Raw genomic sequence first — 72,089 nt, 5'->3', positions numbered from 1 at the left:
TTATGTAGATTCTTTCTTAAGTGTATAGTATTCGTCAAAACAAATTCCTTGCCATTACGACAACCATGCCACATACAGTTGTAAAGTACATATAGTACAACTACCAAATGACCAGCAACCATTAGTGTGTGCTTGAGCATGATCACAGAAAGTGATATTATTTCTTTATGAATAGGTATATGGTGTGCAGTATCACAAACTGACAAGCCTTTCTATGACTCCCATGTATGAAATTATACATTTGTAAAAAAAGTGATTAAAAACTTGGGTGATTTACTTATACAATACATATTGCACTAAACAATTATAGAATACATACATTTGTACAACAATCGCAAAAGCATGTAAAACCTTTAACTACAAATCCACTTATTGTTTTGTTTATGAAACTTTTGTAGAGTATATTTAAAACTTCAAGTTTAGAAGGTACATCTACATCAGGTAGAACTATCACAACAATGTGGCCCTTAGGCATATCAGCAATCAATTCTACAAATAAAGAAAGTACAATCACAATACCACATAATCTGTGTATTGATTAGAGTCTCACCCACCACTACACAACATGTGGACATGCACACAGATTATATTTGTAACTAGAAAGTAAATATTACATGACTTAAGAGTACTACTTCCTATAGTCTTCCTTGATCTGGTCCTGACCAGCTGCTTACTATTAGCTGTATCCAACGACTAATGGTCCAAAAATTTACCAATATAATGTAGACAAGAAACTAAAATAAGTTTATGTGCTCCAACTCTGCATCTTTTTACAAAGCCACAATTATGTGGTGGGACTAAAATGAGGATGTACTATGGAGCAGACAGAAAGTGTCCTGGAACAAGTATATAAAGTTTGGTTAAATAGTTAATAATTACCTTTTATCCCAGAAATGTCTAGTATGGTAGCATCTAGATGAGAATAACTTGTTGATAAGTTCACCTGTGATATCTCCCATGCCATTCTCTTTGGTATACTTTCTGTTATCATAACTGAACATTTTATTATTAGCACTGTCAGTTGCAGCAAAGACTGCAAGGACCACAGTCCACATAGTTTCCATGAACAAGTTCCTTTAATTTACTAGGATAAAATATTTGTGGTAAAATGGGGATTGTGTGTGTTTCAAGCAAATACAGTGCCATTTATTTCCTTAGTTAAATGCACATTTATTTCCATTCAAAAGATCGATACAGAAACTATACAAACTTGACTAAATCAGTTTTGAGGTGCCCCCCTTATATTAAATAATTTTATAAGAATGGAATTAATTGTCAACAAAGTGATTTGTCATCATTAGTCACACTTAATCACTTGGAACTCAATGCATTACTACAAAATGTTAGTTTGCAATGTATTAGACAGTAAATTGGCCATACCTTTAAGATATCAAGCTAAATTTTTGACACAAGATAGATAAACTCCCAATGCCTCAATTGAGCTATTAAATCAGAAATTAACCGATGTGAGGGAAAGGTCAATTTCTGCTTTAATAGCTCAAAATTTTGCCTAAAATATTTTTCCAATCTCTCATAACTTTCGCCTATTATGTATGTTCTTCAGTATTCCTATTATGTATGTTCTTCAGTATTCCTATTATGTATGTTCTTCAGTATTCCTATTATGTATGCTCTTCAGTATTCCTATTATGCTTCAGAGTTCAACATTGTCTACTCATAGTGCAGAAGACCAAGGGAGTTTTCTCAACAATCTCTATGGACAAAGCCTTTGTGAAGGAGTTGCATTATTGCTTGCATTATGCTCCTAGTTAAACAACATTTCTTACAATTATCTTGGAACATTCTAAACAGTGACTGCTCTATTAGAGTATTTCGTTACAAAGTGACTGTTCTATTAGAGAGTATCGGTCTAAGGAGCTATGAACAATGCTCTATTGCAGTTTGCATTTCCACTGGCTACTCTATTTGGAAATATCGATCTATTTTTAAGGAATTAAACTTCATAATTTAAAAAATAACCCACCTAATATGCTAGCATCATGCTGGAATAGCACTCCAGCCTATTACACTTCTATTATGCTGGCATATTTGATGCAGGCCTAGCCATGACCACAAATGCTAAGGCAGTACAAAGCATTAGTCCCTTTGTTTCTATATATTTTATATATTATTAAGTTGCTTAAAGTTTTACATTGCAAGTTTTAGTATAACATAGACTCTAAGCATTGTGCATACTGTATGAAGAACGTTTTGCAAGTATCAATGCCCACACTTTAATCACATGATCATATGTATCTACTATTTTACTCTTTCCTATTTACAATACTCACACTATTAATCCCGAATACCACAGCCATCCATCCTATTACATGTACGAATATTTCACAGAATTTGTTGTAATTCAAGGTATACTGACTAATGGTTGTAATTATTGTAAAGCTGATTGGTAGTTTGGAGCACCTCATTTTGATCATAAATATTTGAGTTGCAAAATGTGACATTAAGGCTGATTTTCCATAATAATTTATATACTTTTGATGCAGTAATTGTAAGCAAGACTGCCATCATTTCTACAATAATATACATGCATAGGTATATGGTTAAGTGACTACAGGACTAAAGTCATACTTGGTTTATCTATCATTTTAAAGTTAACTTCTAACTCTGTATATAGACTAAAGCAAGCAGAAGTTATGGCTGCAAAAGTGCATGTAATTTATAGTTGTCAGAGGCAGATCGGGGGGGGGGGGAGGGGGTTCCATGGAACCCCCTTTTGAAAGAGCTTATCTTACTCGAGATAATCTAATAGAACAGTCAAATCTAGATACTCTAATAGAGCAGCCACAGTAGTCTTTTGAGGAGCAGTGCAGCAAGCTATGTATCTAGTTATAAATAAGGAAATGTAGTTGGTGAGGGCATCTATGGTGAGGGGTAGCTATTGTCAGCAGGTGATGATCCTTTTTTTTGGTCTTCAATTTACAGCTAAGCTGAAGTTGCAATTCCAAAGTGGAACCCTCTTTTTAAAAGTCTGGATCTGCCCCTGGTTGCTGTAGTATAATTTCCTTGCTTGACATGTAGAGCTATAGTTTTAAACATATTCATTACAATAGACTGAACTTTAGTGAACCATTCCTTGGACACTGTAGATAAAGAAATTAGGAAATTGTGCAGGTTTTGTTGAGACAGTAACAAATAGAGTAAACTGTATGAAACTACATGACTACATCTGCAACTAATACACTGTCCAACACAGCATCGATGGCTCCAGTTTGAGTTACTGATTGTGTACACAACATCTCCATAACCTGTTCTCATGCATGTATAATTCAACAAATCTTTATCATTTTTTCTTCTGTTCCACAAAAAAATATATAAGAAATGGGAATATGAATCAATCCACCATAATGGTTTTGAAGTATTTTCTGTAGTTCTGATCATTGTTTGTGGTTTAAAACATTTTTTCAATTACACTTCTTTAGCAGCAAAGCATACTGGTAATTAATGAATCATGTAAATTAGAAATACATCAAATGTTGTATGAACTCAAAGCCAACACAAATTGACTAAAATCAATATCAAGGGAAATTGTTTTTAGCTAACTGTATGGGCACAAGGTAGCTCAACACCAACTTTTATAGTTTAATATTATTATGTGGTATATATGCATTCAGGTTTCTATAACATAAAGCACAATATCGCAAAGAAAGTTCATTAACAACTGCCATGGTCCACAATCCTTGCAGACAAAGAACAATACATCAGTATTAACAAAAAGCCTTGCACCATAAATCTTGTACTAGCTACATATAAAGACCAGGATATTATGAAAAGCACAATATCTCAATACCATCAGTGAAAATATTCTGGCCAGCACCTTCTTAAATCCTTGACCTGCCTCTGTAATGTACATACACCTAAGAGCTACAAAATAGGACCTACAGAACAAACAATAGAAAGAGAAAAAAGTGGGACACTGACAGCCTATACATTTTAAAATCTCATAGTGATATATGTGCTAGTCTGTCATACAGCATTACATCAAGTAGCATACCTATATGTGTCATGTGCATGGCAGGAAATTTGTGAAGACCCTCTGTGATACAGATGGTGATGCAACGTGATGCAATAAAGGGAGTGGACAAATGATTTAGTAAATTGGTTGTGCTGTATAGCTATAACAGTATTTTCATATTTTATGCCTTGCTAGGGCTCTATAGTTATTATAACTTGAAGTCTAAGCCTTATTAATTCCTTTGATTCTCCATGTAATATGTTGTTTAAAATCCTATGACACTGTCATATCATGATATGTGACCCTATTTTGGAAAACCATACATTTGGGCACATGCAAAATTTGTGGGAATCCTCAATTGAAAATTTCGGTAATTTTTTTAAAATTAACTTTTTTGCATATTCTGATAAAGCAACTATTTAGCCTTCTTGCTGTGAAATTTCACACCCATAGCTTCTTTATTTTAGGAGATATACTCAATTATATCAGGCCATGTAGTAGTTTCACAATGTGTGGAACAGCAATTATCTTACAAATTGGGTGATTTGTTCATTTCCAAAACCAAACATTTTCTTGTCTTTAGGCAATAATGCAAGTGATTTAAGTCAGGAAAAGCACAAAGAACACATGATTAAACTATCAAGGATCTCTTTTCATTCATTTTAGATTGTAAGAAAGGAGATCTTTGTCAACAAAGTGATTTGTCATCAATTTGTCACACCTGATCACTATACACTTCAATGAAAAGTTAGTTTGTAATGTATTAGATAGTAAATTAGCCATAAAATTATCAGCTTCACTAAAATAATGCAGAAAAAACCCCATAAAAACAAAAACAAAATCATTTCCTGATAAATCCTTTACCGTATAAAAAGGATGAAACAGAATTTTCTGTACATCAGAAGGCAAGCCCATAGGATTATTCGACCCCACTTTATGCAAAAAAATGCAAATGAACTAACACCAAGAAAGCCAAAACAAAAGGAAACAATAATGCAAACTATAAAAAAACCTTTAAAGTGATGTGACTGGGCCTGCGTAAATAGGGCATGTAGGTACATAAAATTTGCTTACTTGTTCAACCTTTCATACATCATAACTTTTTACTTTGTTATGCCATGGCCATGGAAGTTTCATCACTTATTAAAGATTTAATTGGCTGTATAATTCAAGTTACTGAAAGCAGATATTCTATTCCAATACTAAGATATGACCTGTTTTGTGATAACATGTAGTTTGTGCCCTATTTTTTGCAGGCCCGGTCACAAATATTACTTTCTACTGTGGTCCATCTGAAATAATAACTGTTGTGACTGCATAATCAGGTTAAAATGTTTACAAGTTTGCTGCAAGCAGTACAGGAGCCCTGGCAAGACTAAATTATTATAACATCCAGAAAAGTTCAGTTTATATGCTCTATAATACGTAGCAGTCATATTCTCTAATAAAACAGTCAAGAGCATGCAGTGCACTGTTAATCAGCTACCTATGTGACTCCATTCCCATATCATATTAGTTAATGCAGCAAGAAATTCTCTGGAGATGAAGGTCATACTTTTACACACCACATACCAGCAGTGTCTATAGCTTATTCACACAACGAGATATGCATGCTTGTGCCAAACTACTACTTCTGTTTTCTAGCTCAGTAGTATCAACTTTCAATAAAATTAATATTATATTTTCAGTAAAAACTGCCACCAAATCTGATCTTGGAAGGTTATATAGTTTTCAAAATTTCACTGTAAATTTGGAAATATGAATATCATACAAAATTGTCACAGGAGTCATACAAAATGGTCGATGACTCTTGTGGTAATTTTGTATGACATTCATATTTCTGAATTTACAGTGTTCTTTTGAAGACTATACATAGTGCAAAATTGATTTCAACTTATAATAGCTAGCATTTACGGAGTACAGAAATTATTTACAAATTTAAGTTAAAATTCCTACTAAATTCAATTGTGATATGTTAATTTTTTTGGCTGTGGAGTAGCTATATAGCCTATAGACGGCTATAGTATAGACTTCATGCTACAATTCTGTTTACAAGCTCAGAATACTACGTAGCATCCATACTTCTGGAATTGAACTGGCAATAAATACATATTGCCACCAGATTTAATTTCAAATGCTATAAATTTTCAATGTTTCCTGGGAACATGCCCTTAGACCCCTCAGAGACCCATGCTTCACATTTCACAAAGCATGAAGTTAGCATACACGAGTGAGTTGCAATAATTATAACATCTTGGTAGCATATACCATGTACTTAAAATGTTTAACATCTTAAAATTTAATTATGTCAACTTCACCACTGGTGCTACTAGATCTTCTGGCTCTATACTATATAAACTACACCCTATAGCTATCAATGTAGCTCCTACTTTTTTTTGCCTACCTAGACCATGGAACTATCTGCCAATAATCGATCATTCACAATTACTACCTGTAATAAAACAGAAATGAATAAACTACAAATCAATGTGATTACAATTGTACCTGCAGTACAAGTCACTGATAATGTAGTCTCCACTGAACTTCCTTTGTGAACCACACCCACTTATCAGATAGACAGGCCACACCCATTTATAAAAAAACTTTGAACCACCTCCATTAGTTGAACTTGGGGGTGCTTTTGATTAATTCCGGTTTTTACCTGGATACGTTATCTGGATCAGTGGGTTATCCCAGTAAGCAAGTAGCAACCAGTTTCAACCCTGGATTGAAACCAGATTGCTTCATGCAGGTGAATGAAAATAAATTAAGAAATGCTTGACTTTTGATTAGGTCATTGATACACTTTGATCCACAACGACCACAAGACTGAAATGTTTGCTAACTTTAGAAGGACATAAAGTCTGACCTAAGTCACTGACATCATTGGTAGCAAAGCGGGTGGTATAGGTAGCTAATGACTGTACTTATAGGAATTAAGCCACCTCTGCAGAAAGGTTAATTTGGTGGATGTAGAGAAAACATCAGTGAGACTCACTGTTGGGCTTCCAACAGCAGGCGGAATCTCTTTAGATTGGCCTACTCAAGTGAGAACCTAGGCCTACCATCAAGCAAGTCATAAGTATTTCTCCACTTGCTACATGATAGTCTATACCACATAAATACCTTTTCATGAACACTATATGTGACTGTCTCTGGGAAAACCGTTCTTATCGCCCATTTAAAAGTATCGAGAAACGTCGGTTTTAAATATTCTGTGTGTTGTAGCTGGCCAATGGTGGTAGCTACGCATACCAAATTTTCACACGTTTCACAACAATTTCTTACCTTCCTGATCATCCACTGAAGAAGTAGTCAACAGCTAAGTTTCCCGCCATTTTAGATAGTTTTTAAACCGAGGTTGTCTGTATAAGGCGGGCAAGATGGTGTTCTAAAATTGAAAAGAGACGTGCTGGGATGAATTAGGCCAAGTTATAGGCCATTCAGGGCTCAGAACTGGCTAAAATGAAAGGAAATGTACAGCACAGGTCATTGTCCAACACCACAGAGCTGTACAGCCACACACAGCCATCTCCTGGTTGGCCAGGGCTCCATCAAGACCCCCAGACCACTCGTACGGCTCGCCACTGTGCTCTAGAAAAGCAGCCAGCAATAGCAGACCACTTTACTCTGGTCGACTGTGGCAGTGAAACTTGATAGTGCATTCATTAAGCTTTGTGTTTGTGTGAAAAAATCAAACTTCCTGTCTTGGGCGATAAGAACGGTTTTCGTAGATCCAGTCACATATAACAAAACAACACAAATTCTATTGTAGCAACCAGCCAATGTGGTATGACCTCCAGGCCTGCCCATTACTGGCCACCACCTGTTAAATTCAGAAGCAGCCATGAAACTAATTGCAGCAATTGATCTGAACACAAATCCAAGTAACAGCATCTCTTCAACAAGCTTGAAACTTGCACCTTAACTTGTTTGTACTTTTAATTGCACACTAAAAAGAAAGAAATGTAATACCAGTTGTAAGTACAGAGTTTAACAGAATAAGCTTTGAGATTAGTGCTTGGCTGTATTGAAATTTGAATACACGAAATATTACGGTATATAGTTAGTTTGTTATTGTAACTATTGCATCATTTCTTGGGCCTAGTATGAAGCAGTATGCATCCCACAAACTGAAAAAAATATAGTTCAGTACAATGTGTTGTATTGTAAGAACCTCAAGTTTTTGTTTAGGGTGTGTCTGCTAACCCATCAACAAATTGGGTAATTAAACATAACTGGATTCATCAATATGCAGTGACAACTGATATGTCAGTTGTCATGGTATGACAACTGGTTATGATCGAAAAAACCATAACTCATTGTAGGAGTAAGCTATCACTTGCACATTTTGACCTGTTATTGCATAATGCAATGAAAACGTATTGTGAGAATTGTAGGTCAATAGCATACTGCATGGTCAAGTTACAAGCGGTTAAACTGGACGAATTGGATGTGTGTGGAAGCCTGGTTTAGTCGAGTTGGTGCTCACTGCTCAGAGGTTTACTCACTGTCATTGTAGATCTAGAGTTGATATTGTTTCCAAGCAGCTAATTGTGATAAATACTGTAATTATAAGGGTGTTAGAGTAAAATGGTAAGGCTTAGTCCAAAGGCAACTAGTCTAGGAGAGTGTGAGGGAGTGTTCACCCCAAGAAATATTTTTAATACTATTTGGAGGCAATATTGGGCTGCAATACTATGTACAAGGTGCTAGCTACTATAACTATGTATATATCTGACAAGTGTTCAGGGGATAAAACTGGATACTGACCTCCATAATACTGTTTAAATCTTAAACCTTACCATATTTGAGTTTTTTTGTTATGAGATAAATTGCAAGGAATGTTTTCAAAGTAGTTACAAAGAGAAACAGCAAAAAATAAATATAATAGTAATTATTTTTAGAGGCACTTAATATGGTTGAAGTAGACATGTAACTGTTCTGGGTGATAGTGTACATACAACACTTGTTGTTTATATCAACTTTCTTTTAGTTTTGGCTTCGTCAAGTTTGAAAGGTTTTTTTTTTTTTTTTTGCCAAAAGTGGTAAGACTCTGGCCTTACTGGTTGCACGTATTGTGACACCCTTTAATAGATGTTTTGAGGTAAGTTTCTTCCAGTCCGTTAGTGAGTCTGTTTCCAGTCCTTGCATTTTACTTACATCCCATAATATGTCATCACAAATTTTGGGCTTGTGGTGTTTGTAGCACCTTTAAAAGCTTCTATATGGGAATAGTCACCAACAAATTAACATGTGATTGTTTATGTACATAACTACTTGCTTATCATTTGTTCTCCCACAAAACCATATAATCTATGTTGTTATCCTACAACACTTGTGTTGTAAGATCAGGACACTGTACAAAATAGCTTCCTTCCCTGTTTATGGAACTTCAGAGCCTGCAATCTGTTATATACATAGGAGAGGTCTCTGATTACTTTAGAGAACTTCTCCAGAGATCTCTTATTAAACACCTCAAAGATCAGAGGATTAATGTATACTATTTTCTAATTTGTGTGTTGGAACTAGTTATAAATTTGTGTGAACTATTTATCTGTAGTGTTTTGCATTGCTTGTTCATACTGTATTTTATTAACCCTTAGGGCTACATTAACATGTACCATATCTGATAGGTGTTCATCAGTTGATAACTAGCCTGTACTTTGTTCATGATGTCTGATAGTATTGCTCTACTACAATAATGTGGATGATGTGCTCATCTTTGCTTAAAATGTTTGTGAACCTATAAATTGTAATGTCAAAGCCAGTATTGCATTAAAAAAATTAAAATGAAGTTTGGGTCCAAGTGATAAAACTATTGGAAAACAAGAAATGAATGATGGTATTACAACATAGCTCTGTGGGAAAACCCCTAGTTCTATACCAATTATTTTGTTCAATGACAATATAGGTATTTTACCACAGGCTATGATAGTTCATTGAGCTTTTAATATTGAAATATGCTATGGTATAAATGTGTGACTGTCCTATTAGAATATTGAACATAGCTGTTGTATTAGAGTGACTGCTTTATGTACCCTTTGTCACTTTACTCAGTTTATAACCAACCATGTTTAACTGGTTGTTCCATTGCACTTGATCAAGGATGATACACTTGGTGTCACGACTCCATTTTGCAGGTTTTTGTTTACAACTTTAAAAGGATTTTCCATCTGGTTATCTGATCTTCCTGGTTACCAGGTACAGTAGGTGTTAGTCCCCAAGTATTATTCCACCTCATACTACATCAGACCTGATCTTGTGCTAGTTTCTACAGATTCCATGATGCTATTAGAACTCTCCATGGTCACTAATACTTGGCATCACTTTTTGGTTACAAGAAACCATAAAAAAGATTGCTATGGTTCATTACTTCTGGACCTTCAACGTGCTGGATTTTCAGTTGATCTTATGACAGTTGAAGTTAGCTGTCTATGGCCATTTCATGCCAGTGACCGTTACAAAACTTAGCATTGTACCGTATAGAGGGAAACTTTGACGGGGGGAAATTTTGGCAAATTTGACGATTCGCTACAAATTCGCCAAAGTTTAAGCCACCAATTACTCGTAGCGCCTGAGATTAGCATCTTCATAGCTACAGATTGAGCTTGAATTTGCCAAAATTTATTTTGCCAAATGCGATTTAGCTTGCTATTCGCCAAAGTTTACCCCCACTTAAGTTTCCCTCTATACGGTATGCCGTCTAGCAAAGAGTGCAATATGTTGCATACTTCAGGAGGTAGCTTGTGTTGCCATCTCCTGTTTGTACAGGATATTGCACTCACAGGCTTCAGCATCATAGGATGTACTTGAAATAATTATTTAGTTTTATCAGTAGCTAGTATTATCTACATAACTGTACTGTATTTGCCCAATTAGTCATGTACATAACTGTGCTGTTTGACTCAGACAGTACAGTTATGTAGCTAACCAGTACAATATGGAAAATACAGCACTTGGCGGCACTTTGATCCTCCCACGCAAAGTACCATATTGTGTATAGCAATAGAATAGCTAATAGAAAGAGTGTACAGTGAATAAGATAGTTTCTTACAATAACTTTGTTGTGTTTGCAGAAAAAGGAAAAAGGCAGGTAAAAACAAGCCCCAAAAGCTAGGCCATTAAACATCTTGTTTAAATTCCACCATTCTATAAAAATATCTTCTATGGAGAACTGGGCCACAATGTTTAATCCTGTTAAATTGTACATATGGCCATAGCAAGAAAAAGAATCATATTTACTACCGATATCAAATTACAGTGAACCTATCCAATGTAATACACCTACCAAGTACCTATGAATTATACATGTAAGTGATGAGCATCTAACCTTAAAAAAGCACATATTGAAGCAAACTGACAAAGCAATAGCTTTTTGCTTCAATCATATCTGTTATATACACCCTGTATCTCTAGTACAACCCATTTCAGTTACAGTGTTGTCCCCACACCTTCAGTACCAGATAAATCAATTAGAAAAATACAATACTCGCTTGTGACTAATGATTATTCTCACTACCAGCATAGTCTGACCAGTATGTTACAGTAAATGATTTCAACCCATACTTGAATGAAGTCTTTTTTTGGGCTGCCTTTCACAACCTGTTTTTCACAGGGTGGCTGTTATGTTTTCTGTGGGTTGTAGCCATGTAAAGATTGTTTCTTACCTGTTGGGAGTCTGCTTGGAATGCTCATTTGAAATATTTGTGGTTGCCACTCTGTTTGGTTTGTGGCAGGCCACGCTACACTGCAGTAGCTGGCCACTGCATAGATTTCATCACACATCACAGATATCAAGGCCAGAAGAGGAATCACCAAATGTATGATGATTTCAAAGAAATGGTCAACCTAGTATTGGTACAGTATTCTAATGTGCAAATTGATATTGCTAAATTATTCCCAGCCCTGATCTGTCAGCTACCAAACAAATTGTGTGACTTTCCTAGCTAAGAAACAAACGCTACATTATGTAAACTTGTTGTATATATGACAGAGGAATTCATGAGAACAATGCCATTTTCAAGTGCTTTGAAGATAAAATGGCACTTTTCATGGTTACATGCAACAATGCATGTGTCCATTGGTATTTTATGTCGTGAAAAATTTATAGTACTGCTTGATCCAAAATATTTCAAAATCTTTTTGATCAAATGTCTGACATAATATTTACAACTAATCAAACTTTTTGCCATACATTTCCTATGGGGAAACTGTAAAAGTACAGTATTCATTACAGTCCTTTCCCAAACTTGTTATGGAGCTAAACCATACGTGTCTGTTGTTGACACCTTTGCTGTCACCACTAATCATCTGGTTGGCTGAAATATTAACTCTCTTGAGAAGAAACCTTCCTTTTAATTTTTAGCTGTTTTTCAGGATCCAGCTCAACTTGTACATACTATAATCGAAGTACAAACTCGAGTATTACAGCAGGCAGCCACACTCATTTGTGAGCATGGAACCACCCTAATTAATCAGTAAGATGTGTAAGTATCCATACTTGGCTTGATCTCCTATGAAACAAATTTTAATATTTAGTGGCTTGGTGAAAATTTGCCAATTCACCAAATTTAGTTTATCACCATAAGTTGTTGTAATGCAGTCAAGAGTTTATAATGTTGTAACACATTATTAATTCTTAATATAGTGCATGGGGTGGTCACATTTTCAGATTATTATTAATGTTACTATTGAGAGACTCCTGCCAAATGTTCAGTTTCACACAAGCTAAACTATTGATGAATACTAATTTATTATGAGTTGTGCTACATTAAGAGTCCTTACACTTTCTTGAAGCATATGGGACAAAGTGTTGTCCCAAATTATACCTTTTGTTATTATATAAGAATGTGGTTTAAAAGCTACCACTGTTAATACTGTGGTCATGTGATAATCAAGATGATATGCTGTGATGTGATTGAGAAATCAGTGATTTTGTGTTGGAAACATAGTACAAACCTCTTCCTCACTGAGTAGACTTTCTACATGCTGGAAAAAAAGTCACTAGTGTTTTCTGCCATAGTAAATGTTGAATCTTTCTATATTACAACACAAATTGTATGCCACCATCAGGGGCGGATTTAGGATTTAGAAAGGGGCTAACTCAAGGTACTAATCTCTCATGTGAAAGTGTGCAAAGCATGCTGGAACTGGCATGTGTCCCCCCCCCAAGGAAATTAGATGCTACAATACTGCAATTTAGAGAAATTTTCACATTTATTTGCCTACAAATAATTTATGTATTGCCCTTTAGCTCTGCAGCATTTGTTAATGAAAAGTTTGGGTGGGTTCAGACAACCAACGTCCTCTCACAATTGTACTTGAATTAAGTATTGCTATACATAATGACTGTACAAGTAGATGTCAGTTATTAATGAAGGCCTTTATAATAGACCAATGCACTTCATTATATTTTAGACACATCTTAAGGTGCAGACAGATATGGATAAATTCCATAACAGAACCAACTATTTTCAAGAGTATATAATGGGGAGGGAGAGTGTCGAACTGCGTTATACGCTGTGAAAAATGAGCCTGTAAAGTAACCTGCATAACTTCATTTCTTCTTGTAAACCTGACCGCTGTTGGTTGCTCACATTTAACACCTTAAAGTTTTTAACGGATAGTCTGCATTGAATCACAATGTCTGAAATACCACCTAGATTTCACTTTTGCTAGTAGAACTATTGAGGCGAGGTAGAGGATAGCGACCATGATGAAATCTTGAAATTCCAACCTTGCTTGACCATGATGAGATCTCAGCGTTTGCTTTCCAGGTTAGCTGTTTGTGTCTTTCTCTTGTACAGAGAGTTCCTCTGCGTGTTGTGCCATACTTTTCTCAAGTACACCGTTCTTTCACTCAGCAGTCACATGTACGAAGTGCTCCCACTGCGCTTGTTATTGGTCACCAATCAACACAAATCACCGGGTCGTTTGAATGATGCCATAGGACTTTACGGGCTCATTTTTCATAGTGTATAACACAGTTCAACACTCTCCCTCCCCATTATAATCTGCTGATTGTTCTATTAGAGTAGTTAGGTGACTGCTCTATTAGAGTATCTTGACTCCAATGCTGATCCGAGTAATCCGGGCCCTTGTTGGATAACCATTCCAGTGACAATGTCTTGAAAAAGTGGTTTAATGAGTATTTGTACTATTAGTGGTCATTATAACTATGCTAAATAATCTTCAACATATTGATCAAGTGACGTATAAAAGTGAAGGGGGGAGGGCCCATAGCCCTAGATCCACCCCTGACTATGATGCTTCTAACAATTAATTTTGAAAAAACCATGAAGGTTTTTTATCCCATTCACTCCCATACATCTTTAAGGATATTTCAAATGTTGTGCAATCGCAATTCTTAACTACCACATTCCTTAGTCCTTGTGTGAAAATGGTGGTCATTGAATAATGAAGCAGATGGATTACACAATATTTATTGAAAGAGAGGAAGTGTAGTAATTGCATGTTAATTGAAGTGGTGCCATTTGAATTTTAGCAGCTGTTTAGTGTCCAAGGGGTAATTGTTTACTACATCTAAACACAACACATCCTGCTGAAAATTCTGTCCTTTGTCAAGGTTTAGACATGAAGCAAAGCTTTAGACCTATAGCACAGCAAACTTTATTACAGCCAGCCAAAGTTTTATTTTAGCCATGACTTGAGGTGATAAAGCTTGTTGTAGCCAAACTTATATGAAGCTTGTGATGAGTAGTGACGGTAATGAGAACACTAGACAGCAGTTTTTTACAGGTGGGTTTATAGTGGTTGAGTAGTTGTGAGTAGCTACGTATATGCAACAGTATTTAGGTAGCTGTATTGTAAAAAAAAAAACCACTGAGGAGCAGGTTGACAGCTTTTTTTATCTCAACATAACCACAGTACTTTTATGGCTGATGGAGTCCTCTAGGTAATAACACAAGTCTCACAAACAATCACTAATTGAATCCTTGACAACAGCTCACTAAAGACCAGGGTTCTAGAAATTTTACGTTAGTTCTATAAGTGTATTGGTAACCTCATTCAGTATGTCAACATCAGATTCTGCTTTCTAAATATTTTTTCAGACTACGTATGTGAATATTATAGGCAAACTAGTGTACCTGTAGGTGGAAATTATGTTATTACTAGGTGAATGTATAGCATTGAAGGGGCAAGCCTGCAATCTAGTCTTATTGTATGTTTGCTTTCAAGGATAGTGATGACTTAATCAGTACTGATAGTCTGTAGACATTCTACAATGTACATATTCTCAATTGCAGAGTTTGGCATAAAATTACTATGTGAGAGATAATATATTTGAACATACCGTATATGTACAAATTTTTGAGGGACGTATTTTTTGGGATTTTGCAGTTGCTTTGGCATTCTGCAAAATGTTCTTTGTCAAAAAATGATTATCAAGGTAGCACTATTCTTCTAATAGGCAACCTCAGTGGAGAAACTAGTGATCCTCATAAATAAAACCACAAAAATCTGTCAATCCACAAAAATTACATCCTTGAAAATTTGTTTTCAAATATATATCAGCACACAATGGCGTGATTACATACCAGTCAGTATCTCACAAAATCAAGGTTGACAAGCCAGAGTTACATGTAGCTATATACATCATGGACTTATTGTGTCCCATTTCTTTTTCTTGACAGTGAAGGTGTTGATTCACGGTAGAGGGCTTCTATATGTTTGTAAATGGGAATTGTCCGCATTTTTTCATGGTGACTGCTCCTACAATTCTTCATGTGTAATGCTGTGAAAAGGGCTGACAGCTGAAAGCGAAGCATAATGGCCACTTCACTTTCAAGTCAGTAATTGATAGCTGGGTGACGTGTTCATTATCTCTGATGCTCTCTTTTCTTTTGATGTGGTACGTGCTGGTTCACCAGTCATAGTACACGCCAATGTAGGGATTTTCCCACCGAGCTGTGCTGTAATACCATCATTCATCTCTTGTTTCACTACCTTTTATATAATGCTTTGAACCCTACTTCATTTTTAATTAAGAAGTTTGATTAATGCACTAATTTGTTTGGTTTTTTGTTATAACATACAGCTGTACATGTGTGACTGTCTAGACCCAATCCAAAACTATGTAATTGTCATAGCAACACAATTCTGCCATTTTGAATGGGGCAAGAGTTTAAATGTATGTGTGGTTTTAACTGCAATTTATGGCTAGCAATCTTACGAAAGTGGATATTCCTGGGGCTTCTTTAGGTGAACACAATCCAGAAGTGTTTAAAGTCGCAGAATTGAAGTTTTGGTTGCATTGTAGAGGAGCTACCGGGTTGTCTTAAGCTGAAAACCAAAGTGGACTGCATTAGACAGTGAGCAATTTTCTATTAGAACAGTGTAGCAAGTGTACCTATTGTTAGAAAGAAAGAAATTCCCTGTTATTGTTTGGTCTTATGTTTGGTTGTAGTTAAACCTGTTTAGTTGTAGAGTTACTCCTTGTTTTCTTGTGCAGTAGCAAGCACTCAAGCAAAGATCATGTTTTGCCACATGTCCACAACTACAATTAGTTAACTAATTATAATTATTTTCTAGGGTTAAGGCTTACATATCCCATGGCCGGGATGAAGGAATAGTTGATCCTGATCCGAACAAGCTGTACACCCAGCGAAAGGCCGTGGTTGAGCAACAAGGAGATGTACCAGAACAGGATGTTGGAGATTGGCCAAAGGGTCCTTATAAACAACAAATACAAGGTGTGTTGCCACCATTGTTAACTGAAAAGCAAATCATGACTCATCTGGCAAACAATTGAAGAAAAATGGTGACTACTGCAACATTGATTATTCAACTTCAAAGAGGGCACCATTATTTTATGGAATCATGCATCCCAGGGAAATGTGCTGCAAAGATGTATAGTTTGAGTACAAGCATGATGTTACCAGAACCAGAAAAAGAATGACACAATGCAACAGTTTAAACTTGCCATCAGTTGCAATCTCCTTGTGTTGCTGGCTGTTCTGGAATGTGCAGCCATATAGTGGGGTTACTGAAGCAGCTATTTCACTATGTAATAATGAAGCTCCAGTCTGTTTCAGCATATCTTACCTGTACACGGATGCAACAGTCATGGCACAAGCCCTGCCGTACTGAGATTCAGGCAGCTCCAGTTATGAATGTGTTGTTTTCCAAGGAAAAATGGTCTGAGGCAAAGGGAGATCCAGTTATGTGCAGTGAAGCAGGGGAAAAGAATGAAGTAAAGGCTTGCAATGCTTACTGTTCAAAGATAAGTTTTGTGGTGTGCGTGCATTTGGGCTGGTTGTTAACCCATCCTTGACTTGGCTTGGAGCATCCCCTGATGGTATAGTTGAAGTTAAGTGTCCATTTACACGTCATTTTAATACTGTTGAAGAAGCTTACTCTGATCCTAGCTTTTTTGCAACCATCATGAATGACAAAGTCATTCTCAAGCAAGAACATAAATTACATTAGACAAGATGTTGTGCTCCTTCAGCCAATGGATAGCTCTTTCTGTATGAAGCTATCTGCTGTGTATCTACAACCTCACTTGCAGCTAACTGCTCTCTCTTGCCCAGAAAAGGAGATATGTTCAAACGAACACCCAGAGGAGTCATTACATCTTGAATGGTGAACCCTTGATCTGCCACCAGTTCATCTGCACTCTTTAACGGACTTAAAAGCCCACTCTGCTCTACCAGTTCAGAGTCTGAAATAGAGCCGGTGTAGAATGAGGATACAAACATTACATGTCAGTTCTGCAGGACTAATGCCTACAAGTCCTTTAATTGTGTTGGTGGATTTGTAGTTGATATATGTCTGTGACTGCAGAAGCAATGAAGTAGGCATATTTGATCTCTGTAGCATGTAAAATCACTAGTTTTAGGATAGTGCTCCCTAAAGACAGCTGGCATATTATCCTTAATAGTGTCACGATCTGGCCAGCAATGAAGCATACCAAGTCGAAGGTAACAGTAATTTATCCAAGTCAAGAAAATCCTAGATACAGTAGATTGGGAGATCTCAAATCAATGTGCCAGGTCGTACTCTTTCAAGTCGAGATGTAACCTTAATAATATCAAAAACAACTCATCTGCCTGGCTTAAACTGCCTGGTTGACCAACTTGAGATTCTGAATCTCACCATTTTGCCTCCCCAGGCTGCATTCCTCCTACACAGTCACTAACTCACTTCTGAGCAGTAGCTCTATACACCACATTTGAACGTATTCCATCTGGGCTGAGGTACTCTAATAGTCTGTCAAAAACTGCAGCAGATGGCAAACCAGTATAAAAGTTAACATCCTTATCAGAGTCTTGGACTGCCTCAATACCAAACCTTTTCCTTCCAACATTCTCCCTCAGTTCAACAATTTCAGTTTTATAATTTCATCCTTAGCTGCTTCAAGCTGTGCATTGACCTCACATTGTACCTCTACTGACTCATCAACATACTCAGAGCTTCAGTTGTTTCTGGGTCACTATCAAATTTGTCCTCCTGTACAGGTCCTTCCTCATTAGATTCATCATTACCAACACGAACAAGTTTCCTTCTTGGTGCACTTTTCTTTGTGGGAAAAGAGAAAGGAGATGGAGCAGCACCTTCTTTTAGTGTACGATAGTTGCCCCAAAAGTTATAAAAATCAGTTGGCAAGAAATGAAATCTTAGTCCTACTTCCTGGTTGAAAGTACTCACCTATAGATTGCAGAATCGCGTGAAGCCTTTTTTGACTTAGCTCTGCATTGCCTTGCTGTCTGCATCTGGGATCTTGTGAAAAGATACTTTTACTTCTTTTTCATCGATAATTGTCATCCTATATCCTCTACTGTGACAATCTGGTACACAACAACTATGCAGCATTGTAAAAGTTACCCCATTCAAAATAGCAGCCAAAAAGGGGCGTGGTTTTGGATAGTGTTTATTAGGGTGACTGTTGTATTAGAGTATCTAGAGTCAACTAAATATGCTGCTCAAGGAAAGTGTTAATAGAAAAATTAATGCCTCAATATGGTTTCATTGCACCAAAAAGAAGACAGTGAGCCTGATTGAAGATAAAAAGAAAGGCAAGGCGCAGATGGGCCTAGAAGGGCCTACACTTGTCAGAACCCCCAAAAGACACATCCCACTGGTGAGTTTGCTGTTGTAGCATAAAATGGTAGTCGTGCATTGCTTCATTTGGTCTCTAGCCTTGTGACTAGTCAGGTAGGTAGGCAGGCAGCCAGTCAGTCAGATGAAAATCTGAATTCTAAATCCGGTTGCCTGTTAGTGTTTTCTTGTTTTCAATGTTGTATTTGATGTTAGATGGACTAATATTATTCTGTAAAGGTGATTCTTGTGACGTAAGATGTTTCTAGGATGATTTTTAAAGGTGGCATTTCAGGCTGTGCACATCATTTTTGTGGGGAATTCCTACGGTACCATTTTATGTTACAAAATTCATTTTTCCTTGTACTATTTATTTTGTGCATTGGTATAAGTGCTAGCACTAATGGCTAATGGCTTAATGGTGGTTTGTGTGGTTAGCACTTAGATGGCATAGTGGTTGTGATGTATATGAAAGGTTACACTTATAGTGGGTTATTGTTTGGTCTTCACTCAAGTTTTGAAACTGGTACTGTATGTTAGTTGTGTCAAGTTGAGGACAAATTTGCATCAACACTGGCTTTTAGTTTCTGCTACATGGCTTTCTTCTCATAAGTCCCTAGTGGGATAGTGAATAATAAATAAGAGTGGCATATCTACAGGAGGGTGGTCACTAGAGGGGGTGAGAGATGTAATAAGTAGAGTGTGTCAGTTTTCACTAATAAGTTTTGGTAGCTGCTTGAGTAACAATATGGTTATTATATAGCATTCTGTAGGAAGCAAATCTCACATTCGTTTTCCGATCAGGTTCACATTTATATCAAAAGGAGCATCACAATTTATGTTGTACAGTAGAACCTGTGTATAATGATCACCTTTGGACCAGAAAGTTTGGCCTTTATATACAGGTGGCTGTTGTAGAGGAAATCCTGTATAGTGCAGTCAGCAGCATTTTAGTGGCTATATATGACTATTATAAATAGGTAGTTATTGTATAGAGGCTACTGCCAACTGTAATGTTTCAATTATCAGTAAAGGTGAGCTTGTTATGAATGCTGTTGAAGCAATGAAGCCAGATAGATTATATAGTATTCATTGCAAAGCAGGAAGAGTGATAATTGGAGTTTATTGAAATGGTGCCAGTTGTATACAGTTATTCTTGGCTGACCACTGTGCACACTGATTAGACAGGTGACTGTGTAATACAGACAGCAATGCATACATTTGTATGGGAAAATATTTGGCTGTGGCCATGGCTGTTATACAAAGGTCACTGCTTAATTTAGATAGCTGTCCACTGTACAGTGAAACCTGCAGTAACAGTCACCTTTGAGCCAGAACTTTTGGCCTTTATATTAATTGTATTGAGTGGTGGTGGTGGCTGTTGTATTATCCCATTCGTGGCCAAATTCTCAAGGAATTGCATCATACTAACTGTCCAACACAGAACTACTAGCTTTTTATGAACAAGCATTTGATCAATTTCTATTTTGAACAAATGTTTGATCGTCTGCACATTGTGTTCTACCAAACCATTACATTGTAGACTTTATGTGACTACATGGAAATTCCATGAGTTAGCAAATTATCTAAATTCCCTCAGATTGTGCTGTAAATTACAATTTGGTTGTTTAAAAGTTATTTTCTGTGATTGTTTTTAATGTTCCTATTATTCTGTCAGATTGCAAAGGTTGAAAACAATGTATTTCCAAGTCTAGGGAATCAAATTTTGCATTGGATTACAGAGTACAGAGGTATCAGATTACAGGAGTTGTTTTCTATACAAAAGTGTTGGTAAATGACATCTTGGTTGCATTAGAGAAGATCCTGGTCTCAACTGTACTGATAAAACTTACTGTAGTCATAGATATTATACGTAAACGTATCTATGCTGCAGTTAAACATGATGGCCAATAGCTTTTTGTCAATTGTGTATAAGCTTTAGCTGGTGAGAGGCTCCTTGAGGCGTGGGAAATGACAAGCAGGCTCCCAGACCATACTCACTGGTGTATATTACTTATAGCTGAAGGTGCAAGGTGATAAAATCTCCTATACTTTCATCATCGCTGCATTTTGCTCAGTTCCCCATTCAAAGAGTATATCAGACTTCAACAAATGTCGAAGGGAAGCTGTTACACTAAACAAGTTAGGGATTGTGAGTTGCAAGAAATTTATCACTGAATTTCTGCTTTGTGGTTCCATCTCTGTGATTGTCCTACCTTGGAGGGACTGGCTTGGTGATTCTTTGATCTCTAATTCAGCTTAAAATTTCTAGTTTTTCCTTTGACAAATTATATAGGTATGATTTTATTTATGGATGTACAGGCATAATAAGCCATTATCCTTTTAATTACAATTACAATTAGAATTATTTGTAGGAATTATTTGTAGTTGTCATACAGGTCTGTAATCATGATATGTTGTATCCTACAATCGTGAAAGTAGCAAAATTCCACAGTTATCAGCCCTAAAATCCACCAGTCCTAGTATTGGCATCTGTTGGAGATCACACTAAGGGAACCTTTGGTGTGGCAGCAGCTGCATAAATTGTGCTATGCCTGTGAGACAAAATCATTAATTATGAAGTTTTAGTGTTGTCTAAAATAAATTTATGGTTTTCTTTTCGGTTGAGATTCACTAATAGACCTACAGTATACCCCTTGCAAAGTACTACCAGAGGATTGTTCTGGGTTTAACCCATGTAGTAATGTGGTACCATTCAACCACACATCATACTGTATGTAGAGAAAGTAAACTCAATGTAAGAGGTTGTTATTGAACCGAAGTGAATTGTTTTGTTTTGTAGCCAACTTTGCACTACAGAATAGTACAGATAGTGTGTTTACATCAATGCAGTAAACCAGTTAGTTATATGTACAACATTTGCACAAGATTTTCAAGGTTGGTTTTTTTTTGGTGTGTGTTCTATTAGGATTTTTTCAAAAAACAAAGGCGATACCTGTTATGAACCCACTATCATGGTTCATGATAGTAGTACAACTGTATGTGTTAATTATAGTGCATAAACGAATGCTAGAATTGATTGAGCATTCGAATGTTTGAATGAAAAACTGCGGATTCGAATGTTTCTAATATCTAAAACCCACAATCAAAATATTTAATTTATTGAGTCTATTAAAGGAGTAAGACTTTATTGCTGTGAGAATTCTATGTCACTTACTTGTTGAAATACTATTTGATATATAGACAGTAAAGTGAGTGTAAACAATAGTGAAGTGGTAGTTTTATCACTGTAATCAACCTCACACCTGGAGCGGTCATGTGTAGGGTTTTTGGCTTCACGTGCACCTGACTGTAGGAAGTACTTGTTAACAACTTGACACCTGGTGCTTGTTGTGTCCTGTACTGTTTTCAGCTGTATGACCTACTTTGGTTAAAATGTCAAAGAAAATTATATACATTGGGTGCCTGCATAATTTTGCTTGGGTTAAATTGAAATATTGGTATGAAAGTGAAAGTACAGTACTGGAACTGCAATTGTTGTTTAGAGGATTTTAATGTGTTGCCCCTTGTTTGCATATGTACTCATCTAACATACTGTAGCTATCAATACTATGTATTGTTTAGATTAGGGCTGAAACAAATACTAATACTCGATGGATTTTGATACTCTGATAGTAGAATTGGTACTCGAGTTTTTGTTAAGATCATGTGACCCAGCTCACATGATGTTTTGCCATCTACAACATGAAGGTAGATTGGCATAATTTTTTTGTAGGAACACTAACATCAGTACTTTAATAACATTGTTGTTATTTGAAAAGCTGTAAACTGTTTAAGGTTAGTATAAAACATGTCCAATGGGTATGACTACAAGTAGCTAGTATTCGTGAGTACTCGATCTTTAACTCTAGAGAATACTCAAATACTAAAAACCATGATCATTTCAGCCCTAGTTTAGATTGCTTGAAGCATGCAGTGTATGTAAATTGTCTGTCTGTGTGTTTGTGCGTGTGTGTGTGTGTGTGTGTGTCTAGCTACATGTTTCTTTTGTGCAATGTGTCATTACATTTTCTGAGATGTGTTATTCACCAATAGTGTGTTATTATCCAGGTCAGGTTAATAATTGGCTAAGTAGCTGGTTTTGCCCACTACCTGGTAAACCATAAGTAATTCCTTTGGACAAGTGTTAACATCATAACATAACCTCAATATGTGATCATTATAATTGTTATTGTAAACAAAGATGTTGATCTCACTAGATGGACATGGTAGGAACACACGCGTTCTCTTTTCTCCAGACATTGATTTCATGTAGTGCATGTGTGGGGGGTTAGGCAGAGTACTATAGACCACATACTGTTGTACACATCCTCTAGAAATTTAATGCTTATGTGGAGATTCAGCTGGTATGTCCTAGGTTAGTCGCACAGGCCAGACCCAGTAGTTCAAAGCTTTCAGTATAAGGTGCAGGTTAGCAATGACCATAAAGGCCTACTAACCTGCAAGACTAAAATTGGGGGCATATGCCAATGTGTTAGCTATGTCTGGACCTGGAAGTTGAGACTATAGTGTACAGAACAATGTTAGGTAAGAAAATTAACTGTGAAAATGTCTGTGCCCATGTCTCATCTGCCTCTTCCAACTACTCCTTTCATACCATCCTAAGGCTTCCTTTAGGCTTGTTGAATACCCTTATGTCTGCTAATTTACAATGAGTCAATATCCAATTATTCACCTTCCAAACCTGAACTCTACAGGTTTATAGCAATAATTATTATAGTCTGTTTGCCTTCACCTGAGCCCTTGTTTCTTGTTAATAACTCATGTTACAAGAGCCAGCTGCTCAAACATTTAGCAGTGCTGTGCAGCCCTTTAAATGCCGGAGCTGTAGCAAAAAAAGCGACTATAGTCATCTGATAATGTTCTTTTCACAATCATGCATTCTCTGTATGCAAATGGTGAGTTTTTTTAAATTGCTAAACACGAAGTCCACTTTGTACACATAGTCATGTCCTCCATACATGCATACCATATGGCTTAACGCATTAGTGGGACAGTACCATACAGCAGGATTTATTAGTGAGGATTTAATTATAGTAAAAGACACCTATCGCTACAATTAACTACTTTTGTAACATGATATATAAGAATCATATGACTTAATTACGTGGTATCACGCGATGTACCTCGTGTTTCAGAGTAGTGGTCAGGGATGTCAATTCTGAACTCCTTTTCTAGAAAGAAAGGATCGTTACCCACTCCAAATGGTGCACTGTCTCGCTCAATTCTGTCCAAAGCAACTGTTGCAGCAAACCGTGAAGTTGAACTTGTGTTGCCACAATCCAGCCAGAAACGGAAGTGAAAATTCAAGGGTAACAATGTCTATGATGCGACACTACAAGCAGAAATGGAGAAAATTAATGACATGTCATATCGGGCCGACGGCAGCTGCCAGAAAATTTCAGCTAAACTTGGTACATCTATCAATGAGAGCACGATGAGAGGTATGAAGAAAGCCTATTCTGCTGAGCGTCAACAGAAGTGACGAAGAGAAGAAGATTACCTGACAATGACCACTTTGCCATTGAAGAAGCAAGGAAGGCCTGGGCAAAACCCTTCACACAGCAGTTCAGGACTACAGTTTGAAGTTGAGAGAGATTGGGTGTCCTGTCAATATGCATGTTACTATAGCAGCAGCAGCAAAGGGTCTAGCCCAAGTGATGGAACCAAGTAGACTATCCAAGAATGGGGGGCCTGCAACTTTATCTGTATCATGGGCAAAGTCTCTTTTGAACAGAATGAACTTTACAAAGAGAAGAGGCTCAACCAAAACTGGCATGGCACCAGATGACTTAGAAAGTGCCAAGAAAACATTCATTTCAGAAACCATTGTCTTGAATGATATTCCTGTTGAGCTGATCTTCAACTGGGGATTAACCTGGTTCCTGGTGCATTGTGGACCATTGACAAAAGGGGGAAAAAACGAATTGACATTTCAGGATTTAAGGATAAAAGACAAATTACTGTCGTCATGTGTGGGAGCTTCATGGGTGAAGTTTTACCTCCACAACTGATTTATGGAGGCAAATCGGATAGGTGTCACCCTCCATTTGATTTCCACGTGACTGGCTGATAAATCGTAGCCTGAAACACTGGTCCAATGAGGGAACAATGCTGAAATATTTATGAAAAGTGATTGTCCCATTTGTAGACTGTGTCTGCCAAGATTTGGGACTAGAGGATGGCCAACCAGCATTAGCTATCTTCAATCATTTTAAGGCCAGATGACTGAGCGAGTCACACAGGAATTAGAGGAAAACAATATTCATTTGGTGATCATACCGGCTAACTGCACTGGGGACATACAAACAATGGACATTTCCGTAAACAAGGTTGTGACGTAGTTTTGCGGGCTAAGTTTAGCAAATGGTATTCTGGTGAACTTTCTGAGAAATTTATCAATGGTGATGATGATGATCCTGTGGACATCTCTTCAGCAAGAATGAAATGTGTAGAGAGCACACTGGTTTATGGAGCTGATCAAGCACCTACAGGACAACCCACAAATAGTGATTAATGGATTTAAGCATGCTGGGATTCATTGAGGGCTTGGTGTACTAGATGAAGATGAAGATATACCAAGGTACTCCTGTGATGAGGACTTTGAAGATGATGAGTCATCTGATGATAGTCATTTGACGGATCTGAAGTTGAGATGGATCCACCTACACCATTGCATGTATCTGCTGTGTTTACTGACAGTGTCTGTGAAGGTAAATTCTTACCAGTGGAATGATAGCCACTACTAGTGAGATCCTTGAATTGTGCTAAAACGCTATTGTTAAACAATGATTCATTTTAATATGTATGCAAGTATTAGAGAGGTGGTGCTGAACTTGATATTCTCCATGTAGCAGCTATATGCCACAAACACCTTTATATGTGACCATCTCAGCGAAAACCTGTCTAGTTCGCACAACCTCCGATTTTTTTTTTAATTTCTCAACATTATCTGCAGTGTCCAAGGAATGGTTCACCAAAGTTTCAGCCTTCTGTGGTGAGTAGCTTTGGAATTACAGTGCTAGAAAGTAGGAAGAACAAGGAAATCGATTTGTACAGTGACTATACTAAAAATAAACTACAGGTACTTGCATTCGCAGCCATAACTTCCATTTGGATTAGTCTACAATGTTGGAATTAATTAGCTTACAATGTTCACCATGGGTTGGCAGATCAACCAAGGTATAGTTTTAGCCCTGCAGTCACTTGCGCATAGGCGTATGAAGGCGGTTTTGTTGAAGAAATGGCAACGACTTTGTTTACGTCTACCGCATTGTAAACAAACGCATGTGACATGCAAACCATTGAGGCTACAGAAAGATTTTCTAACTCCCCATGAGTAGGCGAATAAGATGGTGTATAATTTTAAGTCTTTCTTCATCGAGTACTGGCCTGATAAAAACTTGTGTATTTTTTCTTGTAGCATGTGTAATTTTACGAATTATTTTTAAACTTCGAATTTCTCACTATGTATGCTTGTGTGAACTAGACAGGTTTTCACTGAGATGGTCACATATAAATATTCCAGGGACTTATATATTATAGCACTGCCATGTATGTGTATGGAAATACACTGTAAAGCATGAGGGGTGTGTCAAGTGCTAATGCAGCATGAGGCAAAGCTGAGTGCTGTATTTGCCTTGAGACCCCTTCCCACTGAGTGCTAGGCAGTGCTTTAAGTGTTATATTGTACTTTCTGGTGGTATATGTTAGTCTTGCTTGGAGTGGTCATATCGAAGTGCCCAAACTCCTTCAGTTTTTGGTGATCAGACTATCGGTAAGCGTTCAGCTGGTAGGATTAGTTTGGCTAGTTTTCACAATCTATAATGCCATTCACGTGATCATGACCATTTGTACTGACTGAGTGGGGTTATTTCATGACATTTCAAGTTAAAACTACAAAAAGGATATGGAGTAGTTTTTAAGGCTGTTTTAATTCATACTTCCTTCATAAGAGCTTAGGTTAAAATTCAGTGCTGTGTAAAATTATCATCGATGATTTCCAATAACCATGCATTCACCATGTGTTTCACCAATAGAATTGATGATTCAACAACAACTGTAGTTGTTGTAGATGGCTCCACTGTTCATCACTGCACAGCAGCTCTTGTCTTCTTTGTTTGAACAAATGATTAATAATGACCAGTGGTGTGCAGCCACTAATCCATCATGGTTATATATCTCAAACAGTAAAAAAGATGGCAACTCTTAAGTCTCATCAGCAATCATTATTTACTAGATTATTCCAATCACTATAGTGGCTTTTAAATAACTGCAGCCTTCTTAGATCAGATGTTGTGTGTAAGGTTGCTACACTGTAAGAAAATATATGGATTAAAAAGTTGAGTGTGCTATTTAATGCCATTAGTAACAAACTAGTGTATACAAACTAAGCCTCTCTTCTTTAACCAGGAGTACAGTGGATTTATACTGGTAGGACAACAAAAACAGAGCACCATGAGGTAGTCAAAATCCTGTGTTTGAATCCAGTTTGTATAAGACAATTACACTTGATATTTATATAAAGCTGAAAAGCCCTCTGATCGATTGGCTGATTGATAATTCAACTCCAAACAGCCATTTTTCCTACCAGAGTGACATAGTTACAGGGTATACTGATACTTGAGGGCATGTCTATGTAACGGACATCGTATATGTGTATGTTCCGATCTAGAGGACATTTATAATAACTAAATATTGTATTCATCGTTATTTTGTACTGCATTTTCACTGTTACTGTAGGTGAAATGTTGAAAGTAACTATTGCTTGAGCTCAATCCCAATTACTTGTGGCTCCCTTGCACTGAGTGACACTACAACTGATACAGTGTAATGTGATTCTATAATCCATTGACTTATGCAGACTTAACTAGCTTCAGCTCTTACCATTTATATCATTCTTTATTTACTTAATATGGTAGAAAACTTTGGTTGTATAAAACATTGGCAAATTGTCCTTTAATTTGCCAAAGTATATTTCTGCCAAACCAATTCACAAAAGTATTTTTTTGTCAGCTGTTTGCCAAAGTTTTTTGCTGTTAAAGTTTCCTACTTTATATGGTATTGCTGTACAATATCATGCAATAGGGAATTTGAGGGTCAGCAGGCAACAAGTCCCAACTATTTACATTAGTTACAACTTGCCTACTGCAAAATACAAACACTAATAAAATAAACATACAAGAGAATGAAAATTTTGTGAATATTTTGAATAAAGTGTGCAGGCGAAAGTAGTCTCGTGCCCAGCCGGGCTCGCGCTAATGTGCAAACACCGTCTGGTGACAATGCTCGAGTTTCTTGGGCCCGGAAGTGCGATCCAGCCAAAATATTGGCTGGTCAATCAGAATCGAGGAGTTGCACAATCGCATGAATGTATTGGAAGTGGATGAAAAAGCAGACTATTTAAAGCCGTTTATTAGAAGTTACTCCCCTAGGCTATTCAAGACGTTTGTTGTCAAGTTGTTTTTTCAGTCTCACCTTGTGAATCATGACTCGACGTTTCACCAGAAATGATACACTATCCTCTACTAATATGATAAATGAAGAAATCGCATTAAGTAAATGTCCTGTTTTGAGATATACTGTATTCCTAGCCATTTTCGAATGGTATTTCAGTGTTTTAAAACGATTATGCAACTCCTCGATTCTGATTGGCCAGCCAATATTTTGGCTGGATCGCACTTCCGGGCCCAAGAAACTCGAGCATTGTCACCAGACGGTGTTTGCGCATTAGCGCGAGCCCGGCTGGGCACGAGGCTAGGCGAAAAGGGGAATCTAGCTTGGTTTAGCCTTAAAATTAAGTTAAGAACACCTACAACAAGAATATGAATAATTCAGGTTGCAGTTACAATGAGATTGATGTATCTTGTCTGTGCCACTACAGCATTGACTGACTCATAACCCATAAGCTAATTCCCCTCCCTGGATAAGGCCAGGCAAACTTCATTAATTGTTTCTCATCCCCGCCTGTACCCACCGCCTCTAATTTCATTATTACTGTTAGCTATCACTAATTGACGTATTTTGATGCAAAGAAGGCTGGCATTTCACAGCACAGCAAATGTCACTTACACCTCAGAAACAGTAGTAAAATGTAAATAATAGTCTTTAAAAGGCATTTATAGTAGCAGACAGCTTAATTTGGAGGATTTTCCTTAATAATGAATAATAAAAAATGACCTCCCTCGCATGGATATCCAAATTTTTGTGGATGAGAAACAAGTAATATTTAAAGTGTTCTGGTTTCTGGCCAGTAAGAACAAATAAATATGTACTGTCATGTTAAAAAAAAAAGGAAAACTGTCATGTGCTATTATTCCATATTCTCCAGTTTTCTCTTGCATATATGCTGGCCCACTATGACAGCTCAAGTGTCTAGTCACCTCTGTTATATCCTGCACTTGCATTAAAATAGCTACACCGCAAACTCGCCCCGCCCACCCCAATTCCAAGAATTGGGGTGGGCACGAGCGGCACAAGACTATTATACTAGAAACGAGACGGTTCTAGCTAGTCTCTAGCCATAAGGAACTTGCTTTAAGACGGAACATGCAGTATAACGGGGAAAAAAGATTATAGCAGAAAAGGTTGATAGCTTAAAGGGTTGAGCTATGCAAACTTTTATAACCACAAAACCTCATGTGCGCATAAAGGAGGGTGTGGCTAACTATAGAGATAAAGAACACTGCAAAAAGTGAGGAAAGTTTCTATAGTTCTGATATTTAAACGGGGATCAATTATTCGTCACTCCATGCAGCCATGCACCCATGGGTGCATGGCTGGAATGATGAGCCCTTTTTACTGCATTTGCGTGGAGAGTGAACCGTCATTAATGAAGCTTCAAACGGCATGAAAATAATGTGGCATATCCTCTAATATACTGCTTATCCTACAATGTAACCTTGACGTATGTTTTGGTGCTTGAATGTTGCGTGTATCCATGCATGTAATCAATTTCCTAGTCTCGTGTGGGCTCACAAGTCTTGATTGCGTTGTATCGATTTCCTTGTTGTCTGCAGGCTATATTGTACTCTTGCATTAATTCCCACTTTTATGATTTAACTGGCATCAGGAGCTCGTAAGTGCCGAAGCGCGCTAGCTGCTGCACACTAAAACAAGTGTGCTATTATACCACGTACCCATGTTTATAATAGCATATAGCCCAAGTATTTCGAGGGTGAAAATTTTTGCTTCATGCATGGTTTCGATTATTTTAGTCTTTTAATACTATTTGGGCCGAATTGTTTGCAAATCAGCAAAAAACAATTTTTTTTTTTAGCTAACCACATTGCTTATGGGTATGTCTGCAATTCCATATATGTAGATACTTGCATATACCTCGTGATCACCTTTTAGTTGAAAGCGTCGATTGATGTGCGATAGCTTGCAAGGCAGCTGAGCAACGCTCGTTGCTGATCGCGGACGAGTCGCCTTGACGATTAGTCTGGTGCAGGTCCAGCCTTTAAAAGTCAAGCTCTTCGTATGGATAGAAAGTTTGTTGCTCTTTGTTGTTGCTTTGTAGCAAGCCTGTGACATTCTAGCGAGCTGCATTCTGGTTTTATACACAGAGCTATGCACCTATTTATATTCACGCATGCAGGCACGTTCTGAAATGGTTCTTCGGTGTTTGTAGCCACCACTGTTTATGCAGTACGAAAGGTTTTGTTTTACAATGACTTGTATTGGCTATACGCTGCAAAAGTTGCTACTTTCTGTAAGTATACCTTGATGGTTCTAGCTCACGATGGGGTACGAAATCGGTCGAACCGAAAGTTTGCAGTTGGGGTAGCTATCCTTGCAAAAGTATATTGCTCGGTATATCCATAGATCCTTTACACTATATCGCAAACATGAGTATGCAGTATAACTGATGGGCGCACTCATCTCCGAAGCTACCTTCATGGCATGCATGTACGCGTCCAATAATGTACTCGTATGTGACAGTTTATCGTTATTGTAAACGGGGAAAGTTTCGCGGTTAAGGCTATTCGTGGTGAAAGTTTTGCGGTAAAGCTCAAACATAGTACTGTATTATTGAGGGGAAACTTTCGCGGTTTGCTTTGAAACCGCATAACGCGAAATTTTCGCGTTTACTGTAATTAGCTTGCTAGCCATGTGGGAAGTTAGGATCCATCTATTAACAGTTGTAAGGATTCACCAATGTACACAAGGCGCATTTCGTGCGATATCGTTTGGTCGCGTGATCGACTGTTTGTGTTGTAGCTAGTTATTTGATATTGTGTATCGAGTAAAAAATTAAACAACTGTTTTCTTTGTACTGTTATGGCTTATGCCCAGAAGATGGCATAGACTTGTTGAAACTAAGTTATTAATTAAGGTTGTTTTGTAGTTAAAGTACTTAGTTTGGTAGTTAAGCTAGTTAGAATTTTGTGTTTAATTACTGTTTTCTTTTGTAGCTTCACGAGTTACTGTGTACTGGGGAACATTGTGGTAACTGTTTTAGAACTGTAAATGGCCGCTGGAAGATCGACTATTCGTGCTGGTTACGATGCCAATTTCGAGAGGATATTCGTGCGGAAGAATCCAGAACCACTCAGGGAATTGGAAGTGGAACAATATCGTTGTTTTATATGCAGGTAAATGTTATAGAAATAACTGTTGGGTATGTAGCTAGCTGTGCGGTACCTAAGTAGCTGGCTACCAGTTGCGCGAGATTAATACCTAGCTACTCTGTTGACTTGTCGTTCATTTGATGAGTAGATTTATAGCGCGTCACTCTAAACCATAAGCCACAGAAATTGGATTAATAACTAGCGTACCAGAATGCGGTACCAATAGACCGTATTCATTTAGAACAGTAAGCGCCCTCAGATGTCACGCGAAGCCATACAAGGCACTCTATTTGCCATGGTGATGGTCTTTCGGACGCCATTTTGAGTTCTAAAACTGGGCGAGCACAACGGTTGCTATCATGTTACCATAGTTATGGTACTGCAAATGGCGAATTTGGCGGAGAATTGTGATGTTACTATGGTTTTGGTATTGCAAATGGCGAATATTGGCGGACAACTCCTTCGCAACGGGTTATAAGCGCTATGAAATTAATTCAGTGAATAAGGTCTATTATCTAGTCTTGCGTAGCCAGACCCACTCTTCGCGCGGCGCTTATCGATTAATAATTATAAACGCCTAGCTGCGAGAGGGTCTGGTATAGTTCGAAAAGTAAAGTTGTTCTGACACCCTGAGCTTTTTCAGGGTGATAATGAAACACCTGGTTAACTTTCATCACGCCACATTGCGGGTTGTTAGCAAATTCCTTTCTCTGTTGACAGTAAGCCACTAGACCACAATATGGGGAGTGTATAAACAGTGGAATGGTGGAATGAAATTTTTAAAGCTCAATATCCCCAAATAAGAGCTCAAATTCCTAATAGCCAGCCCGATTACACACTTTTACCATTCTTGTGGTTCATGTACTGTAGTGAATGAGTCAGTTCTGAACACAGTGCAACCCTATTGAATTGTAAGTACAGCCAACTACATTAATAAAATGATCCTAGAGTTACTGAAGGTGATCCCCCATATCACACACCACTGTAAGAGCAACCATAACTACATATATCACATTAACCAGAAGGCTAATGGAAACAAGGTGGGTGGGAGGGGAAAGCAACTATTGAATTTGTTTATTGCAACTGAGCTGGCTGCTAGTCCAGGCTTTGAAGTGCGTGCCCAAATTTTAAGAATGATTGCAAGAGGTTGGTTCTTTCGTACCTTCCTGGCTTGCGAGCCAGGCATACTCGTCCTACTACCATAGTTAACCTGCAGTTAAATGTGCATACATGTATACATAAGTGCACACTGTCTACTTAGTGCAGAGAAGCACCGAGCCACATGGTTGGCAAGTCTTTGAGCACGTAAGCTTTGTCTCGAAACAACTTGGTTCTTAGTTCTTCCTTATTTCTTTAACCTATTGGCCGACAATTTGTGTGAAAATTCTTTTCCCTCTGGCTAGTATTTGGGTGTTTGCCAACCAGTGACATCATAGTCTGAACTTATGTATACATATACACAATGTAAAGTGTGCATATACTGTAATAAGGTCACCTATCTAACCAGGCTAACTTGTTAATAACTCTGTGTGTCAATCATTAATTTTGTTTGCAAAATTATGTTGCACTGTGTTCAGAAATGACTTCATTCAGTACAGTACATGAGCCACAAGAATGCTGAAAATATGTAATTGGTCTGGCTTTCAGGAATTTGAGCCCTTATTTGGATGTGATGAACTTTTAAAAATTTCACTCCACCATTCCACTATTCCACCATTCCAGTAGTCCATTCCACTGTTTATACACTCCCCACAATATGACATGGCATGATGAAAGTTAACCAGGTGTTTCATTATCACCCTGAAAAAGCTCAGGGTGTCAGAACAACTTTACTATTCGAACTATACCAGACCCTCTCACAGCTAGGTGCTTATAATTATCAATTGATAAGCACCGTGCGAAGAGTGGGTCTGGCTACGCGAGACTACCAGCGAGACTACCAGCGAGACTACCAATTATCCAGGTGGACGGCGGTCAAGCAGCTGTCAGGAGGTCGCCCACTATTGTAATTAAAATTGATTTCTCTACAGATTATAACAAGTGAGGCATAGACCTATGTTCTTGCTAAGACCATCTCATCTTCAGTGTTATGTATAGAGGTTATTCAGGGGGGTGGCACAGGGCAGCATCACATTAATGTATCATTAACTCGCATACATGTGAGGATGCCATTTTAGTAGAAATGTTCCAGAGAAGTACAGTAGTATTTGAGTATTCTAAGTACTTCCCTTAGCTTATATATAGACAAAGAAAAGAAGACATGAGGATAAAAGGAAAACTGTGAGATGTACCAAAGATGCTTTTGTTTTACAATAACCCAGTGGACGAAGAATTGAGGAGTAGAGGTATATAACCAATGTCAGTGGACAGCTTCTAATACACTGTAACATGAAATTCTCATGTCAGACAGAAACAGTAAAGATCCTTTGTAGTATGGTCCTAGCATAGTTAAGAATGTGGAATGCACAGAAAATGGTGCCTTTGAAGAGACATTGCTGCAGTAAACCATTACTAAATAAGATATCAAAGGAGGCAAGCTGACATAAGTGACAAACTATAGTTGCTGCTAGTGCAACTGCTGAGGTGAAACTCCAACCCTGTATATTACAGGGATGTACATTACAGCATAGTGAAACAGACCGATTAGTCCATTCAACATGAGGATTCACTGTCCTGACCAGTACCAGCAATGTCACTCTTACTCTCTAAGCAGCAGTACAAATCTTTGGCACATCCCACAATTTTCATTTTATCCTCATATATACCTCTATACCTCTTTTTCTTCATCAAAAGCCTGGGGAAGTAGTCTACTTACAGAATACTCGAACACCACTGTATTTCACTAGTTTCTACTCAAAACGGCATCTGCATACGCGTATGCGAGTTAATGACACGTAAACATGATGTTGCCACGTCCCCTGCATAACTTCTGTATGACATCTGTTAAATGAGAACCATATATAAATCCACAGGCTTCCCTTGAATTTACAGGAAGGGTGTTAATATGCTTTGGCTTGCATACTAACTTTCAAGGGGCTACTCAAAGTCACCATCTCTTAAAGTGTTAACTCACTCAATCAGCACTTATATTATAAGCATGAATTTACTATAATATCCAGAAGGACTTGTGGCTGTTATTTTTGATGGCTCATGCTTGAATTTAGACACTTTCTTCTATTTCCGTATAGTACAAAATTTTGGCAGGAGAGAATTTGGTGAAATGGCCTCAATTTGCCAAAATATTCTTGTCCAATTTTTAGCCAACTACATAGAGAGAATGCAGTATGACACCAGCATTCGCCAAAATATTATCTGCCAAATTCTATCTAGAGTAAAATCGCCTAAATTTGTATCGTACAGTATTTACTCTTGATTATAGGTTATAAGGTTTCTAATAACAAGGGCATCCGTTATCCACTTGACTGGCACCTTATTAGATACTGTACCTTTGTTTTCCCATTTGTTGTAGTAGATGTAAGGGATAGTCACTACCAACAGAAGGACCATTTGTGTCAGGGACAAAACTGAATCAAGTGATCAACTTCATGATCAAGATGTCCTTGAAATGGGAAATCAAGCACCCCACAAAGCCAACTTGTAGCAAAACAAGGATTTACAAGGTTTCTATGCTACATAATCAAAGTGCATTAATGCACCCTTTTTAGTTGTATTATTTGTCGATAGCAAATCGTAATCCCGATGGCAAATGGTTTTACAGGACTATTGGTAGTGACTACCCCTTGTAGAAGTCGAGCTCCACTGGGAAAATAACATGTCTGGTGCTCACCCCTCTGCATACAGTATGCAGAGAACTCCACAATCAAACCACATGTATAATAATGTTCTAGGCACCTTTGTATTAATCCACAAGTACACAAAAAAATTGGAATTTTCAACTAGAGTAGGGACCATACCACATTGATAAAAAGTACTGAAACAAACTGGAGTAGTGCATGATATTAATTCACAGTAAAACAATAAGAAGTGTTATATCCCTACTGTGCTCAAGATACCATAATGGAAATGCACAGTAGTGATATAACACTTGTTGTTTTATTGTGATTTAATATCCAGCTTGTCTTAGTACTTTTTATTGATGTGCTATGATCCCTACTCTAGTTGAAAATTCCTTGTTTACTGAAAAGTGAAGTATCCACTGTGCTTTGTTGTCAGCTATGTTCAACACGTTACACAGTATTATGAATCAAGAACTGTTTGAATAGCACCACTGCAATCAAAGTTGCCACTATGAAAAATACGGATGATTTTTGTTACGATCGTCATGTGCTACCGCCAAATCGACACCTTTTGCTGTCAACAGAGATGAATGGGACGCAAAGGAGGACACCAGTAAGCCATGAAGAATGCATAGCACGTACTGCGGTATGTGAAAAAGCACATGTCTAGCTGAAGCAACATTGAACAGTGAAAAAAAATCAAGCTCGTAGCCTTAGCCGTTATTGAGTTACGCTTGTCTGAAGGCATCAGTCAGTAGAAAATTCCGTTTAATAAATTGTGTAGCAACGTGTTAAAAACATTTCGGGTCAATCTGAAGGCTTGTTTGGGCTTAGTTTTACCTAACCAATACTGCCTCATCGTCATCAGGGAAATTTAAGCTGGTTTTTGAGTGAAGTTTTTCATGGGCCATGCCCACACTTTTGTAGTCCCTACTATACAGTACCGTTGTAGTTATTTAAAGTACCATAATCGTCACCATTATTGTAATATAGATAATGTATGTCACATGGATTGTTTTGCTGTGTGTAAACTTTATGGCCTCGACAGGTAGAAGATTTTGCTGTTCTTGTAACCAGCAAATTAGTGTTTGTTGTTTACAGCTGGGTTAGTTACCACCTACACTAATTGGAGGCTCTGGGTAGGGATGCTGGAGAGCAGTAAACAATAGAAGAAAATTCAGGTTAAAAGGTGAAATGTGGTGTTTCAAAATGGTAGTGCAAATTTCCTGAAGAAAGAGAAAGTGTAGCATTGTTTCTTTGCAGCTGTTTACACCACTTGTAGCAGGTAGAGTGTAGTAGGCTAGCTAGATATTCACTGCTTCGCTGTATATTTCCACTGCTTCGATAAAACTTCAGAAAACAGGCACTACTTTGTGCTATTGTTTAGCTCAAGCTGAGCAGTAAATTTTTTTTCAATATATCACACATTTCTTTGGTTGTGTGAATGCAGTGATGAGAAGTTGGCTAATAGTACTGCTGCTGAATTGTTAGCTGGTGCATACCTACCATTGTCACCTGTCCCAAACAATATTTCTCCCAGTGCCCACAGACAAGCTGTGTTCTTGTTCAGTACACAACACAATGTAAAAGGAATGTCCACACCTCCAACAAGCCAGAGAAAGCCAAACAGCCACTAAATAATTTAATGGGTGTTTCCAATCCATTAGGAGCACATACATTATCTATGTTGTAATGGTATTTTAAATTATATTCCATTGAACTCTATAGCCCTACAATGGCCTACTTTATTCCACAGACTGGACTCGTGGACTGAGCTGGAAACAGCTTTTAAACAATAATCCAGGCATTATCCATCTCTTGCAACACTGGAGACACCACCATCGAGCTACAACTGCTGGTACTGCTCTTCCTTACAAGTCATATGACACTAGCGCATGCACTAATTTATTAGAATACACTTACAATACACGTGTACTCACAGTGATAAAACGTGATAGAGGCAGTGTAGATGTTTTCCTTTGTTGCTTCAGTACTTAACACTAGCATTAGAGGCTGTAGTGATGAGCCAGTTTATTTGCTTCTCGCCTAGCAGTCCCACCTAGATACCTACTAAGAATAAGTACTGGCTCATCTCTACAGCCCTAACACTAGTGCTAAAGCAACAAAAGTAAACATCTATGCTACAACAATAGCCTCTATTACACTTTATCACTGCTAGTACACGTGTATCGTAAGTGTATTCTAATTAATTAGTGCACGTGGACTTGTAAGTAAGAGCAGTATCAGCAGTTGTAGCTCGATAGTGGTGTCTCCAGTGTTGCAAGAAATGGATAATGCCTGAATTATTGTTTAAAAGCTGTTTCCAGCTCAGTCCGCGAGTCCAGTCCGTGGGATAAAGTAGGCCCCTACAATGACCAAACTTTTCCTCTCCATGCGTAGGGGACAGACACTGCCAGACTATGAAATTTGCGCTGTGTTATTGAAAGATCCTGTATGGCAGCTGATGAGTAATGGAGTAGTATAGTATTTCACATAATTGAGATGAGACTGCCAAATAACATTGAACAAATCAAATGATAAACATCCTGTAAAACTGGTACTTTGGGGACATTGTGACATTGTTTGTCTTTACAAATTCGACAGAGGGACAACAGAGAGACAAATGAGACAAAAAAATTGCATGGTGTCATCAGTTTCGTGTCAATGTTTTGGCGAACTCAAAAATGAATGTAAATTACATGATCTCTTAAAAGAGTGCTAATATGGCTAAATATTTTGCAAGCAGTAATATCAAGAGTACATAATATATATATTTATATATTATGTACTCTTGGTAATATGTATAGTAGCAAATGGGTGGGAAATGGAGTTCCCTCACTTCATTTCAGTAGGAGTTCAGCTCCTGCACCTATAAAGGTTAAGATAGTTGTGCTGTAAAGCCTTCTGGTATATGGCTCTGCCTTTACCAGGCAGGTACTTTAATCATAATAGTACTCTAATAGAACTGTCAGTTGCAGCTGAAGTGATTTACATTCTTATTTATTTTTCAACCTACTGGTCACTAATAGAGGGCAAACAGTCCATGAAACATGATTAATTCCCATGATTAAGATGTTTGATGATGTTTAAAGTGTAGCAAACAACCTTACCAGATACTGTATACGTACAATTTTTGTAGTGATGTAATCGCAATTTTTGCGGTTGCTTGGCTTTTACGTAGCAATATTTTCATCCTCAAAATTTACTGTTATTAGTGTTATCTCTATGCTTTCTAATAGATAACCTCAGTGAAACACGAGTGATCCTCAAAAATATAATCACAGTAATTCTGAAATGTGTTGATCCATGAAAATTACGTACTTTGAAAATTTGTACTTGTACAACATTTAAAGATTTTTGTGAAGTATTTAATGCTCATAGAAAGCACTGTTTATACTAGAGGTTGCCGCATGAGGGGAGAAATTCAGAGCGTGTGTGTGTTGCTAATCTCAATTCTGTAGCTCTATTATGTATGTTTGCGTCAAGTGTAATGTAGTTAATAGTGAGATTCAGAGGAGGTTGGATGCACTCTAAGCACCGCATAAATATATTACCCTTAATTGCATTGTTTTATTTGGTATTTCACGTGACCCCCAATAGTCACAATACAAATTTTAAAAATGATGGGGTTGACTTGGGTTGATTAGATGTTTGGATGGTAAGCTTCAAGGTGGAAACGCAGCTTTTCTACGGAAACGCAACGGGAACTTTGTTTGTCCGCCACTGTACTTTGTTTTGTAAAAGCACTTGGTGATTGGAGTGAAATTAATAAGTTGCAGTTTGGTGTGTAGAACTTCTCCAGAATTGTCACGTACGTATTCTATAATCAGAACAATGATACTTTACCGAATTAAACTGAGATGGATGTATAAACCTCTTCAATAAAACGAGTTTCGCATAATTTGTTTTAGGGGCGCTTAAATCGTGTCCAACCTCCTCTGAGTGGGATTGGTTGTGTCACCACTAATAAAGATGCCTTCAATGCTGGCAGGCTGGCCAACTTATTAAAACCTGTAAATAAAAGGCAATAAAGGCTTTCAGATCCCTTTGATCCAGCAACTGAGACCAGCCATGCATGTTTCCTATTTGCTCAGATTCAGGAAGACGCACATGCACATGCGGACTTCTCAGCTCTGCTCCTAGTTTCCAAGAAGAATGAGAGATTGAGGCTAGTGACAAATCTGAAATTCCTGAATTGGTGGGTGGACGCACCTCACTTTAAAAGTGGAGAGTGTGTTGAGGTAGGGAGATTGGCTATTCTAGGTGAACTTGAAAGATGCTTACTTTGCTGTACCAGTCCATCAGTCTGTTGTTATAGAGAAAGTGGCTTTTATATCAGCAGCATGTAGTCAGTCACTGACAGCATCTGGAGTTGCTTGCAATTTATCATATTGATTCTAAGAAATCGGTGATGATACCAACCAACACAGGGACTAGTGTTCTCACTGTTCTTATCTTCATTAAGCCCAATATAGGTGGAGCCCTCCAACTACACTAACTTTTCTAGCTTGTGGAAACCAGGACTACAAGACCTTTCTTCTCTATTCAGATGCCTCTCTCTCTCTCAAGTAAGTAGGGGAGTACACACACAGTGTTTTGAGCCAGCTGATTAGCTGGTATTGGGAATACAGCTGTGGTGAGCTCTGAACAGGGCCATCTGCTTAGACTGAATGCTCTTCCAATGCATTTTCCAAGTAATCTGTGGAGTCTTTGGCACAATGGAGGTGGACCTGAATCACCCCACCTTTTTTTTGCTGGAGACCAAATTCTCTGGTAGTGGTGATGGGTACATTTAAGCAGGAGAGGCATTTGAGGACCTGCTGACCTTGCAAATTTCATAGCAGGACTCATTGAATAAGGCTTCCAGAGTAGATCTTCAGTTGTGTTCATATCAACATTTTGTTCTGTTCATGATCAGGGAGATAGTGTGGCAGTTGGCCAGGTTCTTATAATCTGTTGATCACTCAAGGCTATCCATTAGTGCTGAAACGAATAGCAATTTTTACTATTTGAATAGTTGTGAACAAAACGACCGAATATTCGATTATTCTTTAATGCTTATACTTCTATTGAACAAGTACTGAAATCTTTTGTTAGGGAGCAAGGTAAAGCCTAACAGCTATTTCTATCTTTTCTAAAGTAGAATTTTTATATCATGGATACATCACTTCATTCACAATCTTAAGTTTCAAGGCTGGCTTTTCCATCTGAATACAGTGTACAAAGTGCTAACGACTATTCGAATAGTGTGTTAACGAATTGAATAGTGTCATGCCTACCGAATAGTCAAATAACCAAATAATCGTTTCAACACTACTATCCATAGGTTCATTTTCAAAAGACTGGTATTTACAGGGCAGTTTTACACATGCACACTTCGTTTCCAGTGCAACAATAGCATGAAACCACTGCATGATTTGAGCTTTGAGAATTGTTTTTCCCTGTCCAGAAACACTCTGACAAATTATAGAGAGGTTGTAAGTAAGATTATTATTATTGTCATGCAGACCTCAAAAGGGGTATGGTGCACAAAAAAGTACATAAGAAGTACAGCAAAAACTATAGTTAGTATATATAGGCTGTATTAAGTGGAAGTGTGACTATAATAATTTAATTGTTTATTTTGTTAATGGCTATCAAGTTAAACATTTACCATCACTGTTCTTACATGTTGTAATAAATTACTGGTGTGTTTGCTTTGTGGAGCACATTGTCACTTTGCAATGCTAATTTACATGCAATTTTTATTAGACTGTTATTGAGGCAACCTTCTCAGCTGTCTTGTTGTGGTCGACGTTCATGCCGAGTATGCATTGAAGCCATCAGAAAGTAAGCATGTACCTTATGTGGTAGTGTGTGTATGTGTTGGGGTGTGTTAAGACACACATGGTATGTCATGAAGCAAAAGACAGCTGGTGCAGGGGTGTGACACATAGTGTGGTATACCAGCAGTGTCATGCTAAATGGTACATACATAGTTGATCATCTGGCCAAGACTGCACACTGTATAACAACCACACTATAGGGAAAAATAGAGTACCGTATGCCACCTTTTATATGATTGACTTTTAAATATCATACAGTATGGTAGTAGTGATCGAGAAGGTTTGTATTTTCCTGTCTATCCGTGCACCTGTAGTTGTGTGGCATGAAAAGCAGCCAGTGTGAGCACTTTGTAGACTCTGTTACAAGTAAGCTTTACTCTGTGGCACTTACTATCAATTTGAAATACGAAAGCTAATGGTTTGTGTGTATGCTGGGAGCAGCTTCCCTAGTGGACTGTACAGGTATTGTAACAACTGAAAAACGATGGTGCTGGCCTTCTATGTTACCAGAAATTGTGTATCTCTTTAAAATATTGAATCTCTATTACTTATCGCAAAGGATAGTGTTGACTGTATTAGAAGTGGCAGAACATCAACTTGAATAATTAATGGGTTTCTCCATGAATGTTGTATTAGGATGAACTGCTCTATTAGAGTATCTTGACTGCTACTTGGATTGTCCATTTTAAAACATGTTTGGTTTTTGTGTTATCACTCCATATCTGTTACTCTGATTTACTTGCAACCACAAAAAGCTTGAACTGTGATAGGTAGACTACCCATTTCACACAATGATTTTTAGCTAAGTAACAGGTTGTCTAGCATGATGATTTTTTTATGAATCTGGATTTCATGCTTGTTACCAATGGTTGGCTTTGCTTTACAACTATGTAGCTGTCACTGAGATTCCTTTCAATTAAACCACTAAAGGTTTACACTATGATGGCTAACCTGTGCACATATCGATTTAAACGTATGCACATTAGCAGTTAATTTGACAACAGGTAGATATTTTGTGTTTTGAATAATACGTGGATAATAATTATCCGTATAAAAATTCATGCAAAAAATCAGGGGAAAAGGTGACATGTGCCATTTTGAATTTTAAAGTAGGTGCATGCCCACAGCCGACCTTTGGGCTGTAGTCGTGCGCTTGGTTTACTGAAATTGTTTTCTGAATAGTGTGTGTGTGTGTAAGTGAAATCTCCACACAAGTAAACTTTGCTCTGAGGTGGTTTCTTTTTGGTGGTCTGAAATACAGGTGTGGAAACTCTCCTCAGACTCTGTGAACTACTTCCTTTCTGGTTCATAGCACTTGTCCCCTTTTGCCACTGACACCTTCAATTGTAGTTGATACCACATATTGTAGTACATTGTCAAATTAAGAATTGGTGATTTGAAAAATGCCAATGGGCATTAAATAGAAATAATGCACACTGCATATAGCAAAGGATAAATATTTGGTGGTTTAATAAATCTAGAGGATGTACAGCCACCCCTTTTGCTTACTGTTTTATGTACTGAATTCCTTGGAAAAAAATACTTGGAATATGTATACTTTGAGAATTTTGTAAACAATGAAGCACCTATGCAGTCATTTAAGAACTCTATGATGGCACTGTTAACAACAATTCAAAAGTAATTATTTAACCCCATCCACTTACAGAATGCCAATTGCTTCCATCACTACTAAATTAAGTGTCAACAAGAGTGCAGGCCAACCCATTTCATTACTGTTGAGTCCAAACAACTAAATAGTCAACCACATGCAGTCACATGTCTTTTGCTCATGTAGTCAAAACAATCTGTAACATCACACTTGGCAACACCACAAATATTGTAAGCAAGACAAGCACATTAGAAATGATGCAATATGAGCTGGTAACCCAGCTGCCTATTTTGTTATTGAGTGCATGATGCAATATGCTAACATGAACACTTGAAAACAGGGAGTCCAGCAATGGAATTAGTGTTACGAATCACTGATATAATAAAATCTAATGTAATTCACGAATGGGATATATTACTCACGGACAGGGCTGGATGCAGCTTTTAAGGTTACGGAATAGTTTTAAATGCGTGGGCAGAGCAAATTACAAAACCTGCTTTAAACCAAGCAGGGATATATAATTTCAACAACTGTGTTATGTTAGCAATACACCTAATTGTGCTTGTTTGTTTTTACTACAGAACAACGACTGTTCTTGGGTGTGTGGTCTACAATAGAGCAAAAAACCAGACTAACAGATTGTTGAATCCTTACAATTTCAACACAAGTGACTAAACAACTAAAATATCTAGGTCCTGTGGTCCACCTGCCTCAAACTACACTGTAGCTAATAAAAACGTTAAATATGAAGGGCTTCACCTGCACTTAAAACTTTTCATGCTGCTAGACTGGTTTTATGGGCTTCTCAAAAAGTATCGATAGGCATTCGAAATTTTGAATGATTGCCCGTGACTATACCGTAACCTTAATAATCCAGACATTATCTAGCTCATGTAATGTTAGAGACACCATTACAGAGCTTTCCCCAGCAAAATAAAGTAGAGTGGTGAAACTATCAATTTGCTAACAACATCAAAGTCAATTTGTTAATTATAATACATTCCTATTACTACATCAAAGGAATTTTGAGTAAAGTAGAGTGGTGCTGTGCCACTCTACTGCTCTTTAGGGAATCCCCTGCATTATCAAGCACACCCACTCTTCTTCCTCTTATATTAAGGTCCAATTTATTAGAATATTTGCAAAAAGTATGACAGTAGTTGAACTATAGCTTTGTATTAATTGATTTGCCATAATTTATAGTAAAACAGGTAGATAGATGTACAATGATACCTGTACATGCATGTTAATTACTTTTCAGTACTGATTGGGAAGGCAGCGCAAGACTAGTGCAGAGGTTTCCCCAGCAAAATAGAGTGGCAAAAATGTTGGTTTGCTGAGAAACTAAGGGGTCAGTGACAAAAGGGGACAAGTGCCACTTACAAATTTAGGTAATCGGATGGTGGTTACTTTGATTTAGTCGAGACACTTTTTGCGGTTTGTTTTAAATGCAAAAAAATTTGCCCAACGAAAGTTTCCCCGTTTACTGTAGCTGATAATTAGTGTTAATGTATAATGCTATCAGACTTGTAAGATAAAAATGTCCTTCGAATATGAACTGTACACTGCTGTAAGTCCTTTGATTTCTATGGATATTGACACCTCTGGCTGTGAATACTTTGTATATATAGCCCTGTTCATTTGCCATTCAAAATGTGTATAACTCAGTGTTGTTACCAATCAACCTTCAGTTATAGTGCAGACTAGCACTATGAACATGCAGTAAGAGATAATTACCAGGCTGTCTCATATTGGTTCAGAGGAGGTTTGTCACGCATCACCATGCATCTGAAGAAGTGTTGAACTAATTCAACATTGACATCTCTTAGTATTCTAAAAGACAGATTTTATATCCATACCAGAGTGTCCCAGCACCCTTACAAACCTTCTCAGTACAATGGACTGCTATCCTAGCTGCTAAACAAGCCTTAACACCTAGAACAATGCTTGATTGTGTAATTTTACTTCATGATCGATGCATAGCCAACAATGGACTTTATCCACAATGACGTCACGAGCACAAGATGGCCGTGCTATTTGGGATATTAATGTACAGGCGCCTATGGAGAATTTGTTTTGATCGATCATATTTCACTCGTGAAGAAGATATTGACCAGTAGCCAACAGGTATGGGTATAACGTAACAAAAACCATTGCAAACAAGTGTTATTTTGAAAAAATTTCCACCATGCATTACAAATCATTTATTGTGCTGTCTTGTATCCATGCCTGTTGCTTAGAGCTCGATATCTCCTTCCCTAGCTGAAATATGATCGATCAAAACAATTATGGGTATAAGACAGCACAATGTATCAGACGAAGATACATTGTGCTGTCTCATCAAACCAATAGCAGACGAACTTCCTTCGTCTGATATTGGTTTGGAAGTTCGTCTGATATTGGTTTGGAAGTTCGTCTGATATTGGTTTGTGGGTTTATGGGTGGTACCCTTTGGCATGTAATCAACATACTGGCTCACAATAACAGTGTTACTTTGAGATTACGGCTGGATGTTGCCATAGCACCTGTCTGCAGTGGTAATTTTTGAGGGGAATGGTAATGTTTTTTAGCCCAGGCTTTTATTTCCTTCCCAGCATTTTTGATCTGGCCTGCACCATTTTTGTAATAGTAAGTAAACATACACCTGTATAGAGAACCTTTATACAGAATGTTCTTACTGTATATCTGCAGGGGCTTCCCTAAAGAGCAATGCAGCACTATTCTTTTGAGTGGTAAAAAAAAATGCATGTGATAAACGAATTGACTCTGATGTTGGTAGCAAATTGACACTATTACCGCTCTATTGCTGGGGAGTGCTTTAGGTAAGTTAAACAGGTTACCAACATAAGTTGAATGTTCAAATAGTGGTTCAGGTATCATACAGTATGATAGTACTGTATATACAAATAGCAAGGAATCGAACAAATAATCGAATGTTTGAACTGTTTGTCCCAGCCCTAATTTGAAACCAGGTGTTTATTTCCCAAATGTGCTCCCGGCTTATGGTCGAGACGGGCGCTTGTTTGAATGTGACAAGGAAATGCAGTACCTGACGTATGACAAGATCCAGTAATTACACTGTAGCAGTATTTTCTGCAAAGTTGGTCACTACACTAGTACAGTAGCTACTTCACCAATAGCAGGCTTCAGTTTAGTAGTACAATTTATGTACAGTGGAACCTCTCTTAACAAACTCCTCTAATTAAGGACACGATAGAAAACACCTCCCAACAACGAAATAACTTTAGGGATGATAACAAGATACTACTAGACGAAAAGGCCCTATTGTTTCAAAAACTTTCTGCAACTGTGAGAAAATCGCCTTATTCTACACTACTCTCCACTACCAATTCCGTAAGACATTGTGACATTGTATTACAAGGACTGTATACTATTTGTAATACATTTTATATGTGCGTTTCCAATCCATGTGCAACATATAATTATATTATCTGTGATCAATACTATATCCTTGCAGCTGCTTTGTGTAGTGTTCTGCTTACCGATCAATTTCCCAAATGGTGACTAATTCTAATACAATATCAGCTAATTGTATTGCGAGTGTGCAAATTCTATTGCCAAGGCGATGAATTCTATTGCAAGCAGGTGGTAAATTCCATCACACAAAGAAAGAAGTTTGTTTGAAGTTCCAAACAAATATTCCAATCAGTAAATCACAATAGGGTTCATCTCATCCTTTATTGGTGTAACAGTGTTTAGGTAACAGGGTGAAAATAAGGAATACTGACTACACCCCTTGGTATTATTGTGAAAGGCTGACTTGAATACAACGATCACCCTTATAGAACAGTCACACATAATTATGTAGCTGTGTGCTAGCTATAATCTTATTAGTAAACAAACTAGTGTAAAATCCATATAATTATGCGTTTTGAGAAGAAAGTCAAGTTTAAAAATTTTGCAATATTATGTATGTTACAAAGAAAAATATGCAAGTTTTTATTGGGCCATTGCTCAGAGGAGGATGATCTAAATCAGTAAAACTATACACCATCTTATTTGCCTGGTCATTAAGAGTTCGAAAATCTTTGTTTCAATTCTGTAGCCTCAATAGTATGTGTGTCACTTGTGTTGTGTATGATGTGGTAAACGTAAATAAGATCTTTGTCATTTCTTCAATTCATACTTATATGCACAAGTGACTACAAGGCTAAAACTATACCTTGCTTGATTTGCTAATCCATGGTGAACATTTTAAGCCAGATTCCAACCTTGTAGCAAACAGAATGAATTAGTGCTGTGCACCTTAAACCAACATAACCTCAAAACATGTGAAAATATGTGATTGTAATAACTGTTATTGCAAGACAGGATGTTGATGGTCACTTTAGTACCACCCTAAACCTTCCAGCAGGCTTGTAGAGTACATATTATGTCTGCCAATATCACTTTACTGCACACACAATCAGTTAACCAGTTATTGCCAATATTGGTAGGCAATTAACCAATGACAAAAATTTTGTAGGTGTACAGCACTACTATGAATGTAAGCGCCTGTAGTTTATTCTCAGTATAGTTGCTGTACAAATCGATTCCCTTGCTTTTCCTACTGTCTAGCGCTGCAATTCCCAAACAATTTACGACAATAGACTGAAACTTTGGTGATTCATTTCTTGGACACTGCAGATAAAGCTGAGAAAAAAAGATCGGAAGTTGTGTGAACAAGTCAGGCTTTTGCTGAGACGGTCAAAATCATTAATTTAAAACTACAATGCCAATGTGGGGGATTTTCCCACCGAGCTATGCTGTAATACCATCATTCATCTACTTTATCGCTACTCCATTTTTAAATTAATGATTTTTTAAAAATATGTCCAATCAAAAAGTTTTTGCCATACATTTTCTATTGGGAAGCCATAAAATACACAACTTGATAGGCCCCCATTAATCATCTCATCTGGTTGGCTGCATTGTTAATTATTTTCTTTACAAAAAGAATCCTCTTTCATTTAGGCTATTTTCTCAGAACTCAGCTCAGAGGATTAGAACATGAATGATGCTCGCAATAATTGCATGATGTTTGTGTACTGGACATTTTACCATAGGGGTTGTGTACAATCACTGGACTACTGGACTCAATTTTTTTTCCTTTCTTCTGTCTTAAGCAAATATTTGGGCAATTGGTTGTAGTTATTGCTACATTTAGGTAGAATATACGGGCTACTTTAAACTACCTGCGCATTTTAGCACAATTAACACAATGAGTAGGTATCAATTATTCATCTGTTTTACTGCACAGTCAAACATCTCTTTCATGGCATGATTTCCAGAAAGTCATGTATGACTACCGTTCTTCATGGAGTATAATTCGTACAGAACATGTTTAGCTATGTAATGGTCTTTCGAGTCAGCAAAATTAAGTGACTGTCTTGCTATTCCATCCATTGATAGGCAATACATACACCCTGTATAGCTGCAGCTGGTCAAAGCGGGAAGCAATAAAACCCGGAATACGGAATAACGGAACAGCGGAATAACGGAATAAGCGAAAATTACATTCTTAATATTTTACTACTATATATACAGTTTATAGCATTTATACAATACTCACCTCGTAACAATTCCACAGAGAATCACTAAGGCGATCCTCAGGGCGATCTTTAAATAGAACTAGCACAACACTAACCACTCTAGAATAATCTAACTAAGCTAAAATACTTTCTAATACACTTTACTACAAAATCGCTACAACACTATAAGTTCTTTCTGCTACAGCTACTTATACCAGCCATCACACACGAGTAACTGCCCGAATTTATTAGTGACAACATTCCATCCTAAGAAATCTCTGAAATAATCTACTTTGGCTAACCTGTTATTTATCCATCGCCAAACAAGCTTAATGTAAATTCAAAAGGTTAAGTGCTGTATTTAGCTGACATCACTTTGTGCAGCTTGATTCTAATAAATTCGGGCAGTTATACTCGTGTGTGATGGCTGGTATAAGTAGCTGTAGCAGAAAGAACTTATAGTGTTGTAGCGATTTTGTAGTAAAGTGTATTAGAAAGTATTTTAGCTTAGTTAGATTATTCTAGAGTGGTTAGTTTTGTGCTAGTTCTATTTAAAGATCGCCCTGAGGATCGCCTTAGTGATTCTCTGTGGAATTGCTACGAGGTGAGTATTGTATAAATGCTATAGACTGTATATATAGTAGTAAAATATTAAGAATGTAATTTTCGCTTATTCCGTTATTCCGCTGTTCCGTTATTCCGTATTCCGGGTTTTATTGCTTCCCGGTCAAAGTTGACATATTCTGACATAGTTACACTGCTTTCTTTTGTGTGTGGGAGTGGCCTAACTACATAGTTAGCATATTCTATATGACAAACAATAGCCAGTTGACCAATAGTTGGTGAAAAAGGGAAAAAAACCTGAGTCCAGTAGTCCAGACTACCAGTCTAGTCCACTAGTCCAATCCAGTGATTGTATAGTTCTAGTAAGCCATGAAATTTAGCACTGGATTTATAGTTCAGACGTGGTAATCAGTGTAGAAATCGTTTCGTACTATGCAGCATGTTGAGCTTCATTGAGCTCCAGTGATTTTATGGTGAAATTTGCAATAGCACATTATTTAGAATAAATACAATTGACTCTGTGTCTGCAATGAAGCAACAATACTTTTTCATCATGTAATTATCATTGGAACGCAATTACATTACACAAAAACATATGCGTTATAACATCATGTCGAGCAAAAATCATACAGTACAGTGTTATGGTTAAAGCACCGCCTCATGTGTGTATAGACAATGCAGCATGAGTGGATGCGTTGAGAGGGTAATACAGCACGAGGCGAAGCTGAGTGTTGTATTAACCTTGAGACTCTCCCGAGTGCTGTATTTTTTGTACACACAAGCATAGGCGGTACTTTAAGTGTTTTATTGTACTTCCTGGTCTTCTTGCTTGGAGCGTTCATCTCGCATGCCTAAACCTCTTCTATTTTCAATGATCATGCTATTAGTAATTGTTCATGTAATGTACTTCTAGTTGTAGAACCACCTGGTAGTTTTGCAATATCATGCTGGTGATCAATTGTGCTGTCTGAGTGAGATTTGTTTTTGTAACATTCCTTACAGTACTGCATAACTGTACTGTATTTGCCCAATTATCCACACAACTGTACTGTATGATTCATACACTACAGTTGTGTAGCTATTTAGTAGCTGTATGGAAAATACAGTATGCAGCAGCACTTTGATCCTCTCACGTAAAGTGCAATATATTAGGGATCATGGAGGTTTGTGTGCAATCAAGAGTTAATATTAGTGGAGAAGAGAGTACAAATGATTCTGTATGATGTGTTAAGGTGGTGGTCACCTGGTTTGAATGATATTTTTAAAATTCAATTATGAATACATTTAGAGAACTATGTTACAGCAAACAATCACTGTAGACCAGCTCTTTCTCTATCTACTTGCAGATTTGAATGACCATCAGATGTTGAACAACAATGCTATAGAACAGTATGCAAAATTACTTTTGGTGTCAGTTTACGCAAAGCTTGTTGCATGTTAAGGCCAGTAATGTATCAGAGCTCATTTTTAAAATGTGTGGCTGACATCGAGGGCCTCAAGGTTGCTATTTTTCATGTCATGCAGTACTTAGGCCGTACAATGTTAATTATATGTTTCTGGTCGTAAAAATCAACCAGTGACCAGGTTTAAAAAATAATAATTTTTTTTTGCTACTTTTTGATGTGGTACACTACATTTGACATAGCAGTACATGGAATTATAGTTATATAAAGTCATCGCATCTTTATAAAATATTATAAATCTTTGTATGGTGATTGCACAATTCATTCAGCAAAAAAAAAAGGACTTTTCATAGCCTTATAATGATTGAGTTTTGTCATTGTTGCTTACCCTAATTGTTCCAATTAAGTTTCCATCAGGGGTACGTGTGAAAAAATGTTGGTTGAGAACATCGCTATATTTACTTACAATGTATATCACTTGTTTTTTACATTGGTATAACATTCAATGGAACCTACATATGTAACACTTTCACACCTCAGATTAAAGGAGCCGCCCGGGTTACATTTCGTATGTAGCCCAGCTAACCGGACTACATACAAAATGTAGACCGGGCTACAACTGGGCAGTGATTATATAGACATTGAGGCTGAAATGGATTGTGGGGATCGATTAATACTTACATGACTTGGATTTTGCCATGAAATCCACTCAGACAGAGAGTGTTTTGTTATCCTCGCCATCCTACGAGTTGAAAAATGTTGGGCTAAGGTGAAAACTAGTGCTATAGCTTATTCATCAATCGTTTCTGCACGTTTTCGAATACAGACACGCCCCCATCACGAAGCTACCACTCTGCACGGAGTAACCACTCTACAAGCAAGCTTACCTGTCTAGGCCTTTAGTGAACTCCGTCCTTTTTCCATAAATGATCCAATAGCACTGATTAAAATAATAAACTCGCATAAATTCTCCTTGATATCTCTAGGATATGTCCGTTTATCATAACCAAACATAACCAGCTGTTGACCCATAATCAAAAATTTTAGGTATGCATATATAATACATCCAGTGGCTGCACTTGTATTGGCCTGGGTGATTGATCGCCCTGGGTGATTGATCGCCCTGTACAGGCTATCAACCTAGTAAGTGCTACATATTAGCTGTACAACACAGGCATTCAGGCTTTGCCTGATATGTATGCCCTCATGCCCGTGTTACAACTATTACATGTAGCTCAAAGTAGCTGATCCTATGTATGTATATATGGAAAAAAAGTGAACGAGTTAAGTTGTCTACAGATCTGTCAAGGTCTTGAGCTGTGTGTTTAGGTCAGTAATCACTAATCTTTGAATCACACTGGTGACTACTTATGAACTGCTTGGATTTTGCAAATGATTTGGTTCACTTAATTTGTTAAGACGTGTGGCAAGGGAAGATGTTTCATCATGCCACAAACTGAAGTGTGCATTTCTATCACTTTTTAAACTAGCGGCTGATATTACTGGGTGTATTTACAGTTAGTATGCATGTACACACAAAAACATGTAATATGTTTGAAACCTAATAAATATACACCATTCATATTTAAACCTTGTATTTTAATGTCTGCTGTAATTGACTATTCATACATAGATGTAAACATGTATTCATTTTTGTATGTTTGATTTCAATAGGTTTGGCTTGAAATACATCATATTCCATGCCTGTTACAAAATCTCCATCTCCACCCTTCACTAGCAACAAACCAGTGGTCTTCTCCAAACAGCTTCTTGCTGAGTTGGACAGCCTTCTGGCACAAAATAGGCCCCGTTACCGGTATCCCATCCATTCGCTTTTGTTTAAACCACAAATAAACAGCCTTGTCCAGTGCGACATTATTCCCCAGCCACATTGTCTTTGTTTGGCGATACATTCTCATATCCAGCGCCTCCTTCTTAAACTCGAGAAGTTTCTGGCGGTCTTTCTTAATATCACTTACAGTGCTCTTACCAATGTCATACTTTGTAGCTATTGCTGCCAATTAATAATTGTCATCAAGTAACTCAAGAATTTTAAATTTTTTGTCCAGAGTTAATACTTTCCTCTTACGTTTATCCGTCACCATATTGAAATTTTATTCTCACTTGCATGGGTTGATGTACCACAATCAATTTCGGATATCAAGGGTCCGGATAACCGGGGGCCGGATAACCGAGGGTCTACTGTAATAGAAATGTGGTTATGATGAGCTCTGGAACAGGGCCATCTGCTCTCAGACTCACTTTGACTGAATGCTCTTCCAAAGCTTTTTCCAAGTAATCTGCAGTCTTTGGATCAGTGGAGGTACACATAAAGCATCATACACTCCACCTTTTTTACTGGAGACCAAATTCCCTAGTAGTAGTGATGGGTACATTTAAGTGTGACAGGCATTTGAGGACCTGTCCCTAACCTTAAAAAATTTCATAGCAGCACTCTAAAGAAGACTGCATGATTTGAGATTAGGAAATTTTGTTTTTTTTCCCGTCCAGAAGTACTCTGACAAATTATAGAGAGGTTGTAAGTAAGAATTCATACTTTTAAAAAGTACGATAAAAACTATTGCAAGTTTAACTATAATAATTTAATTGTTTATTTTGTTAATTGCCATCAAAAAACTAATTCAAACATTCTTTGGCATTGTTCTCACATGTCATTGTTTATTGTAATGAATTACACTGTCTGTTTGTTTTGTGGAACACATTGTAATACTAAACTACATGTATTTTTTTTAATTAGACTATTGTTAAGACAACCTTCTCAGTTGTCTTGTGGTCGACATTCATGATTAGTATGCATTAATCCCATCAGAAAGTAAGCGTGTACTTTATGTGTTAGTGTGTGTTAAGGCACACATAGTCTGTCATGAAGTAAAAGACAGCTTGTGCAGGGGTGTGACACAAGTGTGGTATACCAGCAGTGTCATGCTAAATGGTACGTACATAGTTTATCATTTGAACAAGACTGCACACTGTATAAGAACCACAATTTGACCACAATCAGGGAAAAATAGAGATTGTATGTCACCTTTAATATGATTGACTTTTAAATATCATATAGTATGGTAGTAGTGATCAAGAAGGTTTGTGTTTTCCTGTTTATCTGTGCACCTGTAGTTGTGTGGCATGGAAGCTTTATGTTAAAAGCAGCCAGTGTGTGAGCACTTATATAGACTCTGTGTTTAACTTACAAGTAAGCTTTACTCTGAGGCACTTAATGCCAATTTGAAGTATGAAAGCAACTGATTTGTGTATATGCTGTGAACAGCATTCCTAGTGGACCGTACAAGTGTTGTAACAACTGAAAAACAATGGTATTAGCCTCTAGGTTACCGGAAATTGTGTATCTCTTACATTATACTTGTAAAATATTGAATCTCTATTCAGTACTTATAGCAAGGGATAATATCTAAGTGGCAGAACATCAACCCAAATGATTAATACATTTCTCCATGAATGCTCTATTAGGATGACTGCTCTATTAGAGTATCTTGACTGCCACTTGGATTGTCCATTTTAAAACATGTTTGGTATTACTCCATATCTGTTGCTCTGATTTACTTGCAACCACAAAAAGCTTGAACTGTGATAGGTAGACTACCCATTTCACACAATGATTTTTAGCTAGATTACAGGTTGTCCTACTGCAGAAAAGGTGTGCAACACACTGTCAAAAAAATCATGTTAATTGCATATTTTCACTTTTAAATTGATGCTTAATTTGGCTTTACGGAATTATGGAGATCTTGAATACAATTTCCAGTGCTATACTCTTCCATTGTTGCCGTTTGTGCTTCAATTTGTACCGTGAGCCCACGTGATGACATCTCAGATCATCCTGTACTGTATTAATAGCAAACTGGTGGGATTCAGAGGGGTTCACTGCACCATTAACATTACACATAAGAAAAGCTTTCAATTGACACCAGGTTTTCAGCGAAATCCTCCTAAAGATGATTTTTAATTGCTCTGTACAAATCCTATGCACTCACATGAGTGTGTTGTGTGTGTTGTACTTCCTCTGGTCCTACTTTATAGGCACGGAATTTTTAAAATGAATGTCTGATTGCATGTGGTTGGCTTTGCATTACAACTATGTAGCTGTCGCTGAGATTCCTTTCAAACCACTAAAGGTTTAAACTACAATGGCTAACCTATGCACATATTGATTTTCAACTTATGCACATTAACGGTTTACTTTTGAATGTGACAACAAGTCAATCTTTTGTGTGAATAATATGAGGTTATCCATGTAAAAATTGTTCATGCAAAAGATCAGTAACATGTGCTGTTTTAGATTTTTAAACCTGGTGTATGCCCACAGCCAGCTTTTGGGCTGTGGGCATGCTCCTGGTTTATTGAAATTGTTTTCCAAAAAGTGTGTATGTAGCATGTACCTATGTACCTATCACATAAGCAAAACCGTTAAATGGTAAAAGCAGCCTACATGTAAGAAGTAAAAGTAGAATGAGGTCTGTATGAAACTTCCACACAAGTAAACTTTGTTCTGAGGTGGTTTCTTTTTGACAGTCTGAAATACAGGTATGGCAACTCTCCTCAGATATTGTGAACTACTTCCTTTTGGGTTCATAGCACTTGTCCCCCTTTGCCACTAACACCTTCAATTGTAGTTGACATTGTTAACAATTTAATAATTGAAAATCAATTAATTATTCAACCCCATTCACTTTCAGAATGCCAATTGGTTCCATTCTGTCATATCAGACTAAATTAAAGGCCTTTTCACACTTGATGTGCATTGAATGCAGATCCAGCTGTAGTCAGACTGAGAGTGGATTGAATGCGCATCAATCTATTTCACACTACGTGTACAGTAACTGAATTCGATTCATTTTTAAAGCACGTGATTAATTACCCAATTACATAATGGAAACTTAAATGGCGTTGGTCATGTACTACCTTCTTCGTATTCCTTGGAGTCAGAAAAGTATTTGCAGAGAAGTATGTTGCTAGTACACTTACAAAATGTTGGGCGCCAAGAAGCTGGTTAATTCTAAGAGGAAACCTGTACTGGGTACAATGATTTCAGAAGAGTACGGTATTCCTTCGACACTCATAGCACTTTCACAAGCTGAGTATAACACTAGATATGCCGTCGCTTTAGTCTTGACGCAATAGCCATGCTTTGCGCGAGATATCTGGAGACTGCACAGCACCTCTTGCTAATTGAGCTAATGAGCATTAAGTCTGGCCAATTCACCTCTTGAAGTGGATTGACATGAAGCCAGATTAAATGTACATTGTAGTCACTCCGGCTCAAGTGTAAAATCGTTTGATCCGGCTTTGATCTGCATTCGACTGCAGTGTGAAAAGGCCTTAAGTGTCATCAACAAGTGTACAGCCCATTTCATTACTGTTTATGCAATAGACAGTCCAAACAACTTCAAATTGTTCTATACTCAACTACAAACTAGACATGTGGTCACACTTATTTTGTGTAACTTGGATGTTTTTGCTCCTGTGGTCAAAACAATCTGTAACATTACATCACACTTAATGTTAAAATGATGCGATCTGAGCTGGTGAGGAATGCTAACCCAGCCTATTTTGTTATTGAGTGCATGATGCAACATGCTAACATGGACACTTGAAACCAGGGAGTATAACAATGGAATTAGTGTTACAATCAAACCACAAATTTAATAAAACAGGTCTAATATAAGTCATGAATGGGACTAACAGACAGTGCAGGATGTAGCCTTTAAACATTAATAATTCTAGCTAGTGTAATGTTGGAGATACCATTATCAAGTTACACCTACTGTTCTTCCTCTTGCAAGTCACAAAGGTCACATGTGTACCAATTTATTAGAATATATGCAAAAGTACAATGGTAGTTGAACTATAGCTTTGTAGGCTGGTGGTATTCTTACATATATTTGCCATAATTTATAGCGAATACATAGATAGGCTTACAATGCTACCTGTATGTTAATTACTTTTCAGTACTGATTGGGAAGGCAGTACAACACTAAGTGTAGAGCTTTCCCCAGCAAAATAGAGTAACAAAACTGTCAAATTGATGAAGGTGTCAGTGACAAGTATCATTTACTAATTTAGGTAATCACATGAAAGTCATTTTGATTTAGTGGGAAAACTTTTGCGGTTTACTTTGAAAATGTGAAACTTTGCCCAATGAAACTTTCTTCGTTTATAGTAGCTGATAATTAGTACATTATAATGCCATTTGGCTTGTAAGAAAAAAACATTCCATACATGCCTAAAATTGCTTTGATTATGAACTGTATGTACACTGTTGCAAGTTCTTTGATTTCTATGGATATTGCTGGTAGTGAAGGTTGATTGGTAACAACACCCAAGTCATATACATTTTGAATGACAAATGAACAAGGCAATAAATAGTGTTATCATAAGTATGGCTAACAACACATTTCAGCTATAGTAGTGCATGAACAGTGAGAGATAAATTACTGATACAGTAGTAACCAGGCTGTTTCACATATTGGCTTGTGGCTGGTACCCTTTACAGGTTTTTGCAAATGAATTCGGCGACTTTGCAATTGAATTCGTCCCGTTTGCAATTGAGTTCGTCACTTTTGCAATTGAATTCGTCCCGTTTGCAATTGAATTCGTCCCGTTTGTACTAGTAATAGCATGGGTAGCAGTGAAATTTGGGATAAATACCACGAGTGTTGTATTGGAAATGGGGATAAATTTAACGAGGCGAAGCCGAGTGAAATTTACCATTTCCAATACAACAAGAGTGGTATTTATCCCAAATTTCACTGCTACCCATGCTATTCCCAGTTAATACCATACTCCCTGCATATGCGCATGCCGTGCATTAGCATTGCTATGTACGCAATTTGTCACTATGTACTAAACATGTGTCAACACTAATTGTTAACATAAATTCTAGCCAATGAAATTGTAATTACAACTTTTTCACTGCTACCAGTGAAATACGGGATAAATTTCACTGCTACTATTGAGACTTTTGTATGGGCAGTGAAACAGGTATGGTATTAATCCCAAAATTTCACTGCTATACCCATGCTATTCCCAGTTAATACCATACTCGCTGCATACACGCATGCTGTGCATTAGCGTTGCTATGTAATTGGCGCTACATTGTTAACATAAATTCTAGCCAATGAAATTGCAATTACAACTTTTTCACTGCTACCAGTGAAATACGGGATAAATTTCACTGCTACTATTGAGACTTTTGTATGGGCAGTGAAACAGGTATGGTATTAGCAATTGAATTCGTCACTTTTGCAATTGAATTCGTCCCGTTTGCAATTGAATTCGTTGCTTTTGCAATTGAATTCGTCACTTTTGCAGTTAAATTCGTCCATAACAAGAATGGAAGCTGGAGCAAACATGAAAACATGATGTAGCAGCTGCTACAAGAACTTGTTCAAGTACAACAGTAGTAAACAACTCTTTATAAGGCAATAATTCTTCCTCTACAGCCTCTCCAACAACATTCCAAACTCTACTATGCCATTCGCGATGGGTGTGGTCACTCGCGAGCAAGCTAATTAACTTGTCAGACAGCTATCAACTTCGCGTACTACCAGCTTCAATTACCTTCTAGTGTATCAAGTGTAACTCTCCAAGGCATAAATAGTTCATCTCTTAATGAACGGGTTGGTTTCTTGGAGCCGTTTTGTTTATGACGAATTGTAATGCAAACGCGACGAATTCTATTGCAAAACCGACTAATTCAACTGCAAAAGCGACGAATTCAATTACAAAACCAACGAATTCAATTGCAAACGGGACGAATTCAATTTGCAATACCGACGAATTCAATTGCAATACCGACGAATTCAATTGCAATACCGACGAATTCAATTGCAAACGGGACGAATTCAATTGCAAAGGCGACGAATTCAATTGCAAAAACCTGTAACATATGATCAACACCCTGGCCTACAGCAACAGTTATTACAGTGGTTCTAAGAGACTTTGTGTGACAACAAATTTAAAATGCAAGTCACATGCATTAATAGAGTAATGGTTTCAACCAATCAAATCCTTTCATTGTAAACTCAAATACATACTTTTGTGCCACTATGTGGTTATTGCTAGCTATAGCTGTATAGTGTACCAGCATGGATTCGTGTGAACCTGGGTGTAGCATTGCAATTGCTTACAGTGAAGATCTCAGATGGAGAATGGTTTGGCAAAAACATAGGACTGAGTTCTTCAGACATACCAACAAATTTGAATGTACATAGATCAACAAGTGATAGAATTTTGCAACTATTCTTGGACACAGGCTGTGTGACAAAGAACAGCTACCCTAGGGAAGCAGTCTTTCAAAAGATAACTCCTGTTTGCACAGTGTTTATACAGGGTATTAATCTTTGTCATTAGCAACCCAGCAATTAATCTACATCAAATTCAAGCTTCAGTAAAGAGTTCATTTTGATTGATGTTCATATATAAACCATTGGCTACTTTCTATCATCAAGTGGATTCACCAGACAGAAGCTCTATCATACATAACAAAATAGTGCATTTGAGAGAGCACAGTATGTACCTGATGTTTCTGTATATTCAGCAGATATGTTTGTTTTTATTAATAAAACTGGTGCTGTTCATAGAAATGTACGTATTACGTAAGCTTGAGTATAGTGCAAGAGGCAAGCCACCCCAAAACCATTCACTTTTGGTGAGAGGAGAGAGAGTATCTGCTATTGCCTGCATGTCAGCCAAGAGAATTCTAGATGTAAAAGTTGTAAGGCGCTAGCAATAGTGACACATCTTGCAGTGCCTCAACAATAGCAACAGCTGCTCCACTATTACAATTAGACATTGCCTCCTTGGGTGCCCTCTTACTCTTAGTAAAAGGTGGTATGTCTGGGGGCTCATTATAGTCATCATGAATACCAGCTGCAATCATCCTTGACCATAACCGAAGCCTTGGCATGTCATACTTGGCAGAATGCTTCTTATGTAGATCCTTGAATATAGATTCATTTTTGTCCTTCTTGGCCTTACAGTGAGATAATTGCTCTGTAGCAGCTTCTCCTCTCTTCCTCTTCTGACTTCTTTCATCAGCCAAATAATCTCCATCACACCAGAGGTTAATTGCTCCACTTATTGTACATAGTAACCAGATCCTCTGTTGTGTACAATACCTTCACTTGTTGGAAATGGAAAATTCTGGCAAACTATAGGCACATGATCATCAAACTGTTTCTTCTTACTTCTTGGATGCTTTTAATTCAAGGTAAATTGTTTTCTTTTTGTTAGGGTTGACTCTGTAGCAATACTGTAAGCTTACTTGTGCCGCATTACTTTTGTCTGTGGGCTGGGATGATCTAGCAGTATGCTCTTGGGGAATAGTAGTGTTTGTCAAACTGTTTGTTAGACTATAATGTTGACTGTGGCCACTGGCCCACTGCTAGTTGTAGTTAATGGTAATGAAGCCGTCAAATTGATTGCTGAGGAGTTCACTGCTGATGGTGCCAGCGTGATGTTGCCACTGTTATACTGTGACAGCTCTCAAAGCATTTGCTGCAAGATCTCTGTGTATTGGCTCATTCTCTCTCCATTTCTTACCACTAATTACAGAGTCCACCAAAACAAGTACAGAACATTTCACATCAATTAACACACACATAACTTCTGTTATAGATTTGTTGTTGCACAAGGTCTCTTAGAACTTCTGTACACTGAGGCACTGACGTTAAACTGTGAGGTTACATGTTTCCATAGCACCTTTCTGCAGGAGTAATTTATGGAAATCACAATGTTTTTATTTCCTCACATAAAAGCCCAGGCTCTTGCAGCATTGTTGGCCTGGCCTGCACCATTTTTGTAATGATATGTAAACATGTAGAGAACCTTTATACAGAATGATGTTACTGTATATCTGCAGAGACTTCCCTAATCAGAGGTGCAGCACTACTGTACTTTGTTCAAACTTCTTTTGATATGGTGAAGTATGAATATGATTAACAAATTGACTTTGATGTTGGTATCAAATTGACAGTATTACTAGTGGGGTTGCTTAGTTGCAAAAATTTAGGGTTAGGGGACGGAGCGGACAAAAGCATCATTTTTTTAGGAGAAGGTTCCTTACACATTTAGTTATTGTTTTAAGATAGGAGCCACGCCCAAATGTGAACAGAATTAGAATAATCTTATTTGTACTATAGGTATTAGAAATGCGTCATTGGTAAACAATAGTATCACAGTTAAAAGACATTAGGAACCACTGTTGGACAAATACCCATGAGTTATGTGTAGTTGTCCATAGTCATTGGTCTACAGGTCTATATCAACTTGGCTACAGCTCTAAAAAGTGCACCCTAGCAATATACTGCAGTATGTTAAGACAGGTTTATGAGGTATTCAGCTGATGATTAACTTGTCTGGTGTTTGCATTGGTGTTAACATGTTTGCATTGGTGTTAACATGCTTTCACACTAAAATGTGCTGACTATAAAGTGCACTCTATTTGGAACTGAGCATGTGGATAGTCTACTATGAATAAAATTGTTGATACCATGGACTGGACACAGTGCATAATATGTCAGCAGATAACTCAAGAGATGCTCAGGTGCCCTTTGAATACAAGAGGTGATGGTGATCAATCAAAAGTGTACAATTCCTTCCTGGATAATGTATGTGAGTTCAATAAGTTAAATCAACTTCCAGTTCCACTCAAATTTGGGGAAGATATAGATGTGGACAAGCTGGTAGCACATGAAGCCAAGTGGCACAAGTCCTGTTATCTGAAGTTCAATGACAGCAAGCTACAGAGAGCAAGAAAAAGAGAAGCTGACAGAAATATTGACAGTGGTAGTTCTTCACAAAAACGATCTCGTGTACAGCGCCAATCTCTGGACAAGGATAAGTGTATTTTTTGCTCAAGGAATGATGGACCCCTTCATGAGTTTCGGACTTTTGATGCAGATGACAATGTACGAAGAATGGCTATAGAGTTACAAGACACAGCACTTCTAACCAGAATTGAGGGTGGAGATCTTACTGCACTGGAAGCAAAATATCATTTGTCTTGTCTTACTGCACTCAGGAATAGGTATCGTTCTTTCCTCAGACAGAGACAATGTTTTAGCAGTGATAGAGAAGAGGAAAAGGTTGAAGCAAGAGCCTTTGTTGAGCTCATCAATCATGTAGAAAACTCAATTGAAAATGGGACCTTCTGCTTCAAATTCTCTGTATTACGCCAAATGTTTGAGAGCCGCCTACATGATCTTGGCATCACAAAAGAGATCAATAAGGTTCGTTTTAAGGAAAGAGTTCTAAATTATTTTCCGAATGCCCAAGAACAAAATGATGGGAAAAATGTGATACTAGTTTTTGAAGAAGGAATGCAACAAATGCTTAAGACATCTATGGAGTGCAATAACTACCAAGAAGATGCACTAGCTTTAATGAGAGCAGCAAAAATTATGCGAAATGAGGTCTTTTCATCTAGTGGATTTGTCTTTAATGCCTCCTTCCCTGTGGGTTGTCAACAGCAGTCAGTACCTTATCGCCTTAACTTACTTGTCACTTTGTTGTTACAAGGTGGTGACATTGTGGATCAATGCTCTTCAGACTCACAGCCATGTTTAACCATAGCTCAGCTCGTTCTTTTTAATTGTAAGAAATCTGTAAAGAAGGATGCATCTTTGAAAAGTCGGCACTCCCTAAGCTATGAGCCACCTATGCCACTTTATCTAGGCTTGAATCTTCACACACAAACAAGGTCGAAAAAAGTGATCACAGAGCTTTATGAGCTTGGTCTCAGTGTGAGCTACAATCGAGTTCTTCAAATAGAAAAGCAATTAGCATTTGCAGTTTGTGAAGATTTCAGAAAGAAAGGGGTTGTTTGTCCAGCTCAACTACGCAAAGGGCTATTCACTGTTGCAGCTCTTGATAATTTGGATCATAACCCATCAAGTACTACTGCTAAGGGTTCTTTCCATGGTACAGGTAAGGATTGGATAAATTATTGTACGTATATAGCTTCCTAACAAGTAACGTTTTTATTACTTATTTTTGTCATCCAGGTATCAGCCTTTTTCAATGTCATACTTCAATGAACATTGGCATCCCTCAGGAGAAACTTACTTTGGCTTTAAGCAAAGAAAGTGAAAAATGTGATTTACCTGAATGCTTCACCATAGTTCCAGCTGTTGCACTGACAAAGGAAAAGGTTGCCATACCCGAGCCACCTCGTAGCATTCAAAGAATTGAAGGTAATTTGAATCAGGTAGTAGCACAAGAGAAACAGTGGATTAATAATTCCATAGCAATGCTAATGGAAACAGAACAAATGGAAGGAAAAGATATCATCGCATGGTCTACTTACCACGCATCTCAAGAAATCCCTTCTGACGTCACACAACCTGCTCTTATGCAGCTGTTGCCTTTGTTTGGTGAGAAAGCTGCCACAGCTGCTATGGTCAAACATGGTATGAGCATTATCAAGCAAGCTACACAGTATCTGAACCCTGGGCAAGTTTCAGTTATTACATTGGATGCCCCTTTATTTGCTCTAGCAAAGCTTGTGCAATGGAATTGGCCACAGACACATGGTGAAGATCTTTTTGTTGTTATGTTTGGTGGTCTTCATATTGAAATGGCTCTATGGAAGACATTTGGAGACTATTTGGAGTCATCGGGCTGGACGAATGCTCTTGTTCAGGCAGGAATAACATCTTCAGGTGCAGCAGATAGTTTCCTCAAAGTATCTCACCTCACTAGGACAAGGCATGCACACCAAGTTAGTGCTCTTGCTTTGAGTAAGCTGCAGCATGAAGCGTTTCTGCAAAGTGAAGGTCCACATGATGAAAGCACAAAAGAGGCCTGGAGAGAGGAAGCAATCACCAAGAGTCCTACATTTCAGTTCTGGGATACAATTCTGAAAATAGAATTGCTTGGTCTGATTTTTGTTCGAGCACATAGACAGAGAAAGTTTTCCCTCTATGTGGAATCTTTGAAAGGCATAGCTCCTTGGTTCTTTGCATTGGAGCACCACAATTATGCTAGGTGGATTCCTGTTCACATCCGTGATATGGAATGTCTGCCCTCATCAGTCTATGAGCAGTTTGAAGAATGTGGCCACTGGGTTGTTCAGAAAACAACAAATCGATTCTCTGCAATGCCAATTGATCAGTGTCACGAGCAGAACAATGAAACAGTTAAAGGGTCAGGTGGAGCTGTCGGACTCACAGAAAATCCAGCAGCATTTAGAAGGTGGATGACAGCCGGACCGGAACAAGCCCGGCTTTTGAAGGAGTTTGAATGTGAGTTTATGAAAGAAGCATCTGCTAAGCAGTTGCATCATGAAGAATGTTTCTCGACGCAAAAAGCTTTCAAGGAACAAACACAGAGTCTAGTTGATGCAATTAATGAGATGGGTAATCCTTTTCTTCATGACAGTGCAGACCTTGTGGTACTAGACTCACGTGATATTCTAGATAATACTGTGGTTTCAACTGTCCGTCGTGTGGAGAAACATGGCTTAGAGCAATACAACATGTATTATGAAACTGTCATCAAAGATAGGAATGCCTCAATTCATAACGCAATCAGGAAAAATTCATTTCCACTCTTTAGCCGTCCAGCACCCAAGATAAAGAGCAAACAAGCTGAGCAAATTTCAATGTTGAAGCATGATGTGGAACTGTTTTCCCGCTTGTACATTGTCATGCAGCACAGAGATTGTGATATGGCTACATTTTTTCAGCACGAAAATCATCCACACACCCCTTCTCTGTCAGACAGAGGGAAATTACGACTGGGAAAGAAGTCAGATCTACTTGGTGTGCTGCCTATAGAAACAGACAAGGATCCTCCTGTTGTGTTTGATGTCAAAGTACTAGATGGTGCTGCTATAGTTCACTTTCTGTCGACTACTGGCATCAGTACTTTTGATGAATATGCTGGGAATGTCTTTATGCCATACATTAAGAAGCAGCTGGAAGCCTCCACACGAGTTGATGTGGTATGAGACACCTACATTACGTGCAGCCTTAAAGAATCAACCAGAGAAAAACGAGGTAAAGGAATGCGACGAGAGGTGACAGGAAGGAATAAACTCCCACGAAATTGGATTGATTTCCTCCAAAACTCTGAAAACAAGCAGCAACTCTTCTCATTCCTCTCTCATAAGTTAGCCTCAATGGAGTGTGTAGAAGGCAAACAAGTAATAGTTACTACTGGCATTTCTGTTGCTCCTGCTAGCATAAACCGTATGCAACCATGCAACCACGAGGAAGCTGATACAAGAATGGTAGTTCACCTTGTAGATGCCCTTGATAATGGTGCTACTACCTGCTTCGTGCGCACAGTTGACACTGACGTTGTTACTATTATTGCAGGCAAATTCCATGATCTACTTCAGAAACATCCAGCTGCAGATTTATGGTTGGGATTTGGAGTTGGAAAAACATTCAGACACATTCACATCAATGCCATGTGTAATGTACTGGGAAGAGAGAAGTCAGTAGCACTGCCTATCTTTCATGCTTTTACTGGTTGTGACACCACTTCTGCATTTTTCAGTAAAGGAAAGAAATCTGCATGGGAAGCATGGAAATCTTTCCCAGAGGTTACTGGTGCATTTCTCTACGTGGCTAGCCATCCACATATTCCAATAACTACTCATTGTGAACACTTCAAACTTCTGGAACGCTTTTGTGTTATACTCTATGACAAAACTAGCAGTCTACAATCAGTTGATGAAGCCCGAAAGGAGCTCTTCTGCCAAAAAAATAGAACAATGGAATTGATTCCACCGACACAGAATGCATTGTTACAGCACTGCAACAGAGTTATCTACCAAGCTGGCATTTGGAGCAATAGCAACATAACTAATCCAGACTTACCAAGTCCAGAAGAATATGGCTGGAAATTGAGCCAAGAAACGAAGTGGTGTCCTGTGTGGATAACACTTCCAGTGGCCTCAAAGGCTTGTACCGAACTAGTTAAATGCAATTGTAAGAGCTCGAATGGGTGTGGAGGAAGATGTTCATGCAAGAAGGCACAGTGGAAATGCACCCAACTATGTACCTGCAACTGTGAAAAGTGATACTAGTCATATTGTATGCAGTACTGATATAACGAAATTCATGTAATTGTTAAAAGTATCATAGAACAGGATGTGATAAATATTTGAGGTGGCTCCTATCCTTAAATAAGTACTTTCTATCAAAGGATATCACAAAAAAGTTTTTGCGCTTTTGTCCGCTTCGTCCCCTTATTGTACCTAAGTGACCCCACTATACCACTCTATTGCTGGGGAAAACTTTGAAATAAGTTGAGTAAATGAAACAGCTTACCAACAAAAGTTTAATGTTCGTATAGTAGTTCAGGTTACTCAAACAAATAATCAAATGTTCAAACTATTTGTCCAAGCCCTAATTTGAGACCAGGTATTTATTTCCCAAATATTTTTCCGGTTAATGGTTGAGACAGGTGTTTATTTGAATGTGACAAGAAAATGCAATACCTGACCTATGACAAGATCCAGTAATTACACTGTAGCAGTATTCACAAAGCTATCATCATTTTTGCAATAGAATTTACCACCGTAATTTGCAATAAATTAGATACTATTGCATTAAAAGTTACAAACCTTAGTGGAAAATTTTGTCATAACTAGTTGACAGTTTTATATCAAGCTGTGGCACAGTACACATTCCACATGTTGTCAACCATGACATGTCTCACATAATACAAGACATCTGTACCACATGTGGACCTGTGTTGGTATGGTGGATGATGTTTGTGCTTAAGTATAAATGAGCACTACTGTAATTATCATAAACCTGTTGTCCTGATAAAGACTCTTCACATCATTTCCATCAGCCGTTTCACCAACACTGGGAGTGTCACAAAGAAGAAGACAAGAAATTTTCATGTACGTTCTTATTTATTACTGCTATGTGCACTTGATATATGCCAACAATAACTTACTCATCTACAACAACCCTCTACCTTGAATTCTTGTTTGATTATGAAAGAAGTTATATCCTTGCAGCTGCTTTTGATCAATTTCCCGAACTGTGACTAAATCTAATGCAATAACACCTAATTGTATTGCAGGCTACTCTCCACCACAAGCTATTCTACTGTAGATAATAATCTTCAGACATCAAAGAAATTACCTGAACGGTATCCACTGGAAGAAATACACTCATCACAAACGTCAAATGGCCAACTTGATCATTCAACAACAGAGGCCATGGCCGTGGCAGGGGACAAGGCCAACCCAGAGGCCAAGGAAGAGGACGATTCTAACATCAAAAGCCAGTAGAAGAGCTGCTAAAAGAAATTACATATTTTATCACCATTCATTGTACTTATGTAAATTAAGAACTGTGTTACCTGTGCTGAAAATTTTATTGTTAATTTATCCAGTCACGAATTAAGTGTACTGGAAAAGCTCATACTGAGCAGGGGACTAACATTTATCCCACTGCAAGAGATCTCACAAACTTGGAAATCTTGTCTGACTTTAATCTGTCAGTCGAGCACACCTAACTTGTCCAGGTTACAAAGATCAGCCCTCTTGAATCTATGTAAAAGCCAAAGATATCATTATTAACAAAGCCGACAAAGGTTCCACTATTGTTATTAGAAACAAGAGTGATTACATTATGGAAGGGCTCAACCACCTCAACAATTGCAGAACATACAAACTATTGACAGGTGATCCGACCAACCACATTTGCAAACAGATTACCACCATTCTTACAGAGACATACAAAAATATTATATTACTAAAAGTATGTACACCTTCTGTCATCCACCAAAAGATGCCAGACTAGCACAGATTTATTTTCTGAAAAAGATTCATAAGAATCCACCAGGAATCCAACCTATTGTGTCTTGTTGCCAGAGTCCCACTGAGAATATAAGCCAATTTGTTGACTTTTGGCTCCAACCATACATTAAAACTCTACCATCTTTTTTGAGAGACTCCTCTCAATTCATTGCCGAAATTGAACAACTAACTATATCACCTCATTCCTTGCTAGTCACCATTGATGTGATATCCCTATACACCAATACCCCTCACAAGGAAGGCATTAAATCTTGCCATGATGAATTCATCAAATTCGAAAGCACAAATCCTCAACAACCACCAGCAGAAACACCAACAAATTTGTTAGAAATTGTCCTTAAAGCAATTGTGTTTGAATTCAATGGGAAATGCTATAAACAATTACTTTGTACAGCCATGGGCAGTAAAACTGCCCCCTCCTATGCAAACACTTTCCTTGGCAACCTTGAAAATAAATTTCTCAATTAACAATGAACCCCTTAAGCCAATGTATTATAGGTGCTACAATCAATGATATCTTTATGGTGTTCCTCACTCCCCTGAACAGTTAGACTTGTTCATGAATCACATGAATCAAATACATCCATCTATGAAATTTAAATTTGAATGCAGTCAAGATCAAATCACATACCTCAACACTGTTGTCCACCTTAAAAACTCTTTGTAACCATGCATATCAAATCGACCAACAAACAGGCATGCACACATGCCAGCTCATACCACCCACTGGGAACCCGAAAGGGAATAGCAATTGGGGGGCCATCAGATATGCTAGAATGAATATATTCTTCAACAAATATATTTCTCAACATATCTGGCAAATGCATGCTCAAGACTACACCTCAGATTACATTACAACAGCAATATTTTCAACATTAACACAAGACTTAAAAAAATCGTACACAAAAGTAAACAACCGACCTGTTTTCGTCGTGAGATTTGCTGCTTCGGCAGCCAAAGTCATCAAAACAATTAGACACAATTGGCATTACATCCAAGAAGACCCTACTGTCGGAAACCTTTTTCCACACTACCCCATCATGGCATTCAAGAAAAACACCAACCTCAAAAGATTCCTTGTCTGTGCTTGCATCAAACCTGATGTTGGATCTGAACAAACAGCATTGAACTTGAGCTGGAACACCATCCAGTCACTAACTTTCCCAAGATAGACCAAATGAATCCACCAAAAAATATCATTACCCCCTGTCCAATCAAAAGACACTTTTTACTTAAGTATCTTTCAACATCTAGAGCTGTACCAATAATCGGATCAGCCAAAATATCAGCCACCAATATGGCATTTTTTACCAATATCGGTATCGGTGCAGAACAGTGGGAGGACCGATATCACTACCGATATTTATACTGACAGCAATAGTTTGTACATAAACGGATTATAATATATGTTTTCTGCATTTTCCTTGTGGCTGTTCAGTAGCAGTGGCTTATTGGTCACTCTACAGCTAGCACTACGCTGTGAGAAGCCATACAATTACACGTGGTTCTAGTGTTTGTTCCTGGAAAGCTTATCAGTCTTAAATGAAAGTTATATAGTAACTTTTGTAATATAAAAGAGCAGTCACAGGATAACCAAGGAACCTACTGTACCGCCTTCACACAAGCCAATAAAAGGTGGAGTAATACAGAAATATCCGTTTAAGGCTTTATGGGAATATGCATTAAAATGTTTGTGAGTGCCTAATTGTCTGGATTGCATAATAGAAACCCAAGCCACTGTCACCATAAGCAAAGAGTGAGCAATGAATATATCCACATGTTGTTGTAGAGTAGGTAAATGTATACTTTTACATAGATTAACTATAACTTTTGTTTGTAATGCAGAATTATTGGATCAACTATTGGTTATCGGCTTCTTTTGGTGGTATCCATATCAGATATTGGTACATGCGGAAAACCCATATCGGTACAGCTCTATCAACATCCTGAAGAATCACCTGCTCAACTACCAACAAATCTTTTAGAGTAAAAGGTAACATAACCTGCAATACAAAGAATGTTATTTATCTCATACAGTGCAACAAATACAAGAAGTAATATGTTGGACAAACTGGATATCCCTCAGACACAGGATATCCCAGAACATCAACAATAAATCCAGTAGCAACTCTACCATTGACCAACATTTCACCACACCAGGTCATACCATGTCAGTCCAACTAATAGAACAAATCATCACCAAAGATACCGACAACACAACTACAATCAGAGATAAACTACATGTATACCAAAAAGAAAGATACTGGATCAATAAATTAAAATGTGTTTACCCACAAGGATTAAACTGGACATCCAGCAGCCTTCTTCGTTCCAGGAACAATTGAAAGAAAGTATTATTGTTCCATTTAACACCACACTAACTAACCCTTAACCCAAACCCTGTAACTCTTCTAACGGTTCCCCTTACCTAACCTAATCCTAACTCCTAACCAAATCTATTACATTCCAATTAATGCATTATATCAATACAATCATTGAGTTGTTTAACAATACTAGCACGAAACATTAACTTACTGTTCCTTTTAATAGCTTGTATGTCCTTTCCTTTTGTCATTTACACTAAAGTCTTACCAACATGTAGACTTTGCAAAGTGCAACACGCGACTATGCAGAAAAAGATGTAAACGTGCAGAACAGCCCAACCCATTTAAATATCATAGATACTTTGCAAGTGTCCCACTTAACAGTCGCTATAGACTCTGTTCATTAAATAGTGAACTGCTACTCATAGTTCGTGACCAACAATCTATTACTCTAACCAGGGAAAACCCCAGGTATTTTACAAACTAATTAGCCACTACCATCTTTATCATTACCTTGCAGATTGTTCACGATTGGAGCTTAAGCCTCCCATAATCTCCACCTAGGGAGTACGCTCTCCTCGTTAGTAGCTACCCGACCAGGTAACCTACTACATTGACACACCCCAAAGGGTTTTCAAAAGTTTGGGTGAAGCCGCCTGAAAATACAGTCTGATGAGCTTGACTTCCCCAGCATAAGTGAAACACATTGCGGCATAGAAACCCAAACCATATACGACTAATTTGTTGTATGTACAAAGTGACTCCATTATCATTATTCTCTTACATTGACAATACTCTTAATACATATTATGTCCTTTACAGATCAACACATCATGTCTAGGACTGTCAATCGTTACAATAAGAATGACCCAAGACTTTCTTCCTCCCAACCTTTACCTGTTTCCAACCACCAAGACTGACCTGCTTGGGGGTACAGTCTAACTGACGAACAATACAATGCATTAAATTTGGATAACCTTGAGCTTCCCTTACCACAGAGGATCACTTGACGTAACAACAACAACTCCAATCCTGGAAAAGTAGCTCCTCAAACCAGTCTTTATCTAACCCTACAGACAACCAACAGTCTAATAATGAAACGACTGAAAGCTCTGCTACAAGCATGGATATCATTCTACCTGGCACCGCAGTTACCATCTGCTATCTCAAGTATCACCACAGTCACCACACTGTCAGGAAACACACTTACTACCTCCTGACCCACCAATTCATATGCCAATGTACTATCCAATATGTCCACCTACAAAGACAACTTAATCCAGCATCTACTTGGCCAACAATGTATGGCAGCCACCACCACTCAAGAAAATTCTTGCATTGTTAGCTCAATCTCACTACTTTTCACAAGTTATCAGAGTCCCACCCATTGCTAGCTGCCAGTTTCCTGAATTTTTGACTGTTTTAAATGCAAGACAATATAACAGTGATTTAGCCAAGATAAAGCTGAACCCAAACCAAACTTGTAGAAATCTAACTGTTATAGTTATTGCTCTACTAGATTTTGATTTGATTACATACTTCTGTAAGTTAGATTTTCATGATTATTATCCTACTTGATTATGGATTATCATGAGATAATAGGGATCACAGAGACACACAATTAGAAAACACACCACAATACTTCAATGTTCATATGTATGATTCAAAAATAAGGGTTAATAAATAAACATCCAATATAACTATCATGTATGTGTCTACAACACAAATCACAGCTCAATAGCAGATCCTGGGAATTTTTGAAGCTATAGAAAGTATTATAGCTAAGGAACAAAATAAAGGGTCTGGAGATATGCCTCCCTGAGATTTTAAGATTAGAATTCACTCCTTTGGTTAATCCAATATTTAAAATAAAAAGGTGTAAAATTTACATGAAATTAGTTTCCTCGACCTTGAATCCTATTTGAGTTTGTTTGGTTATGAAACCATTTATAGAGGTTAGTTAATACTCTATCCTTGCACTGCTTTTGATTGATTTCCCAAATTGTAACTAACTCTCATGTAATAAAACCTAATTGTATTGCAGGTGTGTATTGCCAAGGTGATGAAATCTATTGCAGAGTTAATCAGTTTGCTTCTACTTGTAGAAATCGCTTACTCAAAGTTTCTATTCAATGCCTGCTAAGTGGCATATTGTGTTCTTAACAGTCAATCAAATTCTGTGTAATCCTGATGTAGAATTACTTCACTCTAAAAGGTAAATTGTATCCAAGCCTCTAGTGAGGCTGGTACATGTATTCTGAAATATCTAATACTGCCAGTATTTGCAATGAATTATGCGGTGTATGTTAGTGGCTGTAAATTGTATATTTACAAAAAAAATAGTTTAACAGCTTAAATGATCATTTTTCAGTGCAGGTGATTGTAAAAAATCTTGCAGTGATATCATTGTAAACAATAGACTAGTTCATTTAATGTGAAAGGGTATATTAGGAATCATGGAGAGTAGGGTTTTTTGCCCAATTATATCACCCCAAAACACTTCAGTTTACCTTCATAACACTTGATAGTATTGGTTAGATAGACATGGGGGGGGGGGATAAAGATTAAAAGTCTTCTCATGTGATGATGAGTTGATTGGTTATAATGTCATCACACATAGCAACAGGATGGTGGCTCGACTT

The 72,089-nt window shown here is 37.6% G+C and overlaps 2 protein-coding genes across 2 annotated transcripts; both read left to right on the top strand.

Moving 5' to 3' along the window:
* The first annotated feature begins 22,671 nt into the window (after window positions 1-22,671).
* LOC136243538 (uncharacterized) lies at window positions 22,672-71,112 on the top strand. Its single transcript, XM_066035054.1, has 3 exons — window positions 22,672-22,747; window positions 31,474-31,653; window positions 70,270-71,112. Exons 1-3 carry the CDS (start codon window positions 22,742-22,744, stop codon window positions 70,387-70,389), a joined length of 306 nt encoding a protein of 101 aa, XP_065891126.1. The 5' UTR covers window positions 22,672-22,741; the 3' UTR covers window positions 70,390-71,112.
* LOC136246304 (uncharacterized) lies at window positions 60,807-64,285 on the top strand. The gene is made up of 2 exons (XM_066037702.1): window positions 60,807-62,262; window positions 62,340-64,285. Exons 1-2 carry the CDS (start codon window positions 60,807-60,809, stop codon window positions 64,283-64,285), a joined length of 3,402 nt encoding a protein of 1,133 aa, XP_065893774.1.
* Window positions 71,113-72,089: the final 977 nt, after the last annotated feature.

The sequence above is a fragment of the Dysidea avara genome, chromosome 2, assembly GCF_963678975.1.
Source record: "Dysidea avara chromosome 2, odDysAvar1.4, whole genome shotgun sequence".
NCBI lineage: Eukaryota > Metazoa > Porifera > Demospongiae > Dictyoceratida > Dysideidae > Dysidea > Dysidea avara.
The sequence above is the reverse complement of the archived record's forward strand: the minus strand, read 5'-3'. Positions and strand labels throughout refer to the sequence as shown.

Bases quoted from the DNA above. Each gene is read 5' to 3' on its own strand.
- LOC136243538 (XM_066035054.1), top strand. The intron at 31,654-70,269 runs GTAAATGTTATA...TGTCCTTTACAG, and splicing joins TATCGTTGTTTTATATGCAG to ATCAACACATCATGTCTAGG.
- LOC136246304 (XM_066037702.1), top strand. From the start codon at position 60,807: ATGAATAAAATTGTTGATACCATGGACTGGACACAGTGCATAATATGT. The intron at 62,263-62,339 runs GTAAGGATTGGA...TTTGTCATCCAG, and splicing joins GGGTTCTTTCCATGGTACAG to GTATCAGCCTTTTTCAATGT.